Source organism: Phyllobates terribilis, unplaced genomic scaffold (genome assembly GCF_046119375.1).
Source record: "Phyllobates terribilis strain yellow unplaced genomic scaffold, ASM4611937v1 Scaffold_2__4_contigs__length_985480577, whole genome shotgun sequence".
NCBI lineage: Eukaryota > Metazoa > Chordata > Amphibia > Anura > Dendrobatidae > Phyllobates > Phyllobates terribilis.
In genome coordinates this window covers 104,647,489-104,719,577 of record NW_027362762.1, presented here as the reverse complement: position 1 = coordinate 104,719,577, position 72,089 = coordinate 104,647,489, and the positions used below count along the sequence as shown (strand labels likewise).

The window sequence follows — 72,089 nt, the reverse complement described above, 5'->3', positions numbered from 1 at the left end:
TGAGAAAAATTCGGCAGTTCGAGGTTATGTTCGATAACTGTTCGTGCACCAAAATCATAACTGGATTTTTTCTCAGTAATGATGAAAATTAATGTTAATACGCAGTTTGAATGTACAGCGGGGTGGGGGGAGGGGCAGGGGATGGATCTCTGCAGGAACAATGAAGATCTCCATTTTTTTTTCTCTTTCCCGCATTTACAGTGGGGAGGTGCAATCTGTCAGCCTATCAGCAGCGCACACACGGAGCGAAGTGCTTTTTTTCACACAAGCAAGGGCATGTGTCATTGGCAGTGTATGTCACATGTCCTTGCCCTATAAGACCAAGCCATTTTCCCCGTCGCCACCATTTTCTCACTGCTGCAGCTGCGTGTTAGACGGCACCGTTGTTGCTGTGTGCGCTATACCTTGTTAATTTCAAGCCAATTTTCGCACAAATATACAGATAGCTTGGGAGTAGGGAATAGTTGTGATTGCAGTCCTTTTAAGGACTAGGTTACAGCATTTCCTACGACTTTTATCAGGCAGGTCTGTGCTCTTAAATAGATAGGTTGTGGGAGTAAAGACTAATTGTAATTGGAGTCCTTTTCAGGACTAGGTTACATCAGTTCCTATCAGTTTTTGCCAGGCAGGTCTGTGCCAGTGCTGTGCAAGTTTTTTTCACAGCATTTGGCTGAATCTAGCAAAGCTAATCCTTTTTGGCCTATTGCAGAGTGTGTTAGTCAGTGGAGTAGCCTATCTGTGTTGCAAGATATACCACCTGTGTATAGAATACCAATTTTTTTACTGCACCTAGTGAAGTAAAATCTTTTGGGCATAGCATCATTCTATTAGTCCATCTATACTGACCTCCATCAGGTTGCAAACTGAATCTAATTTTTTTCTGCATCTAGCTCTGAAAAAATATTGGGGTTCTAGCTGTGTGTGGGTCTTGTTCTATTAATCCATCTATACTGACCTCCATCAGGTTGCAAACTGAATCTAATTTTTTTCTGCATCTAGCTCTGAAAAAATATTGGGCTTCTAGCTGTGTGTGGGTCTTGTTCTATTAATCCACCTATACTGACCTCCATCAGGTTGCAAACTGAATATATTTTTTTCTGCATCTACCTCTGAAAAAATATTGGGCTTCTAGCTGTGTGTGGGACTTGTTGTATTAGTCCATCTATACTGACCTCCATCAGGTTGCAAACTGAATCTAATTTTTTTCTGCATCTAGCTCTGAAAAAATATTGGGCTTCTAGCTGTGTGTGGGTCTTGTTCTATTAATCCATCTATACTGACCTCCATCATGTTGCAAACTGAATCTAATTTTTTTCTGCATCTAGCTCTGAAAAAATATTGGGCTTCTAGCTGTGTGTGGGTCTTGTTCTATTAATCCATCTATACTGACCTCCATCAGGTTGCAAACTGAATCTAATTTTTTTCTGCATCTAGCTCTGAAAAAATATTGGGCTTCTAGCTGTGTGTGGATCTTGTTCTATTAATCCATCTATACTGACCTCCATCAGGTTGCAAACTGAATATAATTTTTTTCTGCATCTAGCTCTGAAAAAATATTGGGCATCTAGCTGTGTGTGGGTCTTGTTCTATTAATCCATCTATACTGACCTCCATCAGGTTGCAAACTGAATCTAATTTTTTTCTGCATCTAGCTCTGAAAAAATATTGGGCTTCTAGCTGTGTGTGGGTCTTGTTCTATTAATCCATCTATACTGACCTCCATCAGGTTGCAAACTGAATATAATTTTTTTCTGCATCTAGCTCTGAAAAAATATTGGGCCTTCTAGCAGTGTGTGGGACTTGTTCTATTAGTCCACCTATACTGACCTCCATCAGGTTGCAAACTGAATATATTTTTTTCTGCATCTACCTCTGAAAAAATATTGGGCTTCTAGCTGTGTGTGGGACTTGTTGTATTAGTCCATCTATACTGACCTCCATCAGGTTGCAAACTGAATATAATTTTTTTCTGCATCTAGCTCTGAAAAAATATTGGGCCTTCTAGCAGTGTGTGGGACTTGTTCTATTAGTCCACCTATACTGACCTCCATCAGGTTGCAAACTGAATATATTTTTTTCTGCATCTACCTCTGAAAAAATATTGGGCTTCTAGCTGTGTGTGGGACTTGTTGTATTAGTCCATCTATACTGACCTCCATCAGGTTGCAAACTGAATCTAATTTTTTTCTGCATCTAGCTCTGAAAAAATATTGGGCTTCTAGCTGTGTGTGGGTCTTGTTCTATTAATCCATCTATACTGACCTCCATCATGTTGCAAACTGAATCTAATTTTTTTCTGCATCTAGCTCTGAAAAAATATTGGGCTTCTAGCTGTGTGTGGGTCTTGTTCTATTAATCCATCTATACTGACCTCCATCAGGTTGCAAACTGAATCTAATTTTTTTCTGCATCTAGCTCTGAAAAAATATTGGGCTTCTAGCTGTGTGTGGATCTTGTTCTATTAATCCATCTATACTGACCTCCATCAGGTTGCAAACTGAATATAATTTTTTTCTGCATCTAGCTCTGAAAAAATATTGGGCATCTAGCTGTGTGTGGGTCTTGTTCTATTAATCCATCTATACTGACCTCCATCAGGTTGCAAACTGAATCTAATTTTTTTCTGCATCTAGCTCTGAAAAAATATTGGGCTTCTAGCTGTGTGTGGGTCTTGTTCTATTAATCCATCTATACTGACCTCCATCAGGTTGCAAACTGAATCTAATTTTTTTCTGCATCTAGCTCTGAAAAAATATTGGGCTTCTAGCTGTGTGTGGGTCTTGTTCTATTAATCCATCTATACTGACCTCCATCAGGTTGCAAACTGAATATAATTTTTTTCTGCATCTAGCTCTGAAAAAATATTGGGCCTTCTAGCAGTGTGTGGGACTTGTTCTATTAGTCCACCTATACTGACCTCCATCAGGTTGCAAACTGAATATATTTTTTTCTGCATCTACCTCTGAAAAAATATTGGGCTTCTAGCTGTGTGTGGGACTTGTTGTATTAGTCCATCTATACTGACCTCCATCAGGTTGCAAACTGAATATAATTTTTTTCTGCATCTAGCTCTGAAAAAATATTGGGCCTTCTAGCAGTGTGTGGGACTTGTTCTATTAGTCCACCTATACTGACCTCCATCAGGTTGCAAACTGAATATATTTTTTTCTGCATCTACCTCTGAAAAAATATTGGGCTTCTAGCTGTGTGTGGGACTTGTTGTATTAGTCCATCTATACTGACCTCCATCAGGTTGCAAACTGAATCTATTTTTTTTCTGCATCTAGCTCTGAAAAAATATTGGGCTTCTAGCTGTGTGTGGGTCTTGTTCTATTAATCCATCTATACTGACCTCCATCAGGTTGCAAACTGAATATAATTTTTTTCTGCATCTAGCTCTGAAAAAATATTGGGCTTCTAGCTGTGTGTGGGTCTTGTTCTATTAATCCATCTATACTGACCTCCATCAGGTTGCAAACTGAATATAATTTTTTTCTGCATCTAGCTCTGAAAAAATATTGGGCTTCTAGCTGTGTGTGGGTCTTGTTCTATTAATCCATCTATACTGACCTCCATCAGGTTGCAAACTGAATATAATTTTTTTCTGCATCTAGCTCTGAAAAAATATTGGGCCTTCTAGCAGTGTGTGGGACTTGTTCTATTAGTCCACCTATACTGACCTCCATCAGGTTGCAAACTGAATATATTTTTTTCTGCATCTACCTCTGAAAAAATATTGGGCTTCTAGCTGTGTGTGGGACTTGTTGTATTAGTCCATCTATACTGACCTCCATCAGGTTGCAAACTGGATCTAATTTTTTCTGCATCTAGCTCTGAAAAAATATTGGGCTTCTAGCTGTGTATGGGTCTTGTTCTATTAATCCATCTATACTGACCTCCATCAGGTTGCAAACTGAATCTAATTTTTTTCTGCATCTAGCTCTGAAAAAATATTGGGCTTCTAGCTGTGTGTGGGTCTTGTTCTATTAATCCATCTATACTGACCTCCATCAGGTTGCAAACTGAATCTAATTTTTTTCTGCATCTAGCTCTGAAAAAATATTGGGCTTCTAGCTGTGTGTGGGTCTTGTTCTATTAATCCACCTATACTGACCTCCATCAGGTTGCAAACTGAATATATTTTTTTCTGCATCTACCTCTGAAAAAATATTGGGCTTCTAGCTGTGTGTGGGACTTGTTGTATTAGTCCATCTATACTGACCTCCATCAGGTTGCAAACTGAATCTAATTTTTTTCTGCATCTAGCTCTGAAAAAATATTGGGCTTCTAGCTGTGTGTGGGTCTTGTTCTATTAATCCATCTATACTGACCTCCATCAGGTTGCAAACTGAATCTAATTTTTTTCTGCATCTAGCTCTGAAAAAATATTGGGCTTCTAGCTGTGTGTGGGTCTTGTTCTATTAATCCATCTATACTGACCTCCATCAGGTTGCAAACTGAATATAATTTTTTTCTGCATCTAGCTCTGAAAAAATATTGGGCTTCTAGCTGTGTGTGGGTCTTGTTCTATTAATCCATCTATACTGACCTCCATCAGGTTGCAAACTGAATCTAATTTTTTTCTGCATCTAGCTCTGAAAAAATATTGGGCTTCTAGCTGTGTGTTGGTCTTGTTCTATTAATCCATCTATACTGACCTCCATCAGGTTGCAAACTGAATCTAATTTTTTTCTGCATCTAGCTCTGAAAAAATATTGGGCTTCTAGCTGTGTGTGGGTCTTGTTCTATTAATCCATCTATACTGACCTCCATCAGGTTGCAAACTGAATATAATTTTTTTCTGCATCTAGCTCTGAAAAAATATTGGGCATCTAGCTGTGTGTGGGTCTTGTTCTATTAATCCATCTATACTGACCTCCATCAGGTTGCAAACTGAATCTAATTTTTTTCTGCATCTAGCTCTGAAAAAATATTGGGCTTCTAGCTGTGTGTGGGTCTTGTTCTATTAATCCATCTATACTGACCTCCATCAGGTTGCAAACTGAATCTAATTTTTTTCTGCATCTAGCTCTGAAAAAATATTGGGCTTCTAGCTGTGTGTGGGTCTTGTTCTATTAATCCATCTATACTGACCTCCATCAGGTTGCAAACTGAATATAATTTTTTTCTGCATCTAGCTCTGAAAAAATATTGGGCCTTCTAGCAGTGTGTGGGACTTGTTCTATTAGTCCACCTATACTGACCTCCATCAGGTTGCAAACTGAATATATTTTTTTCTGCATCTACCTCTGAAAAAATATTGGGCTTCTAGCTGTGTGTGGGACTTGTTGTATTAGTCCATCTATACTGACCTCCATCAGGTTGCAAACTGAATATAATTTTTTTCTGCATCTAGCTCTGAAAAAATATTGGGCCTTCTAGCAGTGTGTGGGACTTGTTCTATTAGTCCACCTATACTGACCTCCATCAGGTTGCAAACTGAATATATTTTTTTCTGCATCTACCTCTGAAAAAATATTGGGCTTCTAGCTGTGTGTGGGACTTGTTGTATTAGTCCATCTATACTGACCTCCATCAGGTTGCAAACTGAATCTAATTTTTTTCTGCATCTAGCTCTGAAAAAATATTGGGCTTCTAGCTGTGTGTGGGTCTTGTTCTATTAATCCATCTATACTGACCTCCATCAGGTTGCAAACTGAATATAATTTTTTTCTGCATCTAGCTCTGAAAAAAATATTGGGCTTCTAGCTGTGTGTGGGTCTTGTTCTATTAATCCATCTATACTGACCTCCATCAGGTTGCAAACTGAATCTAATTTTTTTCTGCATCTAGCTCTGAAAAAATATTGGGCTTCTAGCTGTGTGTGGGTCTTGTTCTATTAATCCATCTATACTGACCTCCATCAGGTTGCAAACTGAATCTAATTTTTTTCTGCATCTAGCTCTGAAAAAATATTGGGCTTCTAGCTGTGTGTGGGTCTTGTTCTATTAATCCATCTATACTGACCTCCATCAGGTTGCAAACTGAATATAATTTTTTTCTGCATCTAGCTCTGAAAAAATATTGGGCTTCTAGCTGTGTGTGGGTCTTGTTCTATTAATCCATCTATACTGACCTCCATCAGGTTGCAATCTGAATATAATTTTTTTCTGCATCTAGCTCTGAAAAAATATTGGGCTTCTAGCTGTGTGTGGGTCTTGTTCTATTAATCCATCTATACTGACCTCCATCAGGTTGCAAACTGAATATAATTTTTTTCTGCATCTAGCTCTGAAAAAATATTGGGCCTTCTAGCAGTGTGTGGGACTTGTTCTATTAGTCCACCTATACTGACCTCCATCAGGTTGCAAACTGAATATATTTTTTTCTGCATCTACCTCTGAAAAAATATTGGGCTTCTAGCTGTGTGTGGGACTTGTTGTATTAGTCCATCTATACTGACCTCCATCAGGTTGCAAACTGGATCTAATTTTTTTCTGCATCTAGCTCTGAAAAAATATTGGGCTTCTAGCTGTGTGTGGGTCTTGTTCTATTAATCCATCTATACTGACCTCCATCAGGTTGCAAACTGAATCTAATTTTTTTCTGCATCTAGCTCTGAAAAAATATTGGGCTTCTAGCTGTGTGTCGGTCTTGTTCTATTAATCCATCTATACTGACCTCCATAAGGTTGCAAACTGAATCTAATTTTTTTCTGCATCTAGCTCTGAAAAAATATTGGGCTTCTAGCTGTGTGTGGGTCTTGTTCTATTAATCCATCTATACTGACCTCCATCAGGTTGAAAACTGAATATAATTTTTTTCTGCATCTAGCTCTGAAAAAATATTGGGCCTTCGAGCAGTGTGTGGGACTTGTTCTATTAGTCCACCTATACTGACCTCCATCAGGTTGCAAACTGAATATATTTTTTTCTGCATCTACCTCTGAAAAAATATTGGGCTTCTACCTGTGTGTGGGACTTGTTGTATTAGTCCATCTATACTGACCTCCATCAGGTTGCAAACTGAATCTAATTTTTTTCTGCATCTAGCTCTGAAAAAATATTGGGCTTCTAGCTGTGTGTGGGTCTTGTTCTATTAATCCATCTATACTGACCTCCATCAGGTTGCAAACTGAATATAATTTTTTTCTGCATCTAGCTCTGAAAAAATATTGGGCTTCTAGCTGTGTGTGGGTCTTGTTCTATTAATCCATCTATACTGACCTCCATCAGGTTGCAAACTGAATATAATTTTTTCTGCATCTACCTCTGAAAAAATATTGGGCTTCTAGCTGTGTGTGGGACTTGTTGTATTAGTCCATCTATACTGACCTCCATCAGGTTGCAAATTGAATATAATTTTTTTCTGCATCTAACCCAGCCAATAGTTTTGGCCTAATACCACAGTTTGGCCACTCAGCTCTGCTCGGTTACCATCCATTGTTTTTTTGTGCAAACAACTCCAGAGTTGTGAATTAGTTAACCACCAAAATGAGTGGAAAAAGGCCTGCTGCTGTTGGAAAGGGGAATAGGCGTGTTGGGAAGGGGAAAAAAGGTTGTGTCCGTGGGGTAGGTGTTAAAGCAACAGTAACATCTGCAGAAGAAAGACCATCTTCCAGCCAAACTAAAATGTCTACTTCTTTTAGCGGACAATGTGATAAGATCCCTTTCTTACGGCCACGCCAATCGCTACAAATTCCAGATGAGGCACAAAAACAGCAGGTGCTTCAACGGATATCAAGTGCTCCTTTAAGTGTGCTCTCCTCCACATCAACTTCAACATCACAAATACTCCAGTCCTCAAAGGTGTCACCCAAATCGCACTTGCTTCCTCACAGCTCCCAAATCTCCAGCTGCCCGTCTGAGTATGAGGTAGAACAGATGGTTGAGTCTGCAGAGCTGTTTACTCATACTATAGCCTGGGAATCAGAGGTCGACTCCAGCGCTTCTGTGAATCCAGACGAGGAAATGATCTGCACTGATGCCCAGAATCTTTATGAGTCGGATCCAGGACCAGACGCAGAAGGTTCTGACCATAATGTAGACCCTCATTCCCAAACTGTAACTCCTGTTGGTGGAGACAATGAGGAAGACGATGATAAGACTCAAATACCTGATTGGAGCGACAACTTTAGTTTTTTGTCAGGGCAGGAACAGGTTGGCTCTGAGGACGACGGGTGTGATAACACACAGGGTGATGATGATGAGGTTGGAGATCCCACTTACTGTCAACCCACAGTCAGCCAAGAGATGAGGTCAGCAGACGAGGTGGAGGAAGATGCTAGTGACGACGAGGTCAGGTTGCGCCTTCCTGGACAGAGACGTAGTACTGGAAGCACGTCAACAACTGCATCCTCAAACACAACTCTGCCTCTCACCACAAGTCGTGGTGGCTCTTCAGGTCGCATGGGTGCTAAGCCTTGCATAGCCTGGGCATTTTTTCAGATCGATAAAGATGACCCAACTCGTGTTATCTATAACATTTGTCAGCAAAAGCTAAGTAGAGGCCAAAAAATACAGAGTTTGAGTACTTCATGCATGAACCGGCACATGGACATGAAGCATAAGTTGCAGTGGGAAGCTCAGTGTGCTACAATGCGGCCTAGCCGGCCGGGCCAACCACCGTCTGCCATATCTTGTGCATCCGCGGCCTCTTCATCCTCTGTGACTGGGGGGACAGCAGTCACACCTGTTTTGGGGCGCAGACCTGCCACCTCTTTACCCGCAACAGCCAGCGTGATTGACAGGTCATCATTTTCTTTGGAGGTGGTAACACCAGCTGGTGTTGAGCGCTGTCCGACATCGATAGCACCACCTTTGGATCAAGGCAACCTAACATGTCCGCCTGCATCTTCCTCACAGACCGGCAGTTTGCCGGGGACACCCTTATCAACCCCGTCTAAGCACAATAGCCAGCCCTCGGTCCCTCAGATGTGGACAAGTAAAAGACCATTTCCTCCTAGCCATGAGAAAGCTAAGAGGTTGAATTTCACCATCTGCAAGCTCTTGGCTACAGAAATGCTGCCTTTCCGCCTGGTGGACACAGAGGATTTTCGAGACCTTATGTCCGTCGCAGTGCCCCAGTACCAGATGCCCAGTCGGCACTACTTCTCAAAGAAAGGTGTGCCTGCGCTCCACCAGCATGTCGCACACAACATCACCGCTTCTTTGAGAAACTCTGTGTGTGACAGGGTGCATTTCACCACAGACACTTGGACGAGTAGGCATGGACAGGGGCGTTACATGTCGCTGACTGGGCACTGGGTAACTATGGTGACAGCAGGACAAGGGGCTGCTGTCCAAGTCTTGCCGTCCCCACGAGTTGTGCGTCAATCCTCTTTATGTCAAAGTTCCTCCACTGCTTCTGCCTCCTCAACCTCCTCTCGGTCTTCCACCTGCACCCAAAGCCTGTCTGGTCATGCCACAAGCTTTCTAACTGCGCAGAAGGGATCCTGCACACCTCCTTACTATGCTGGCAGTAGGGCTCAACGTCATCAGGCGGTTTTTACATTGAAATGTCTGGGAAATGTGAGTCACACAGCTGAGGAGTTGTGGTCAGCTCTGGAGAACCAATTTCATGAATGGTTGTCTCCACTGGACCTGAAACCAGGGAAGGCCGTGTGCGACAATGCTGCAAACCTGGGTGCGGCCCTTCGCCGGGGCAATGTCACACACGTGCCTTGTATGGCTCACGTGTTGAACCTGGTTGTCCAGCAATTTTTAGCCCACTATCCCAGACTAGATGGCCTTCTGCAGAGGGCACGGTCGCTGTGTGCTCACTTCCGCCGTTCGCATCCCGCAGCTCAGTGACTTACATCTCTACAGAAGTCGTTGGGCCTGCCACTTCACCGGCTAAAATGCGATGTGCCTACCCGGTGGAATTCAACTCTGCACATGTTGCAGCGACTGTGGCAGCACCGACAAGCCCTGGTGCAATACGTTCTGACGTATAGCCTGGGCCAACGAGATTCAGAGGTGGGGCAAATCACGCTGGAGGAGTGGTCTCAGATCAGGGACCTATGCACCCTTCTGCACAGTTTTGAAATGGCGACGAAGATGTTTAGTGCTGACGATGCCATTATCAGCATGACTATTCCGGTGATTTACATGCTGGAGCACATGTTAAACAGAATTCGGAGTCAGGTGGTGGCACAAGAGGAGGTGGAGGAAGTAGAGGAGGAGGAGTTGTATGCGGAAGGGCTAACATCTGCAAGGTCCAGACGGTCGGCAGCACCAAGGCGGCAGGCATGTGAGGGTGGGGGAGATGGTTTTACCAGGGCGCATGGTAGCAGCCAAACTAGTGAGGAAGGTGCAGGAGCCCAGGAAGAAGTGGAGAACGAACTGATGGAAGACTCATCAGATGAGGGAGACCTTGATCACATTTCTGTTGTGCGAGGTTGGGGGGAGAGGACAGAGGAAGGAAGTGACGCGCCCCTGGGCCTGAGTCGCGCAGCGTTGCGCACTCGGGAGCCTACCCGGAGCCGGATCAGATGGGGGTAGTAGTCTCGTGGCGGTGACCCGGTCCGTGCCCAGGGAGTCAGACTAAGTGGCAGTCTATTAGCAGTAGATGGTAGATGACTACGCCACCCGTTGAATGCAGCTATGGAGCTGCCGCTGTAGGGCAGACCGCTGAGGCCGGTGGAAGGATGGTGCAGCGTGGATGGTATAACCCCCAACGGGAGGGGTATGGCCTCAGGGCAGCCGACGTGGATGATGGGGGTAGCAGGAACCACTCAGAGACGATGCGGTGTAGTTCAGGGTCTTTACTGGTGACAAAGATAGACCCTCCCGGAGTACTTGCTAGCAATCGGGGCCTGGTCAGTCCTTGAGCAGATGGGATCTCCCCTGGCCAGGCGGAGTTGTAGGCCTTCCCAACTAACTGTACTCTTCTGGCTACCTTGCTAGAGGCGGGTAAAAGTAGCCCACGTCCCTGAGTGTACCGTGTGGTGCTCACCCGTATGGCCGGTGACTTGGGGCCTTCTAATGGCTTCCGCTCCACGATCGCGGTGCTGGTCCCACGCGTGTGACCGTGCCTTCGGGTTTCTGGGCCAGAGGACCTGCAATCCCCTGCCGGTCGGTTTCTGCTGCTGGGTAGAGTTTAGTCCCCACAGCCTCGGACTCCGGGTCCGGTGATACTTCTCAGTCAGGGCGAGCTCTGCAGCTGCCAGCCCCTGACTCCTTGTAGCACTGTTCCCACAGAGCTCCTGATGTTCTTTTCCTATATCTGCTTCTCTGTCTCTACTTCTTCTCTACTCACTCACCCTGCGTCAGCCCTAGGTTTATATAGGGGAAGTTCTTCCCCTCCCAGGACTGGGCAGGAGGTGTGGCATGCATAGGATCCCTGACCAAGAGACCTCCCACCTGCTCTCAGACGTAATATCTCTATCACTGTGGCAACCAGACCCCTGGGGTGTCACAGAAGCATGATTGTTACCTCGCCACCAACACAACAGGGACTTGGTGCTCCTGGATGCGCAACACACATGAGTGCCTTCTTGCTGCACTACCTGCAACATGACCCTCGAATTGTGAGAATTAGAAATAATCCTGACTACTGGGTTGCCACACTGTTAGATCCCCGGTACAAAAGTAAATTTGCAGAAATTATTCCTGCCATAGAAAGGGATGCACGCATGCAGGAGTATCAGCAGAGACTGTTGCAGAATCTTACATGTGCTTTTCCACAAAATACCAGTGGTGCACGTAGTGAATCTCACAGTTCCAACTTGCCAACCGTGGGACCGTCAAGTGTTCAGCACTCAAACCGTAACAGAACCACAGTATCTGCTGGTAACATCAATTTTGCGGAATCATTTCACCACTTTTTTAGCCCATCCTTTGCAAGGCCACAGGAGACAAGAAGTCTGACACATAGTCAACGCCTAGAGACGATGGTACAGGAGTATCTCCAAGTAAACATTGAAGCCACGACTGTGTCACTGGACCCTTGCTCTTTTTGGGCTTCCAATCTGGATAAATGGCCGGAGCTAGCCACTTACGCCTTGGAGATCTTGTCATGCCCCGCAGCCAGCGTTCTGTCTGAACGTGTGTTCAGCGCTGCTGGTGGTGTGCTGACAGATAAGCGCACGCGGCTCTCCACTGATAATGTAGACAGACTCACGTTCATAAAGATGAACAAATCATGGATCCGAAACGACTTTTCTACCCCTGTGTCATCCTGGGGAGAGTAAAAGCTTGATGATTGGTTAAAATCACCCTACCAACCGTTTTAAGCTTTCAAATTACTAATCATGTTTATCTGTATCTTGACTGGAAAATAATTTGGGCTTTGTAGCAGTGTGCAGCACTGATCCTATTAGGCCATCTATACTAAAGCTTCACCAGATTTAAAATTAAAAATAATTTTTAGCTGCATCTAGCCCGGAAAATAATTTTGGGGCTCCGAGATGCGCAAGACACATAAGTGCCTTCTTGCTGCACTACCTGCAGCATGACCCTCATATTGTCAGAATTCGAAGTAATCATGACTACTGGGTTGCCACACTCTTAGATCCCCCAAACTTTTCGATCAACCTTTTCATTTTAATAAAGACCAAAAAAATGGTCATTTTTGAAATTATAAGCATTAGCAGGTTGTTAGAAACTGAAATCAAACAGTTTTCAACTCAAAACTTTATTCTAGGTGATGTTACATTTTCACATAGGACCCCTTGTTCGAAAGGAGCTTCTGAACTCTCTCGTCCATTGAATTTGTCAGGTTTTGGATGGTTTCTGCTTCAATTGTTTTGCATGAGGACAGAATACCCTCCCAGAGCTGTTGCTTAGATGTGAACTGCCTCCCGCCATCATAGACACTCCTTTTAATGATGCTCCAAAGGTTCTGAATGGGGTAGAGGTCAGGGGAGCATGGGGGTCACACCATAAGTTTGTCCCCTTTTATGCCCATATCAGCCAGAGATGCAGATGTTTTATGTGCAGCATGAGATGGTGCATTATCATGCAGAAAAATGATCTTGCTGTGAAATACACGGTTCTTCTTGAACCATGGCAGGAAGTGCTGTTTGAGAAAATCCACATACATTATGGAGTTCATCTTTAGCGCCTTCAGGGATCCTAAAGGGGCCGACAATCTCTCTCCCCATGATTCCAGCCCAAAACATTACTCCACCTCCTCCTTGTTGGCGCTGTAGCCGTGTTTGCGTGGGGTGTCCATCAACCAGCCATCCTCCACTCCATTCATCTGGACCATCGAGCGCTGCACGGCACTCATCCGTGAACAAAACAGTTTTGAAGTCAGTCTTCATGTATTGTTTGGCCCACTGGAGCCGTTTCTGCTTGTGTGAAGTGGATAGAGGAGGTCGACAGGATGGCGTATGCACAGCTGCAAACCTCTGAAGGACCCTGCATCTTGTTGTTCGGGGGACGTTGGAGGCACAAGCAGCTTCAAAAACTTGTCTGCTGCTATGACAAGGCTTTTTGGCCGCTGCTCTTTCAACCTGACGTAATTGCCTGTAGGAAAGAGTCCTCAATTTGCCCTTATCAGCACGCACACGTGTGTACTGTGAATCAGCTACATACTTCTTGATTGCCAAGACACTTCATCCTGATCATCGCACAATGTTGATTGTAGTCATGCCTTGACCTAAACACTCCACAATTTGTTGCTTCTCAGCAGCCGACACATCCTTTTTCTTTCCCATTTTGGCAGAAAATGTAGGCTGCTTAATAATGTGAGAGAGCCTTCTTAAGTAGTCTTGCCTTTCATTGGACACACCTGCCAAACTAATTAGCACAGGTGTCTGCAATTGCTTACAGTGATATAAAGAGCCCTGACACACATCACCATCAATGAGTTTAACTGTCAAACAAACAAATTCTTCCCTTATAACTCCTAAACACTTTTTGCATAATAATTTGGAACGCAGTGTACATGTGCTTTTCCACAAAACACCAGTGGTTCACGTAGTGAATCTTACAGTTCTAACTTGCCAACCGTGGTCTGTATGGAATTGTTCAATAAAGGGCCCAAAATTAAGATAACATAGCTGGGAGAGGTCTCTATGAATAGGAATTCCTAAGTATTTGATACCCTGTGAGGGCCAGGCAAAGGGAAAGTTGGACTGGATGGAATCCTATATGGATTTGGGGAGGGAGACATCGAGGGCCTCAGACTTCGCTGCATTGATTTTAAAATTTTACCATGTAACAAAGTGATCTATTTCAGCCATAACAGCAGGGATGGATATATGTGATTGAGTGATATATACTAGGACATCATCAGCAAATAGAGAGCACTTGTACTCGGTGCCTCCCACCTCAATCCACCTAATATTGGGGTTATGGCGAATTGATGAGAGCAGGTGCTCCGTCACTAGGATGTATAAGAGAGGGGACAGAGGACATCCCTGCCTTGTCCCATTGGTGATTGTGAAAGGTGATGAAAATGTTCTGACGCACCCCCTGGGCCTTGGGACACCCGGAGCCGGACCCTTTTTGGTGGATGCTGGTGGTTGTAGTCTTCGTGGCGGCGACCCGGTTCCGTGGCTCAGGGCGGTCAAACCAGTGGCGGAACTATTTATGTGGTTTTGATGTTTAAATGTCCGACTACGCCACCCGTGGATTGCGGTCAGAGTGAACCGCCGCTACAGGGCAGACCGCTGAGGCTGGTGTTGTGGGTGCAGCAGAGCGTAGCATAACTCCCCACGGGAGGAGTATAGCCTCAGGGCAGTGTATGCGGAGGATGGGGGTGATGGTGCAGGGCAGCAGCAGTAACGACACGGAGTCAGTGATGCAGTCCAGGGCCTTTACTCACAGTTCTTATTATCCAGACCACGTCTGCAGGTAACGGCTGCCCACGTCGTACTGTGCTCACCAGGTGAGGGGCTCAGACAACTCCCAGATAACTTTGGAGCACTTCACAGGACCCCCTTTGTGTGTCCTTTGTCTGGCCTTTCTTACCAACCCTTCTGTCCGGCTGCCTCGGGCCTCCTCTTGGTAAACTTGGCGCCAGTTTCCCTGACCCTATGTGGTGCCTTCCTAGCGGGTGTAGCGAGGGGCTGCGCCACATAAAATGTCAGAGCCTCCGGTTTCTAGCTGAGGGTCGTTTCCTGCCTCCACTAGTTCGGGGACCGGTCTCCCCCTTTGGCCTGACCCCTCCACGCAGGTGGATTCGGGCGTGCGGTGGCGACTCGCCCGTCCGCACCCCTGGGATCCCTTCATTCCTCGTTCCTGGAGCCTTCTCCGCTCCTCTTCCTTCCTTCTCCCTCTTCCAGGCCTGGGCCTCTGTTACTAGGCCCGCCTCCGGAGCAGAGCTCATGCAGAGCCCCTGCTCCTTGCCACTTCTGCTCAGACTTCTCTGCACTGAACTAAGATGGTGCCCACCTTTTATACTCCCTTCTCAATGCACCCAGGAACTGCTTCCTCCCTGCTCCTGCACTACAGGGTTCCCCTTCCTCAGTGTTCCCTCCCCCCACTCCAGCCAGGGACAGGGACTGTCGTGCCCATCTCAGGGGCATATTGGTCGCCCTGCCCCATGGCAATGTGGTGTAATGCATGCAGGTGTCGGGTCCTGATCCACACTCCATCTTTACCTGAGAGTGAGATATCACACCTCTGGGTGAGGTGCAATACGTCTGTAGCAACCGAGCCCTCAGGGTGCTACAGTTCCATTTATCTTCAGCCTAGGTGACGTATTGCGATACAGGGCCGTGATTTTGGCTATAAAAGGGTCCCCTAGACCCCTACCCCAAGCTTTTTAAGAGAATCATATATGGCGTGCCAGGAGACTCTATGGAATGCTTTCTCAGCATCCAACGAGAGTATCTAATTACAAATTTTTAACTGCATCTAGCCCAGGAAATACTTTGTGCCTAGTAGCAGTGTCTGCTAGTCAGCGGATTATCCCGGCTGTTAAGCAAGCTACACCACCTGTAGTTTAGACACTTAATTTTTTCAAAGGAAATGATTCGGGACCATGGGATACTTAGTGAAGAGCATCAGGAGGCACCCCAAGGCATAGGGGCTGAGACTGGCATTAGGATGCCTTGCGGTGGACAGCCGAGCTCGATCCTTATAAAAGCTTTTTAACTGCAGCAGCTTTAGTGGACGCTACTGGAGCTGGAATTACGCGGCTGCTGGCATGAGACTTGCCCTCCAATAGATCCTTGTAAATGGATTTAAAGTGTATTCATTCAAATTAGAGAGACAATTTAAATTAAAAAGCTTAGAGCTGCCTCCACCACAGGGGGGCTCGCTCGACCCACCAGCGGACAGGCACCAGTATTGGGAGAGGGGGGCTGGCCGTCAGGGTTCACCGCGGCTCTGGCACAAACCCGGCGACACGGAGGTGGCACGGGCAGGAGCGGACTGGCCGTGTCGGCTTCTCACTTTTTGGATTTTAGAAGGGCATGACATGCCTATATCTGTTTCTCCCCCTCCTTTTACTCCTCCACCTCTTTTATTTTCGCATGACTATATGTACTTGTCACTTTTCCATGTGTTAGTTATGTCTTCTGAGCAGTTTGTCAGCTTTTGGACACCTTTGAAGGTGTTTTCTATGTGTTTCTATGTGTTTTTGTTTGCCTGCCATTGTTTTTAACGGTGTTCGAAGGTGTTCGACGAACAGTTCGACGAACAGTTCGGCGAACACACGGGTGTTCGACGAACCGAACCGAACTCGAACACTACGGGGGTGGCTCAACACTAGTAGTCACTTAGTCACGCCCTCCAGTGGCGCAGTGGGTCCACATCATCATCACACAGATTGACTCCAGGTGTAAAGCAGTTATCAGAAATAAAGGTTATACAACTAAATATTAGTTCACCGATTAACAAACAAATTTCAGTTTATACTATAAATATTTTGTTTGTAAATGACAATGCAGACACTGCTATTTTTGTGAGTAGCCTATTATTCCTTTTTCTTCATTTCCAGTTTAAAAATTTATATTTTATTCATGTTTTCATTTGGAATTGAAAATGCAGCTCCCAGTGCCTTTGTGTATCTGGAAATAAATGCTATTATGAGGATTGAGCTTTTCTCAGTTGTTTTAAACACACTGTTATTATTTTGCACATACTGTACATATAGTCATAGACTGTATAACTTTTATAAGGGACTATGTCCTCTTCTACAGTATGAAGGTCTAAATAGTTCAGTTTCAGTTTGGAAGGCTATCAGACTCCAGTTAAATGAGCTTTCTGAAAATCAAGCTGTTTTTATTTAATCAATAGTTTTGCAATTTTATTAAATACTTTACATCTCAGATTCTTACCATCCTTAAGTTCTCTGCCGTCTGTAAAAAAAATGGAAAAAAAAGTGTCCATTTGTGGTCTTGTTTTGTTCCCAATGCTCCCTTGAGTATTATATTGTTGTTGTTTTTTTTGTTTAGTTTTTTTTTTTTTAATCCACTGTCATGTCCCATGATTTGAGAATCATACAGACAGTAATGTATTATCATTGTGTTGCTATATTGTGCTGTTTCGTTGCTATGCAATAAGGTTTGCCCTCTTTAATAGTTTGTCCTTCCTCTCTCCCTGTCTCTCTCTGATTTAGCTCTGATGTCAGCAGGGCCGCCATCAGGGCATTACTGCCCTTACTGCTGTATGGGGCCCGGTGACCAGAATAAAAAGGGAGAGGCCCCGCCAGCCCGGGCCCCAAACCCATGGCCCGGGGCCCCCCTCTCTTTACTTCTGCTTACCGGGCCCTTAGGGACAGCAGCTCGGCGCATGATGCACCCGATGGACAGAAATGAGTGCTGTATCTTTATTCCGCTGGGTGCATCATGGTCCTGGTCATGTGACACGCTGCGCGCTGATGTTCAATCCAGAGCAGCATCGTGCCACATGAGTTGAGGGGACAGCGGCGGCGGGCGGTATGAGTGTGTGAGTGAGTGAGTGTGTGTGTGTTGCACTGCACTGCGCGAGGAGGGGAGGCCCGCTGGAGGAGGGGATGCTGATGAGGGAGGGGAGGCCCGCTGGAGGAGGAGATGCTGATAAGGGAGGAGGGGCCCGCTGGAGGAGGGGAGGCCTGCTGGAGGAGGGGATGCTGATGAGGGAGGGGAGGCCCGCTGGAGGAGGGGAGGCCGCTGGAGGAGCGGAGGCCCGCTGGAGGAGGGTATGCTAATGAGGGAGGGTAGGTTGCTGGAGGAGGAGAGGCTGCTGGAGGAGGGGAGGCTGCTGAGGGTATGTTGTGAGGGAGGGTAGGCCGCTGGAGGAGGGGAGGCTGCTGAGGGAGGAGAAGCTGCTGAGGGAGGGTATGCTGCTGAGGGAGGGTATGCTGCTGAGGGAGAGGGGGCTGCTGAGGGAAGGGAGGCTGCTGAGGGGATGCTGCTGAGGGAGGAGAGGCTGCTGAGGGGATGGTGGTGAGGGCGGGGAGGCTGCTGAGGGGATGCTGGAGAGGGAGGGGAGGCTGGTGAGGGGATGCTGCTGAGGAAGGGGAGGCTGCTGAGGGAGGGGAGGCTGCTGAGGGTATGCTGCTGAGGAAGGGGAGGCTGGTGAGGGGATGCTGATGAGGGAGGAGAAGCTGCTGGAGGAGGGGAGGCTGCTGGAGGAGGGAGGCTGGTGAAGGAGGGGAGGCTGCTGGAGGAGGGGAGGCTGGTGAGGGAGGGGAGGCTGCTGAAGGAGGGGAGACTGCTGAAGGAGGGGAGGCTGCTGAGGGAGGGGAGGCTGCTGAAGGAGGGGAGGCTGCTGAGGTGACGCTCGCTGGTGAGGGGAGGCTGTTGAGTGGCTGCGGAGCGGGGGTGCCAATTTTGTTTCAAGGGGGTGCCAACCTCCGCAGACAGTTAGGAACGAGTAGTTGCTAAATGGGGTGGCCCCTCCTCCCTCCTTTACTCTTGACCACTAGATAATTTTTTTATATTATCACTTTGAGTTATTATGTTTTGAGGTCGATTTATATTTATATTCTAGAATTTATAGGTTTTTAATGAATTCCAATAAAGATATTTTTAGTATTGTATAATTGGTGAATATATATGCAATAATATACCCTGTTTACATTTATTAATTCGGTGATGGAAGGCTGAGGTGGCGGCGGTGGGCAGGTGGCGGCGGTGGGCAAGGCGACCATTAGATTCTTCTTGACTGGGCGGTGGGCGCGGTGGTGCCACTGACTGTGTGATTAGCTAACTTAAGTCCATGTATTAATTTGTCCACCATTTGAGTACGTGATTGCATCATACAATCATTCCCTTCCCTCCCCTGTTCCAACTCCCAACCAAAACTTATAAGCTACTGGATGATCCTGAGCGATGCTGCAAAACAAAATGCCGAATTACAGCATCAGGCGGCCGCGCTCAGGATTCTCCAGGAGCTTGTACATTTTGGTTGGGGAGAGAATGATTGATGGAATCTGCAATCAGAAATACAGATTATAAAAAATTATCACAATCTGGTTACAATTAGTTTAAAACAATGCATGTGACACATTCCCTTAAAGAAAAATAAATAAAATATACCTAAAAAAAAGAGTATTGGATATTATAAGAAATGTTTAATAGGTTACAGTAGATCATGGCCCGGCCAGAAGAGTCTCCTTGTCCTGGTGGCGGCTTAAGAAATCTTTTGGCCAAAATAAAAGCTGCTGGCAATGTATGTGATCTGGTGTTCGTTGGGAACTGTTAGTGTGTGATTGGTGAGGACATAGGGCAGTGGAGTTTTTCCAAGAGTGGGCGGTGGGACTGTGGAAAGTTTATGGGGTGGAGGCGGAGCTGGGGTGGAGCCTGGGCGGAGTCTCAAGGGGGCCCGGAAATTTTGACAGTATGGGGCCCCGAAATTCCTGGTGGCAGCCCTAGATGTCAGTAACCCCTCCCTTTCTCCCCATTCTTCTTCCTCATTCACTGTCTGTCAACCATCTTAGAAACCCATCTGTTTGCAGTGCTGGTACAGAAAAGTCTTTTTTTTACATACTGTATAACTACAAGAATTCAGCTGGAAGATAAACCTTCTTCTGGAATCTTCATACGTGCCTCCTGCAGTCGAGTTCAAGCTATCTGATGATATATCTACGCGTGAGTACTGGTTCAAGGGGACAGCCAAGAAATGGTGTCTCAAGCACCCTACACTCTCAGCTTAGTTATGGAGTCACAATATGCACCGTACGGTTTCAGAGATATGACCAATTAAAATAAAATGGGATAATCAGGGGAGCAGCAGGAATAAAGTAAGAGCAAAAACTGGTCACTTTTGACCTTCTCTTTAAACTTTGTCCAGACCTAATATTTTTCACAGCTTCAGGTTTACTAAATTCTTTCTAGTGTAGGATTCATTCTGATATAAATTGTTATATTCTACCTATATTGTTCAAAATGGAGCAGCACCACAGTCTTGAATGCAATTAAAATTCTTTATTATTAGTTTCACAAGTGCATATCAAATTTGTAACAATGTTTCAGATCTATAGTCCTCTATATGACTTTTTCCAGTTCTTGATGGTGTTCCCCACAAATTAACATTTTGCAGGTATCTTTTCTAAGAACTCTGCATAAATCATTCTTCTGTTATTCCTCCTGGAAATGCATGAATAAAATGACAACTGAGTGTTACCATTGCCGTTGTCATTGTGGCGAAAGTGTCCTTACACTGATAGCACCAATTGGACAGTGTGTAGCAAGTCTTGTGACATGCCCCATTATCAGCTGTCATTGTATTTATACCTTTTTGGGAAGAATAACTGGGGAACCGCATGATTTATTAAAAAAAAGGCGCTCCAGAATTGTTGTTTTATGGGGAATACACGTTTTTACTTAAAGAGAATCCGAGGTGACAGGTCCGGTGCGAGGCATAAAAGTTCCCCAAAAAAATGTACGGTAAAGGTCTCTAATATTCCCTAATTATTATATTTTCGGAGTTATACACTCCTTTACAGGAGTTATCCTGATGTGCCCTACTTTCAGGATTAATGATGTGCATCCATTCTTTACCATTACATCATCAATTAGTCTTCTAATTACATTCCATTAATTCATTTGTGGAAATAGGAATTTCATTTTCCTAGAATATCCAATGCGCTAACACTCCATAGAATGATGAAGACTCGTGGAAAACGACTACAGAACAAAAGGATTGTTGGGATGGTTAGGTCGTGGTTCTTACATAAGGTGCCCTGGAGCTTTTTTCCTTCATTTCTCCCTTGTCTAGATGCTTTGTGACGCACAATGAAAACCTCAGTTGTGTACTACAGTATACTGAAGTCCAAAGTAGTTAATAGTTAATTTTGAGCTTTTAGAATATATATATACAGTTAAGAATTGGACGACATGGCTAATTGCCATCTAGTACATTGATGGCATACCCACAGGACCCTGCCAATACGACCGGCACCTGTCTCTACTCAACTCTATATTTTTTTGGATAGGAATCTACATTGCTGCACACAGATGGGACCCTGTGCTCGAGACAGCGGGACCCCATGTTTGAGTCAGATGCATGTCCTAATGATGCATCTACAATACATTTATGACATTTCCTGTAGATACACCATTATGGACAAGATATAAATAACCTTTTAATAAAGTATGACATCTTGAGGCATTTTTCAGTTTTTCAATGTCTAAATTACCAAAACATTGGTACTGTACCTCAATTTTTGATCTCTAAATGCCAAGGCTGTGCCCATAATGTTTACTATTGAAAACTTGATAAAATTGTGATTGTAATGTATATTCTCATGTATAATCTAATATATCCATCAAACTGCGATTCGTACATTTCTTCAGCCTCGTAATAGAAGCTTCACTATGGCCCTTCCAGCACCTTTCATACAGTATTGTCACACTTTGTCAGTTCCTTGGCTCTAGAGAAGGGGTAGCAAGGTTCCACTCTGGGGAACAAGGGAACAAGCAAACCCTTCATACAGATTTTCCACGTGACAAAACAGATTTTAGAATTAGGACATGTCTGCATAGTAAATTGCGGAGCTTTGAACTGAAATGCTCTGCAGTTACTACACATAAAGATTCCGGTTTCTGCCACTGATTTCGTTCAGCCATGTTGTAATTCAGTGAAGCTAATCCATCACTTTTCAGTTCGAAAACAAACAGGAATGGATCACCTACATATAGGTGTTTCTGGAAGAAAGCAGCCATGTTTTGTAATCTGGACCACTTTAACATGTCACCTGTTACTTCAAATTGATATTGTATATATTGACTAATAGTAATATCAATATGGAGTAACAGGTGACATCTTAAAGGGTTTTGTCCAGGATTAGAAAATAAGGCTGTTTTCTTTCAGAAACAGCGCCACTTCTTACTAAAGGTAGTGTCTGGTATTGCAACTCAGTCCCAATGAAGTGAATGGAGCTGAGCTATAATACTAAACACAAGTCATGGTCAAGGGTGGCACTAATTCTGGAAGACAGCAGCCATGTTTTTACTAATCTGAACAACCCCTTTAATAGTAATATGGACAAGTAATGAGTTGTGGTCTGACTGAAAAAAAGGAAACAATCACATTTTTATAAAAAGTATACAACTATCTGCTTTACTAGATAATGGAACACCAGCGTGAAAAAGGGGGTAAAAAGGCAACATACACAGCAGAAGAGGAAGACCGTAAAAAGAGGTAACAGCGGCAATACTGACAGTATGTAAAATGGAGCCTTATCGATGAGTACGAGCTGCCGAAAACAAAGCTCTAAAGTATCAATGTTGAAACTTATGAGGTCACAAAAAGTTACAGTATCTGGAACAGAACTGTGATTATACACAGTAAACTTACACAGGTCCTATCCTTTTGGGTGTTTCCGTGAAACCTTTCACCTAATTGCCAGAATATCAGTGCACTCTGTCAGGATTTAGGCAGCGCATTGCTATGTGCACACAAATGGCTTGTAACCCCAGATGAACCCAATGGGTTTTTCAAGCAGAAAACACAGTTTTGTTTTTTTTCCTGAAGCACCTTTTGTGTCATTTCCTGAGCCACTGGTGTTTTTTGGAGGGTTTTTCCATATTTTCTTAAGGGGTAACGTTTCTCCTTGAGGAGAGTGACAAGCCGGGCCTGGCATGTGAGGAGACTTATAGGCCATGCATGCTCCTCTAGAGTTCTAGTCCTCTTCTTCTCTTTAGAGGCAATTTGCATATCCATGTTTTTTGTGACATCTTTTTTACTGTAATTTTCTGGTGGTTTTTTTTTTCACTCCATTGAATAATGAAGAAACCGCTTCTTGTTTTTTAAGCAAAAAAAATGATGGCATAACGCTCCAAAAAAACATCCATTTATCTTCTGGGCGTCTTATGAAGTTTCCCATTGACTTATATCGTAAAGTATAGAGGGTCTTCCAAATGGGAACCGCCAGAAGAACGGACAGGTCACTTCTTTTAACCCCTTGACGGTTTTAGAAACCTGAAGCGGTTAAAAGACATTCACAAGCCTGAACATGTGAACAGCAAGTTGTTTTCACACAGTAATGCTTATGTTCTTTCTTTTGAATGTTTTTTGATGGTTCCCACCGGGGAAACTACCTGGAAAAAGACCTCATGTGCACATAGACAAAATGTGCCCGATCCATGACAGATTGCTGACCAGATTTGCGACCAGATTTGCCAACTTGATATTTTATTTTTTCTGGAGAACTTATCCAAAAATACAAGCAGCCAGCATTTTTATTGCAACATTGTAAAACAATAATGAATCATTAAAAAGTTACTAAATTTATATTTCTTTTTTTTTATCATTTTTTCCCGCATAGAAAGTTTTGAATCTTTCCAAATCACTGTATTAGGGGATTTGTCTTCAATCCTGTAAAGAAAAAAAAATTGCATCTAATTGGCTTCCGAACCCCGGCTCCTCCACAGTCTAATTCCCTGCCTTTAGATGCATTGATATCAGTGTGTATTCATTTGGAGTACAGATGATGGCAGTGATAGGGTCCAGCTCAATACCTCTCTCGCTAACTCTAGGCACAAGTTGCTGCAGGAGATTATTCTATTAAAGAAGTTGTCCAGTACTTTATATTACCCCCCCAATGTATCCCCCCGGGGCCCCTAAGGATTTTTGTAAATACCTTACGTTGCTGTTTCTGCCTGTGAGCGGCGCTATCCTTGGCCGCTCACAGGCATCACGTGACCCCGCGCTGATGTCACGACAAGTGAGGCGTGACTCAGCGCTGGGGTCCCCGCGGTGGCTGCTGGGTTGTGGATGGGGTTACTCCGCACGTCACACCCAGCATCCACCACGTGCTTTCCCAATGAATGGGGAGAGGCAGAGCGTGCGGTGGATGCTGGGTGTGACGTGCGGAGTAACCCCATCCACAGCCTGGCATCCACCTGGAACGCAGAAGACAGAGACCCCCAGCTGCTGCCAGCACTTGTCGTGACATCAGCGGATGTCACAGCCGGCAGCAGCCGGGGGTCACATGATGCCTGTGAGCGGCCAGGGATAGCGCCACTCACAGGCAGTATCTGCAATATAAGGTAATTACAAAAATCCTTAGGGACCCCGGGGGAATACATTGGGTGGGTAATATAAAGTACTGGACAACCCCATTAAGCACGTCACTGAGGAGGAGATGGTAAACGAAGTACAGTGTCTTATTTTTTTTCTCTATGTTTTTCAGGTATTCATTTGTGGACTTTGTTGGATTCCCAGGTTAACGGCGGGTCAGCGTGGATTTTTTTGTGCCTTTATAAATTGGTCAACTAGGGATAATGTGGGGGAGTGTTTTTTCAAATACATTTTTTAGTGTATGTGTGTGTTTTTATTTTTGATTACTGAGTTAGTAAGGGGGATGTCTGATAGACACATCTCCATTGCTAACACCAGGGCTTGGTGCCAGCTGTGACTTTTGACAAATCACAGCTGATATCAACCCCAACTACCATTACCAATAACCAAGGACCTTCCCAGCCTGATAATATCAGCCCGCAGCTGTCTACTTTACCTTTGCTGGTTATCAAAAATAGGGGGAACCCCACATCTTTTTTTTTTTAATTATTTATTTAGGTTAAACAAGGCTAAACACCATTCAGTACTATATGAAAGACACTAACAGGTGCTAATTTATTATATGCAGGGGGCTTGTGAAATTATAGATCTACTGGATATCTATTTGTCTATTCTGAGGGTTCTGGCTGTGAATTTACTGTACTTGGCTGATGAAATTTATTGCTTTCTTTGAGATGTGTGTGTAAAAATTGGATGGCATAAGGATGATCCGTGTGCCGTCCGATTTTTTTCTCGCACCTATAGACTTGCAATGACGAGTCTTTTCCGATATACACGTGCAATCGCAGCATGGTGCAATTTTTTCCTCAGTCAGAATACTGCAGATCTGACCTGCATCATTGAAGAACATTGGTCCGAGTGCAATCCGATTTTTTATCGGATTGCACTTGTCCAATTCGCACGCTGTGACCCTTCACTCCACCAACATCATCTGTCAGGGGAGAGTCAGCAGCTTCCCTGTCTGCCGATTCTGCTGATATTGGCTGGCTAGAGCAGCTTTAATCTAATGTGTCTGGGGTCTTAATGAAGTTGTTTTAAATGGGTTAATCTCAAGGCATCCTGATAAATACTGTTTCTTGATGTCTAGAGCTAAAAATGCCCATCATCCGCATTTGTAATTATAATGATTATTTGGGAATCTGTTCACACTTTCCTGTGAAAAACATAGTTGGTGTAATGAGACAGCAGGATGCCAATATATAGAAAGCCACAAACAATGGGGTATTATTCTTCAGTAACATGGCTTACATTCCCTGCCTTGCAGCACAGGAGAAATCATTATGTAATTGTTTCATACTAAGCTAGGGATTTGTCTTCTTTTTTGGTAACATAAAACACAACACGACCCATAGCACCACAAAGACAGAAATCTACCTTTTCAATCCTACACTCTGCTGAAGTAATCTTAGCTCGGTCAATTAATTCTTTTAAAGGGAATGTGTCTTTAGAAAATAAGATATTGTTTAAATCAGGTTTTAGTGTTTAATATATTTTTTAAAATATTTAGGCATTTTTCCCATATCACAATCTCTATTGAAAAGAAAAAGAAAAATTTCACACTGGGGCTATTTTACACTTTAACCATACCTCCTAACTTTTGAAGAACGGAAAGAGGGACAAAGTATGTGGCTGGCAACACACCAATTCACACCCATTTACTATTTCTTTCTCCCCCGGGAGGAGGAGATGTCAGCATGGCGGTGGCAGTGAGGGGCATTCAGCAGATGCCCGAGACTGGAGGGCGCAGACACAAATCCAGGACTCTCTGCAGAATCCGGGACGGTTGGGACTAGAGATGAGCTGATGGATTCAGAGGACTCCGGTCCAGCGTCCAGATCAGTGCTACTTGGCAGAAAGTTGCTATCGTGATGCACAAAATATACAAATCAATCCGAAGAATTTCCCATATGGCAAGGTAACACATTGCAGATGATCCTCAGCTGTGTTTGATGGATCTATTTTTATAGTTTTTGCTCAGTTATATAGAACTTATACAGTATTTTGTTAACACAGCGACAGTTGCCCAGAAACAGCACATCGGCATGAAGACTATAGGAGGAAAATTTCCAGTGTGCTCTTTATCACTTCAGAAGATGCGGGAGGGAATGAGTTTCACACCAAAAGCAAACGCTGCTCATTTTACAATATTTCTCATTTTGTGTTGCATCTAATACCCTGCTTATTTAGTATCACAAGCTTTATATACCATTATTTATGACGCGCCCCCTGGGCCGAGTGTGCACGTGTGTGGGATACCCGGAGCCGGGTCTCGGGGGGTTGTAGTCACCGTGGCGGCGACCCGGTCCCGTGGCTCAGGGTGGTCAAACCAGTGGCAGTCTATTTATGGGGTTTTTATGGTTTAATGTCCGACTACGCCACCCGTGGATTGCGGTCAGTGCGAACCGCCGCTGCAAGGCGGACCGCTGGGGCTGATGATGGATGCAGCTGAGGTCGTGTAACTCCCCACGGGATGAGTGCAGCCCCAGGGCAGTGTAGTAGATGGTGGGAGTGATGGTGCGAGCGTCCCAGCACTAGTAGTGCTGGTGCGGCGATGAAGCACAGAGACGTGGGATTGCAGTTCAAAGGCTTTCCTCACAGTTCTTTATATTCCAAATCACTTCGGTACAGGTAGTGACTGCCCAAGCCGTGCTGCGTCCACCAGGCAAGGGGCTCGGTCAACCCCCAGGCAATTCCAGAGTGTGGCACAGGACTCCCTTCGATTCCTTTCTCTGGCCGTGCCCCACCAGTGACACTACATTTGTCCAGCTGCCTTGGGCCTTCTCTTGGGATGTTGGGTGTCCACTTCCCTGACCCTACGTGGTGTGCCTTTCTAGTAGGTGTAGTGAGGGGTCGCACCAAGATGTGATCACGACCGCCGGTCCTTGGCTGAGGATTAGTCGCCTCCACCAACTTGGGATCCGGTACCCTGTTCTGCCAACCCGTCACCCGCAATCTCCTGGGCCTTTGGGGTTCCTTCTGCCTTCGTGTCTCTGGGCCTCTTTTAGTGTTCCGTTCCTTTCTTCCTTTCCTTTCTGTTCCTCTCTGCTGGTCCTGTTCTCTCTGCTGTTTCTGACCTTCACTCCAGGCCTGCCTCGTGGAGCTGGGCCCAGGCTGAGCCACAGCTCCCTGTCAGCCCTCTCTGGCTGAGCTCCTTCTCTCACTGAACTGACTACTGTCCTAAGATGGTGCCCACCTTATATATATCCCTCTAGAACATGAGCCCAGGTGACTTGCAACCAATGGGCTCCTACCTATGCCCAGAGACCGTCCCCTCCTGCTCCTACATCACTGGGTTTTCCTCCGCCCTCCCCACTCCAGCCAGGGACAGATGCTGTCGTGCCTGCACTTCTGTCTAGTGGGAGCACTGTTGAGCTGTCCCTCGGAAATGGGGTGTGTGTGATGCATGCAGCTTACTGAGTCTTGGTCCACACTCCATCCTTACCCGGGAGTGGGATATCACACCTCTGGTCTGAGGTGCAATACCCCTGTAGCGGCCGAACCCTCGGGGCGCTACATTCCCCCCTGGTAAATCACAGCACGTCCTCGGGCTGGAAAAGAGTAAAAACAATTTAAAACATACAAAATTTTAGAGTGCACTTGCATATAAGACATTAACTATTAACTCATCCCTTTATGGGAGGTATTCTTCTTTTTTTAACGTTACTGGTTACACTTTCATAAAACATCCTGCTAATGCCACCGGAACTCTTTTATAAAACACTATATAAAACTTTTGCATTACTATTTTAGCAGCATATTAAACTTCTTTACATAAGACATTTTCAAGTAAAACATTTTTTTCAAAAACACATTCTTGAGTTCTGGCCGCGGTGCAACTTGCGACCAGGTGTTCCTTCTTCTTAAAGGTGCAACAGTCCAATTAATCTGTTCTGCGGTAGACGTTGCAGTCTTTTTATAAAACCAGTAGGGGGCGCTTTAAGACGCGCAACTATTTACAGGATGGCCGCTCTCAGTCCTCGACCAGGTTTGGAAGGGGATGGCTGTTCTCAGTCCTCAGCCAGGTGACTTAGGGGAGCACTTAAAACGGGCAACAGTTAAATAACAGTTCCACATTAGTCCCAACGGGGACCACACTTCAATCCAGTAACAGTTCCAACATCAATTCTCATACCCTGACGGGTAACTATATACAGTTCCACTTTACCGTTTATTGGTAACGGTGTCCTCCTCGTTCCTCTGGGTAGTCTTCAGGTCCGTCCGGACCCTCTGGGTACTCAGTGTCTGGGCGGTACTGCAGTTCTTCCTCAGTTAAACGGTGGACATGGAGGGCGTACAGTCCTTTAGCGCCCTTGTGCCGGGTGTAGGTGACCACGTCACCAGGGTACAGGTTACGTCCGTGATGTCCCTCTGGCAGGTGGCTCTCGACGTCCCTTCTGGTCACAAAGACATCGTTTGCGGCCTCCGGGTCTCTAATGAAGCCCCAGCCGTGCTCCAGCTGGAACTTTACTACGGTCCCGGTGGCTCGGGGACCGCGGATGGCTTGGGGGTCCTGAAGGGCTCTCCGCTTTTGTTCTGCGCTCCGGGCTTGGAGTCGCTCCTCCCTGATGCGTCTCTGCAGCCGCTCTCTCTCGAAGGTGGCCAGCTGCTGACGGCAGGACTCCAGGCGACGGGCTGCGTCCGCCCGGGTTTCTTGGGGGAACCCCATTAGATTTTCGCCAGTGGGGTCCCATTCAAACTGGACGTCCTGTAATGCGGGCTGGGCGACTTCTACAGGCTCCGGAGCAGGTATCAGAGGCTCGCGCGGGAGTTGAACTCTCCTTGGGTGGCCGCTGGTCAGCTCGGCCAGCCACACCAGGGGCATTCCATCCGGGCCCGTGTGCTGGGCGAATAGATCCGCGCCCAGGGGTGGTATGGCAGGGGGCCCCGGTTGGGGAGCAGCGCCGGGGGCACTCGGCCTTGCGACCAGGCCGGTGGTCGCCTGCTGGTCGTGCCCGGGAGTGGCACAGCCGAGGTAGGGGGCGCTGGTGAGGCAGCGGCGCCCGGGTGCACTAGGCCTTGCGTCCCGGCCTGTGACGGCTCTCTCTTTACTGCGCCTGGGGTTAAAGGGCACGGCGCGGGGCGTAGCCGCGGCTCTTGCCGCCTGAGGCCTAGCCGGGAGTAGCGGAGGCGCGGTGGCACGTACGGTCCCCGGGGCTTCGGGTCCCGCAGCGGGAGGCGGGGGCAGGCTTGCGGCCTCAGGGCTTGGGGTGTTGATGTCCCCGTTACCTGCCTCGGTCTCTGTGGCCTCCTCCGCGGCGTCGTCTTCGGCCTCCGGTCCACCCTCACCGCCCTCGGAGTCAGGCGTGCTGCTCGGCGGTGGTAGCGCCTCCTGCGGTCAGATCACGGCTTGCCGAGCCAACTCCTCCTTCCACCCGGCGATCACGTCCCGCTGTGCCCGGACCATCCTCCGGTCCAGGTCTTCTAGTGCTGCTCGCGCACGCTCCGGGTCTCTGGGGAGCTGTGCCAGCAACTCTGCCAGGCTGCATGGCGGTTCAGCCTGCAGCAGGCTACGGGCCAGGGTGCTGGTGGGGTTCGTCGCTCCTTCCATTCCCGGGTGCGGCCTGTCCAGACTGACCCAGGCCGCACCCGGCCCCACAGTTTTCTTTCCTGTCCGCCCCCATGGGGGGTGGTCTTGGGGCCACCTGCTGACAATCACCTTTAGGGGCAGCCCCGCCACGTTGATGGACATCTCCACAGCTGCACTCATAGCTGTTGGGGGCGGGCTCCTTCTTTGGCACCACTCTGGGACCTGGTCCACGATGGGAGGTGGCCTCCTGCTGTCCTTTGGTGCGCACATAATGGCGTCCGCTCAGCCGGGGCGGGAAAAACGGCTGAAGATGGCGGGAAACGACTAAAGATGGCGTCTGATGGCGGGAAACGACTCCGGATGGCGGGAAACTTCTCTCAGGTAAGTACAGAGTCTTTTTCAGGCACGCAATACCCGTTTGTGGCGGGTTGGTAACGATCCTGCCGACTACGCCAAAGTTGACGCGCCCCCTGGGCCGAGTGTGCACGTGTGTGGGATACCCGGAGCCGGGTCTCTGGGGGTTGCAGTCACCGTGGCGGCAACCCGGTTCCGTGGCTCAGGGTGGTCAAACCAGTGGCAGTCTATTTATGGGGTTTTTATGGTTTAATGTCCGACTACGCCACCCGTGGATTGTGGTCAGTGCGAACCGCCACTGCAAGACAGACCGCTGGGGCTGATGGTGTATGCAGCTGAGGTCGTGTAACTCACCACGGGAGAAGTGCAGCCCCAGGGCAGTGTAGTAGATGGTGGGAGTGATGGTGCGAGCGTCCCAGCACTAGTAGTGCTGGTGCGGCGATGAAGCACAGAGACGTGGGATTGCAGTTCAAAGGCTTTACTCACAGTTCTTTATATTCCAAATCACTTCGGTACCGGTAGTGACTGCCCAAGCCGTGCTGCGTCCACCAGGCAAGGGGCTCGGTCAACCCCCAGGCAATTCCAGAGTGTGGCACAGGACTCCCTTCGATTCCTTTCTCTGGCAGTGCCCCACCAGTGGCACTACTTTTGTCCAGCTTCCTCAGGCCTTCTCTTGGGATGTTGGGTATCCACTTTCCTGACCCTACGTGGTGTGCCTTTCTAGTAGGTGTAGTGAGGGGTCGCACCAAGATGTGATCACGACCGCCGGTCCTTGGCTAAGGATTAGTCGCCTCCACCAACTTGGGATCCGGTACTCTGTTCTGCCAACCCGTCACCCGCAATCTCCTGGGCCTTTGGGGTTCCTTCTGCCTTCATGTCTCTGGGCCTCTTTTAGTGTTCCGTTCCTTTCTTCCTTTCCTTTCTGTTCCTCTCTGCTGGTCCTGTCCTCTCTGCTGTTTCTGACCTTCACTCCAGGCCTGCCTCGTGGAGCTGGGCCCAGGCTGAGCCACAGCTCCCTGTCAGCCCTCTCTGGCTGAGCTCCTTCTCTCACTGAACTGACTACTGTCCTAAGATGGTGCCCACCTTATATACATCCCTCTAGAACATGAGCCCAGGTGACTTGCAACCAATGGGCTCCTACCTATGCCCAGAGACCGTCCCCTCCTGCTCCTACATCACTGGGTTTTCCTCCGCCCTCCCCACTCCAGCCAGGGACAGATGCTGTCGTGCCTGCACTTCCGTCTAGTGGGAGCACTGTTGAGCTGTCCCTCGGAAATGGGGTGTGTGTGATGCATGCAGCTTACTGAGTCTTGGTCCACATTCCATCCTTACCCGGGAGTGGGATATCACACCTCTGGTCTGAGGTGCAATACCCCTGTAGCGGCCGAACCCTCGGGGCGCTACATTCCCCCCTGGTAAATCACAGCACGTCCTCGGGCTGGAAAAGAGTAAAAACAATTTAAAACATACAAAATTTTAGAGTGTACTTGCATATAAGACATTAACTATTAACTCATCCCTTTATGGGAGGTATTCTTCTCTTTTTAACGTTACTGGTTACACTTTCATAAAACATCCTGCTAATGCCACCGGAACTCTTTTATAAAACACTATATAAAACTTTTGCATTACTATTTTAGCAGCATATTAAACTTCTTCACATAAGACATTTTCAAGTAAAACATTTTTTTCAAAAACACATTCTTGAGTTCTGGCCGCGGTGCAACTTGCGACCAGGTGTTCCTTCTTCTTAAAGGTGCAACAGTCCAATTAATCTGTTCTGCGGTAGACGTTGCAGTCTTTTTATAAAACCAGTAGGGGGCGCTTTAAGACGCGCAACTATTTACAGGATGGCCGCTCTCAGTCCTCGGCCAGGTTGGGAAGGGGATGGCTGTTCTCAGTCCTCAGCCAGGTGACTTAGGGGAGCACTTAAAACGGGCAACAGTTAAATAACAGTTCCACATTAGTCCCAACGGGGACCACACTTCAATCCAGTAACAGTTCCAACATCAATTCTCATACCCTGACGGGTAACTATATACAGTTCCACTTTACCGTTTATTGGTAACGGTGTCCTCCTCGTTCCTCTGGGTAGTCTTCAGGTCCGTCCGGACCCTCTGGGTACTCAGTGTCTGGGCGGTACTGCAGTTCTTCCTCAGTTAAACGGTGGACATGGAGGGCGTACAGTCCTTTAGCGCCCTTGTGCCGGGTGTAGGTGACCACGTCACCAGGGTACAGGTTACGTCCGTGATGTCCCTCTGGCAGGTGGCTCTCGACGTCCCTTCTGGTCACAAAGACGTCGTTTGCGGCCTCCGGGTCTCTAATGAAGCCCCAGCCGTGCTCCAGCTGGAACTTTACTACGGTCCCGGTGGCTCGGGGACCGCGGATGGCTTGGGGGTCCTGAAGGGCTCTCCGCTTTTGTTCTGCGCTCCGGGCTTGGAGTCGCTCCTCCCTGATGCGTCTCTGCAGCCGCTCTCTCTCGAAGGTGGCCAGCTGCTGACGGCAGGACTCCAGGCGACGGGCTGCGTCCGCCCGGGTTTCTTGGGGGAACCCCATTAGATTTTCGCCAGTGGGGTCCCATTCAAACTGGACGTCCTGTAATGCGGGCTGGGCGACTTCTACAGGCTCCGGAGCAGGTATCAGAGGCTCGCGCGGGAGTTGAACTCTCCTTGGGTGGCCGCTGGTCAGCTCGGCCAGCCACACCAGGGGCATTCCATCCGGGTCCGTGTGCTGGGCGAATAGATCCGCGCCCAGGGGTGGTATGGCAGGGGGCCCCGGTTGGGGAGCAGCGCCGGGGGCACTCGGCCTTGCGACCAGGCCGGTGGTCGCCTGCTGGTCGTGCCCGGGAGTGGCACAGCCGAGGTAGGGGGCGCTGGTGAGGCAGCGGCGCCCGGGTGCACTAGGCCTTGCGTCCCGGCCTGTGACGGCTCTCTCTTTACTGCGCCTGGGGTTAAAGGGCACGGCGCGGGGCGTAGCCGCGGCTCTTGCCGCCTGAGGCCTAGCCGGGAGTAGCGGAGGCGCGGTGGCACGTACGGTCCCCGGGGCTTCGGGTCCCGCAGCGGGAGGCGGGGGCAGGCTTGCGGCCTCAGGGCTTGGGGTGTTGATGTCCCCGTTACCTGCCTCGGTCTCTGTGGCCTCCTCCGCGGCGTCGTCTTCGGCCTCCGGTCCACCCTCACCGCCCTCGGAGTCAGGCGTGCTGCTCGGCGGTGGTAGCGCCTCCTGCGGTCAGATCACGGCTTGCCGAGCCAACTCCTCCTTCCACCCGGCGATCACGTCCCGCTGTGCCCGGACCATCCTCCGGTCCAGGTCTTCTAGTGCTGCTCGCGCACGCTCCGGGTCTCTGGGGAGCTGTGCCAGCAACTCTGCCAGGCTGCATGGCGGTTCAGCCTGCAGCAGGCTACGGGCCAGGGTGCTGGTGGGGTTCGTCGCTCCTTCCATTCCCGGGTGCGGCCTGTCCAGACTGACCCAGGCCGCACCCGGCCCCACAGTTTTCTTTCCTGTCCGCCCCCATGGGGGGTGGTCTTGGGGCCACCTGCTGACAATCACCTTTAGGGGCAGCCCCCCCACGTTGATGGACATCTCCACAGCTGCACTCATAGCTGTTGGGGGCGGGCTCCTTCTTTGGCACCACTCTGGGACCTGGCCCACGATGGGAGGTGGCCTCCTGCTGTCCTTTGGTGCGCACATAATGGCGTCCGCTCAGCCGGGGCGGGAAAAACGGCTGAAGATGGCGGGAAACGACTAAAGATGGCGTCTGATGGCGGGAAACGACTCCGGATGGCGGGAAACTTCTCTCAGGTAAGTACAGAGTCTTTTTCAGGCACGCAATACCCGTTTGTGGCGGGTTGGTAACGATCCTGCCGACTACGCCAAAGTTGACGCGCCCCCTGGGCCGAGTGTGCACGTGTGTGGGATACCCGGAGCCGGGTCTCTGGGGGTTGCAGTCACCGTGGCGGCAACCCGGTTCCGTGGCTCAGGGTGGTCAAACCAGTGGCAGTCTATTTATGGGGTTTTTATGGTTTAATGTCCGACTACGCCACCCGTGGATTGTGGTCAGTGCGAACCGCCACTGCAAGACAGACCGCTGGGGCTGATGGTGTATGCAGCTGAGGTCGTGTAACTCACCACGGGAGAAGTGCAGCCCCAGGGCAGTGTAGTAGATGGAGGGAGTGATGGTGCGAGCGTCCCAGCACTAGTAGTGCTGGTGCGGCGATGAAGCACAGAGACGTGGGATTGCAGTTCAAAGGCTTTACTCACAGTTCTTTATATTCCAAATCACTTCGGTACCGGTAGTGACTGCCCAAGCCGTGCTGCGTCCACCAGGCAAGGGGCTCGGTCAACCCCCAGGCAATTCCAGAGTGTGGCACAGGACTCCCTTCGATTCCTTTCTCTGGCAGTGCCCCACCAGTGGCACTACTTTTGTCCAGCTTCCTCAGGCCTTCTCTTGGGATGTTGGGTATCCACTTTCCTGACCCTACGTGGTGTGCCTTTCTAGTAGGTGTAGTGAGGGGTCGCACCAAGATGTGATCACGACCGCCGGTCCTTGGCTGAGGATTAGTCGCCTCCACCAACTTGAGATCCGGTACCCTGTTCTGCCAACCCGTCACCCGCAATCTCCTGGGCCTTTGGGGTTCCTTCTGCCTTTGTGTCTCTGGGCCTCTTTTAGTGCTCCGTTCCTTTCTTCCTTTCCTTTCTGTTCCTCTCTGCTGGTCCAGTCCTCTCTGCTGTTTCTGGCCTTCACTCCAGGCCTGCCTCGTGGAGCTGGGCCCAGGCTGAGCCACAGCTCCCTGTCAGCCCTCTCTGGCTGAGCTCCTTCTCTCACTGAACTGACTACTGTCCTAAGATGGTGCCCACCTTATATACCTCCCTCTAGAACATGAGCCCAGGTGACTTGCAACCAATGGGCTCCTACCTATGCCCAGAGACCGTCCCCTCCTGCTCCTACATCACTGGGTTTTCCTCCCCCCTCCCCACTCCAGCCAGGGACAGATGCTGTCGTGCCTGCACTTCTGTCTAGTGGGAGCACCGTTGAGCTGTCCCTCGGAAATGGGGTGTGTGTGATGCATGCAGCTTACTGAGTCTTGGTCCACACTCCATCCTTACCCGGGAGTGGGATATCACACCTCTGGTCTGAGGTGCAATACCCCTGCAATGCCTGAACATGAGGAAAGAGACAAAGCGAATCTGAAAAACTATACTACATTTCTAATTGGAGGTATTTGCTTATATTATTATTATTACACCTACTACATATTGGGACAGAATCTTGGAGATGTGAATACCCCTTTAAGTATGCTTTTTTATTTTACTAGGCACATTGAAAAGTGGTTGACTACTAATGGTCAACTCCTTTCAGTGCATTATTTTATTAATTTTACTAATGTCTCATTTATTTTTACATATCACCTGACTTTCTCTTAATGTTCGATTTGTCCAAAGGCGGGGGCGGTGAAGCCGGCGGTGATTGGGCACAGGGCTCATTTGACGTAACAATCTCACGTGTTTTTATTTTAACCGGATCAAACATTCAGATTGAGAAGGGGTTGTCCTTGTAGTGGACAACCCCTTTAAGCCGTTCTTCAGTTATTCCTCCTTGTTTCCCAGTCCTTGCATAGCGCATCATAACTTGGCTGAATGCAGAGCTACAGTATAATAATTTTAATGCCCAATTCTATATATATACAGTACAGACCAAAAGTTTGGACACACCTTCTCATTTAAAGATTTTTCTGTATTTTCCTGACTATGAAAATTATACATTCACACTGAAGGCATCAAAACTATGAATTAACACATGTGGAATTATATACTTAACAAAAAAGTGTGAAACAACTGAAAATATGTCTTATATTCTAGGTTCTTCAAAGCAGCCACCTTTTGCTTTGATGACTGCTTTGCCAACTCTTGGCATTCTCTTGATGAGCTTCAAGAGGTAGTCACCGAAAATGGTTTTCACTTCACAGGTGTGACCTGTCAGGTTTAATAAGTGGGATTTCTTGCCTTATAAATGGGGTTGGGACCATCAGTTGTGTTGTGCAGAAGTCAGGTGGATACACAGCTGATAGTCCTACTGAATAGACTATTAGAATTTGTATTATGGCAAGAAAAAAGCAGCTATGTAGTGGCCATCATTACTTTAAGAAATGAAGGTCAGTCAGTCCGAAAAATTGGGAAAACTTTGAAAGTGTCCCCAAGTGCAGTTGCAAAAGCCATCAAGCGCTACAAAGAAACTGGCTCACATGAGGACCGCCCCAAGAAAGGAAGACCAAGAGTCACCTCTGCTTCTGAGGATAAGTTTATCCGAGTCACCAGCCTCAGAAATCGCAGGTTAACAGCAGCTCAGATTAGAGACCAGGTCAATGCCACACAGAGTTCTAGCAGCAGACACATCTCTTCAACAACTGTTAAGAGGAGACTTTGTGCAGCAGGCCTTCATGGTAAAATAGCTGCTAGGAAACCACTGCTAAGGACAGGCAACAAGCAGAAGAGACTTGTTTGGGCTAAAGAACACAAGGAATGGACATTAGACCAGTGGAAATCTGTGCTTTGGTCTGATGAGTCCAAATTTGAGATCTTTGGTTCCAACCACCGTGTCTTTGTGCGACACAGAAAAGGTGAACGGATGGACTCTACATGCCTGGTTCCCACCGTGAAGCATGGAGGAGGAGGTGTGATGGTGTGGGGGTGCTTTGCTGGTGACACTGTTGGGGATTTATTCAAAATTGAAGGCATACTGAACCTGCATGGCTACCATAGCATCTTGCAGCGGCATACTATTCCATCCAGTTTGCGTTTAGTTGGACCATCATTTATTTTTCAACAGGACAATGACCCCAAACACACCTCCAGGCTGTGTAAGGGCTATTTGACCAAGAAGGAGAGTGATGGGGTGCTACGCCAGATGACCTGGCCTCCACAGTCACCAGACCTGAACCCAATCGAGATGGTTTGGGGTGAGCTGGACCGCAGAGTGAAGGCAAAAGGGCCAACAAGTGCTAAGCATCTCTGGGAACTCCTTCAAGATTGTTGGAAGACCGTTTCCGGTGACTACCTCTTGAAGCTCATCAAGAGAATGCCAAGAGTGTGCAAAGCAGTCATCAAAGCAAAAGGTGGCTACTTTGAAGAACCTAGAATATAAGACATATTTTCAGTTGTTTCACACTTTTTTGTTAAGTATATAATTCCACATGTGTTAATTCATAGTTTTGATGCCTTCAGTGTGAATGTACAATTTTCATAGTCATGAAAATACAGAAAAATCTTTAAATGAGAAGGTGTGTCCAAACTTTTGGTCTGTACTGTATATATACTGGGTATTACCATTTCCCTACACAGTCGGACACTATCCTCACTGATTGCTCAGTGTCATTGTATAGAGACACACTCCAACTGGCAACACCCAGTTGTCAATTTAGTCATGCATTTCTAAGAGGCATAACAGAGGAACAGCACAATGCAGAATTAAAAAATAATTAATTAAAATAAAATTAATTAAGAATGAATATAAATGAATGAATTAAAATAAAAATACTCTACTCCAGAATAATAATTTTATGAAAAATTCAAATATTTACTAAAATAGCCAACAGATGAGTCCTCTGGCAGGACTATCCAGTTGTTCATATAAATATGACTTGATTATTTTTAGTAATTTTAGAAGAGCACTTGGACTGCTCACATACTGACCATTTTCGGTTTACTGATAGGTGCGCATAGTCGTCACTATTTTTTATTATTTTCTATCCCTTCATTTTCTGGATTGTGGGGGTCCCAGAGGTGAGATCCCCACCAATCATAATGTTATAGCAGTTCCTTTCAAAAGTCCATATCTTTAGTAGACTGAAATAAAATGTTAAAAGCAGTAATGTTGGTATTGATATATATTATTTTACTATTTGCACTCTTACATAAGCCCACCTGAAGCTTGAGGTGAGTGGTACTTGACCGTAACTTGGTACGAAGCCATGGACATAATGAAGTGTCACTTGTCCTTATGTGCAGATGAGGATGAGTTACATTTAGTGCATTCATTTCCTCCATTTCTATAACTCTTGTCGGGTTGTTTACCCTGTCACATTATGTCCCAGCTGCAGAGCGTTTCCATTTTCCTGCACATAAGTGAACTGCACTAAATGATTGCAGATATACTTAAGCAGAAACAGCTTTTAGTTTATTGCTAACTGATCTGGAAAGATGTCGCTTTGCGCCTATCTTTCCCCCAGACTGTGCTCTGGAGGACTTCCATCAAATTTGTAGTCAGTGAAACGCGTGCACACCGTACTGCTGGAAGGAGAGATGAGTATGTGTGTCTGTAATGAGGATACAGTCTGTACTTTTCATAACTTCAGTCTTCAGATGTGCATCAGAGCTCTTTACATCTGGTAAGGAATATTTCTAAGTCAACGTTTATTCTATCAATAAACTTCAAACCTCTTTCTTCAGAAGCCAAAATTTTTTTAAACGAGAGATGGATAAGTCTTCTTTGACCCTTTATTTGATTTTGATTTTTCGGTTACTTATTAATTCCCTGTAGTTAAAGAGGTTGTCCTTTCTTATGCTAAAAGTCTTCAGTCACTTTATGTGATTGCAAAGTTCTGAATCCTTTCACCGCACGCTGTCACGATTCTCCCAGTATTGCTGCCTAGAGTGGGTGATACGTCACTGAAAATATGCGATTTGCATACTTCTGGTCACATTCCGACTAAACGTGCTCATCCTCGCTCAATTCACTTTTATTGAGTGAGGCTGCGCACATCTAGTTGTAATGTGGCCGGAAGTATGCAAATCACATACCTGAGGTCAAATGATCGCCTCGTCTCGGCAGCAATATCAGAGAATCCTGACAGTGTGTGATGCGTGCTGTAAGGATTCAGAAGTCTGCAGTAAAATACCATGACTGCAAACTTTTAGCAGAAGACTGGACAACTCCTTTAATGAGAATGTATCATCAGAAAATATTTTATTATTTAAACCACTTGTTTATCTATATGTTATCTTGTACATTTTTTTAAATATTTTTTATGTTACTGTGCACACAAAAAACTTGAAACATTCCACAAGAGAAAACAAAATAGACTGACACTTCCAGATTTCGGTAGCTTACGTGTAAGCTTTGCTCTATAGACTAGTAGAAAATGTGCAGCGTTATCTTATTATGGCTAGAGGGTGTGCTGTACACCAGGATAACTACTCAATAAGAGGAAAGATGTATCCAGCTTCAGGAATCCCATAAAATCAAAATTTTTTGAAGAAAATTAAAAATCCAAATAAGCACATAGCATAATGTCACAACTCTGTGCGGGGTCAGGCCGGAGCAGACATGTTTCAGACCAGTTGGTCTTTAATCAGGATAACTACGTCACACTACTATGTGGTAGGGATGAGGGAATAGAAACAAAAGAAATTAATTTACAATTTCCCAAAATTCATGGATTCCAGCGAATTTGACCTTTGGGAGAAAAGCGTCACACAAGCCCAGCAAAATGAAGGCTCGACACCATCTTGCTCGATTTTGAGGGCCAGGAAGAGGTTAAAAAAACAGTAAGGTCCCTATACCTGGCCTGCTGCTCCCCACCTGGTCCTCTGATCACCTCCCTTTCTTTCTTTTTCTCCGAGTCTTGCGATGTACAGTACACTATCACTGACTAGCCCCAATGACGTTCGTCTGATCTAATAAGAAGCTGACAGAAGACCTAGAATTAGAAAAAGAGGGAATAGAAGCTGATCGGAGGACAAAGAGGGGAGCGACGGTTGCGGGACAGGCATGGGAAGGGCCGCTGAGGAGAGGAGAATATTAGAGTTTATTATTTAAAAAATATTTTCTGGCTGATAGAATTTGCACTGGATTTATTGATGTGAATCAAATCTTCCCAAATTTAAATTCACAAGATTTTCTCATCTCTACTACAGTATATTGTGACGCAGTGAGGGGTATGGTGCTGGATGGGAGATATATTCCTTCCAGCAAATGCTTTCACACTGGTAAACAGCAGGGAAGAAGGTCAAGACCTGGCCTGGACCTTCTCTGCTGTTCCGGGGTTTTTGGTGCAACACCCGGATTGCACAGCTGCAGGTCTGGAGCCAGAACTCCTCAGTGTGTTGCTGGGTGGGAAAGGAGAGGCGGCAGCCCTCAGGCCAAGGCAGTGGGCGGAAGCCTACATGACATAGGTTTGGAGGTGGGGGCTAGGCAGGGGGGTATATAAGGTGGGCCCCGGGTTGGGGTTTGGACTCTTCTTGTTTCCTCCAGTTCATTCAGTGAGAAAAAGAATGAAGAAAGGCAAGTAGAATCCTATTGTTAAAGGTCTGCACAGCTATACAAACAAAGCTGCAGGCGTTAAAGGTCCACCCCTCCCAAAGTCATGTCCCCCTCTGCTTAGTGTTCTGGAGTTTCTTGACTTTTGGATATGGGACAGCCCCCCACTCCATCTTAAAACTACCAAAACTACAGTAAACCTCGACACTGGAATAAATACACAAAACCCATTATTTTGGTTGTCAAAATGGTCACAGCTTTTATTTAAATCACAGGATTAAAAAATCACATTAGGAGTTAGGTGAAGTGCTAGTACATTGGGATTCACCAGTACTGTGATATCCCCACCTGTCTGACATACCGCCCCAGGACAGACAGCCATAAAGGTGTGGCATGCGCTTGCTTGCCATTCAAGCAGAGCCAGTAAACTTTCAGGGCACCAATGACCCTATTATCCTCACTCCTGTGCTTAACCACGTTACATGACGTTACATTGACGTTACATTTACAACATCCTTGAGGCTGGCCACCAAAGCCGAGCCTCTTCACCACCATGAGGTGAAGTTAAAATGAGTCCACCTTAACTTGTCTGCAACTTCCACCTGACTCCTAAACCACCACCAAAAAGGCTATTTGACACCTTAAATAGACTCGACCGCCATCAACCATGCCTAATAAAGCCATCTGCCATTTCTACATGCAATGCAAAGTCTGTGCATTAAAGTAACAAAATTCCAGAGCAACGACAGATTAATTTACACAATGCAACTCTACCAAATTATGATAGTACGGTAAGTAAAGTAAAATAACAATCGCTAAACCTTCTGTAATGGGGATCCCGTAATGGGGAATATAGAAAATAAACCATAATAAAGGAGGTAGCCAGTGTGAATACTTGCATAATAGCGTTCAAACTCAATTAAATTTCTTGGATATGGTATCTCACATATATAGATAATCATAGGGTAGGTGTATGCGGGGGACCCGATGTGATTGTACGTATCCAGGTTGAGGACACTAATTTTCCCCTCACATGTATTATAATGCTGTGAGGGTGAAATTATGAATCTTTTATTAGAATATTAAGATAAATAGTGGAATTTAAATATCTGCTTTATGAAAACATTTATGTGGTTTTCTTTAACGAACTTTGAGGTAATGACCTATATTAGAATTGTTGTTGATAAATATGTTCCCTGGATGCTTACCACATTAACATGGATTGGTGTCCCTTGCGTGCATCCGTGCACTGTGAAGAATGCTTTATGGTTGAAGATACGAGACTGGGGATTCAGCTTCCCTGGTTACGGCCGGGTTGCTGTGACATCACTTCCTATACTAAGTGAACGTGCGCGGGCGTCCGGAATGGCATATTGCCCTTCATGTTATTGCACTTGATTACTTTAACCTTAGTCGCTCCCACCAATTCAAGAGCACCTGGGATAGGCATATTTTACAATTGGGCACAGTGGCCTTTTATTATAACAATTTAAACAGTGCTATATATACACTGCTCAAAAAAATAAAGGGAACACTTAAACAACAGAATATAACTCCAAGTAAATCAAACTTCTGTGAAATCAAACTGTCCACTTAGGAAGCAACACTCATTGACAATCAATTTCACATGCTGTTGTGCAAATGGAATAGACAATAGATGGAAATTATTGGCAATTATCAAGACACCCTCAATGAGTGGTTCTGCAGGTGGGGACCACAGACCACATCTCAGTACCAATGCTTTCTGGCTGATGTTTTGGTCACTTTTGAATGATGGTTGTGCTTTCACACTCGTGGTAGCATGAGACGAACTCTACAACCCACAGAAGTTGCTCAGGTAGTGCAGCTCATCCAGGATGGCACATCAATGCGATCTGTGGCAAGAAGGTTTGCTGTGTCAGCGAAGTGTCCAGAGGCTGGAGGCGCTACCAGGAGACAGGCCAGTACATCAGGAGACGTGGAGGGGGCCGTAGGTGGGCAACAACCCAGCAGCAGGACCGCTACCTCCGCATTTGTGAAAGGAGGAACAGGAGGAGCACTGCCAGAGCCCTGCAAAATTACCTCCAGCATGCCACAAATGTGCATGTGTCTGCACAAATGGTTAGAAACCGACTCCATGAGGGTAGTATGAGGGCCCAACGTCCACAGATGGGGGTTGTGCTCACAGCCCAACATCGTGCAGGAAGCTTCTCATTTGCCACAAAACACCAGGATTGGCAAAGTCGCCACTGGCGCCCTGTGCTCTTCACAGATGAAAGTAGGTTCACACTGAGCACATGTGACAGACGTGACAGAGTCTGGAGACGCCGTGGAGAGTGATCTGCTGCCTGCAACATCCTTCAGCATGACCGGTTGGCCAGTGGGTCAGTAATGGTGTGGGGTGGCATTTCTTTGGAGGGCCGCACAGCCCTCCATGTGCTCGCCAGAGGTAGCCTGACTGCCATTAGGTACCGAGATGAGATCCTCAGACCCCATGTGAGACCATATGCTGGTTCGGTTGGCCCTGGGTTCCTCCTAATGCAGGACAATGCCAGACCTCATGTGGCTGGAGTGTGTCAGCAGTTCCTGCAAGATGAAGGCATAGAAGCTATGGACTGGCCTGCCCGTTCTCCAGACCTGAATCCGATTGAGCACATCTGGGACATCATGTCTCGCTCCATCCACCAACGTCACGTTGCACCCCAGACTTTCCAGGAGTTGGAGGATACTTTAATCCAGCTCTGGAAGGAGATCCCACAGGAGACCATCCGCAATCTCATGAGGAGCAGGCCCAGGCATTGTAGGGAGGTCATACAGGCACATGGAGGCCACACACAATACTGAGCCTCATTGTGACTTGTTTTAAGGACATCACATCAAAGTTGAATCAGCCTGTAGTGTGTTTTTCCACTTTAATTTTGCGGGTGACTCCAAATCCAGGCCTCCATTGGTTAATAAATTTGATTTCCATTGATGATTTTTGTGTGATTTTGTTGTCAGCACATTCAACTTTGTACAGAACAAAGTATTCAATGAGAATATTTCATTTATTCAGATCTAGGATGTGTTATTTGAGTGTTCCCTTAATTTTTTTGAGCAGTGTATAAATGTGTTAAGGTCCTTGAAGCTAACAAGGATCTGGTGACCCACAACAACACAAACCAACTTACTCCCAGCAGTGAACCTCAAGCTCAGTAGTACCAAAAAAAAAAACCAAAAGGGTTCATAAAACGGTTAAACCGCCACACCCGGGACTCAACATTCCTTTGTCTTAAGTACCATAAATAACCAGACCCAAATACCAATTATAACCGAGGGATCGAAGTCCTGTTGACTCTCCCATATCAATTTATAACCAACTTCAAGGACCCTAAAGCACGCTGAGAACCACTATGACCCATGGAAAATACTCACAACACATGGCGGGCGGGACTTGTATTGTGCCCTGAGAGCGGGAAAAAAGACCAGACCCCCTCCCAGGGTGATCTTATAAATGACCCCCATCTCCCAGACCTCACCCTCACTATCCCTGTACCCACCTATTCCAAACCCCTTTCATGCCGGCTTCCGCCCACTGTCCTAGTGCAGTGCCACAGCCTTTTCTTGACGTTGGTATTGTTAACCTTGATTGGGTTGTCCCCGTCATATTTTCATTCTTAGTTCAACACCTCCCAACAACCCTCAATCTTACTTCTAACCCCAAAATGACAGACACTTTGGCTTGGATACAATTCCCAAAGTCGGTACATTTGCTCTTCATTTTAATGCACTGGATAATTGCATTGTCCCGACGACAACCTTGAAAGAAACAGGAGTTGGTCAATATAAACAGTCAAAATCCGTACGTCAGATTTCTCAAGTCACATGAAAAAAGGGGGTCCATCCTTGAAGCTACTGATTGTATTGAAAAACAGGTCTACCTCCTTTTCTTCTCTCCTCCAGCCCCTGTTTCTAGCTCGGAGGAGCCAATTTATTCTTTAGGCATGCAAAATATGATTGCCATCACCCCAGGGACTTTACCCTAACAGGGTCTTATAAGATATAAATGCTTCTGGAGACCAGGAGGCCATACTGTTGTCGCGCCCCCGGGGCCGTGGGGTACTCAGCAGCCGGGCCCTCAGATGCTTGGGGGATATCACGGTGGCTGGCCCGGTCCGTGGCCCAGGGTGGACAACTGAAAAGAGGGGAATGTCTATTGGGATAATAGGTTTGTAAATGTTCGTGACGCCACCTGTGGTGTCTGGTGAGGATCACCAGCGCTGCGGCAGCCCACTGAGGCCGGTGTTAAGGCAGCTTGCGTGGTATAGCTCCCCACGGGTGGAGCTAGGCCTCAGGGGAGAGTAGATGAAAAGATGCAGGGACAGATGTGACCCCACCGGGTCAGAGCAAGAATACTAGCACACAAGAAAGTCACTTCAGTACCTTTTACTGATGGAAATTCAGGCACATCCCGGAACACTGTAGGGTGAGGCGTGCACGTCCGGATTCTCCCCAGTGAGCGGGTGTACGGCCTCCTGTTTCTTGCCTCTCTGTAGTAAGTTTCTGATCTGCCTGGAGCTAGGCCTAACTTGGTTTCTGTTCTGCACCTGCTGACTTGGTGATAGGGCCTTCTGTTGGAGATCACTCTCCCTATTCTCTGGGGTCTCCGTGATTCCTGACCCTGGTACGTATCAGCTTTTGGTGATCCTGGGACATGTAGTTCACCAGGGGTTCCGGTTGTTTTCTACTGGTCATGAAGATCCATGTAGACTCGGACCCGGTGTCCGGTATATGCTTCTGGGGTGAGCTTGTAAAGCTCCTCAGCCCCCTATGTTACTCTCTTCCACTTGCCTTCGGCCCCGCTCGGGCCCTCACTAGGCTACACACACTGCAGCCGGAACGCTGCTCTTCTTCGCCGCTCTCAGAGTGTCGGCACACTCCTAGCTCTCTATCCTGAGTTCTGTGAGTTCTAGTCTGGACTCACTCTACAGACTGTACTGAACTCTTTCTGCAGGAACTGCTAGGCTCTGGCTCGACTGCACTGACTCCTTCTGTGTCTGAGCAGGAACTGCTGAATCACTGAGCTGCCTAGCTCCACCTTCCCTTTTTATATCCCTAACGGGCTCCCTCTGGTGGTCTGAGGTGGAAGGTGGAGGTGTGTGTGTGCTGTGGGGGCCTCTTGTGGAGGAATCCGTTAATGCACCCTTCTAGGATCTGTGGTACCAAGAGCAGCTGGGAGCCACATTGTGATGGTCACTCCTCCACACCAGGGGGCCATACCCAAGATGGATAATGAAAGTGTGCTAAGGTCCTTGAAGTTCTGAAATCTGGTGACCACAAAATAACTTACTCCCAGCCGCTACCACAGGCTCAGGAGCACCCACAATCCCAAGGGGTTTATAAACGGATAACCGCCAAACCAAGGGGCCCGACATTCCTTTTGCCGTAAGCCCCAGAAATCACCAGACCAAAGGCCAGATATCCCAAGGGTTTCAAGTCTTGCTGAGTTCCCTTAACAATTTTTACCAACTTCAAGGACCCTTGGTTACCGCTCCACACCCGGATGGCTAGAAGAACAAGTAGCCACCATAGTCAGACAAGGAGATGGACTTATGGAGCGACCAAGACGAAGAGGACAGCGTCGGGGAGAAGACCCGGTGAACGGACGGCGCCGAGGAGAGGACCCAGTGGACACACCTAGAAGAGAAGAAAATTCCATTAATGGGACGGCGGGGGAGAAGAGTCAGCAGATGGGTTGGCGGCAGGATTGCTGGAGCGTCCTGCTAGAAGATTGCGCCCCCCAGTACTTTTTTCCCCTGAGGGCACAAGAAGACCCCCCCAGCGTGGACCACATCCTCCAGGTACCACCACAGGGCTCGGGCTGGAGGGAAACAGCAAGTGCAGTGAGGTTCAGCGGCGGAGTGCAGTCTGGCGCTAGAGCATGTGCCTGACCCCCCCACCACCATTCACTCCAGCGGAAGAGCCGCGTCCTCAGCTGCTTCCGGCCGCGGCGGTGACGCTCCCAGATGCCCATCATCTCTCGCTTCCGGTCGCGCTGATGACACAGCCAGAAACAACATGGCGGTGCCCATCTACACCGGCTTCAATGCTGGACAGCATCACCTTGGCTACCCTCTGCAGTTACAGGACTGGGCAGCGGAGGAACATGCAGCAGCGGACCGGGCAGTGGCAGTGAGCTGGGGAAATAGTGTGGCCACCCAGAACCAGCAGAGCTCCAGGGGAGGTGCAGCTGGGGAGGGGGCGAGCAGTATACAACAGTATCAGCACATTACTATGGATTACCGGGGGCACAGTATCCCAGAGCATGACCCCCCCCCCGGAAGGGGGCAACATTTAGGGCCCCACAGAGAGTACATGCATCACGGTACACCCTTTTCAGGGGGGAGGATCAGAGAACGGCAAGTGAGGAACGGCGGTGTGGTCTCCCAATAGACTATGCTCGGGGAGAACCTGCAGCGCGGTCTCCCTACATACAGAGCGGACGGCTGGAGGGTGATGGGGGGACACCCTTACCCCTTAACGACGGCATCCTTATCGTCAGCGTATGGGCCACAGGCCCAAATAAAACCTCTCTGGCGGTGGTCTTCGAGACGGCCCCCAACAAATATCCGGGTCCAGGGCAGCAGACCTTGTCCTTCAACAAGGAAGAACAGCAAGGGGCAGCTCACCGAGACCAGCGATCCAGGATCGTCAGGATGCGAGATTTCCGGCCAGTGGGGTGGGTCCCCCCACGCGGTCTGGTGAGTATGATTCTCTGTCTTGTCAGTCCTCACTAACACTACCATCTACTATTCAGTTGAGTAGTCAGCACTCTGGGGAAGTGCCCCAAGTTAATATGGGTAATCACCAGATAGGGATGGGTAACATAGGTGACACAGGGGTCCAGGTTGTGCTATCCATCTTAAAGGATTGCTTAGCAAGGCTAGAAGGGGCCAACAGATCTCCGGACCAAGTAAGGGCCTGGGTCCTCACGGGGGGGGGGCGCAAATAAGGATACATATCGGGCGATCATAGATAGCCCCCTGACACAAGGTCTGACGTCCGTTTCGGTTCAGACCAAAACGGACAAGAGGGAAAAAATTCATTTGGATGACAGGGAAAAAGGAGAGATTTATATTTGCTTCGAGGGACCACTGGGGGCCCACTTAAAGAAGGAAGTGAAGGAACACATATGGCGGGATGAGTACATTGAGATATTCTCACTCTTGCCACTGGAAAAGTTTAACTTGGACAAAAAGAGGAGTGAGGATAGCACTAAAGAAGATGAGTTAGGCTGTGTGCCCACTATGCGTTTTTTAAGCATTTCCGCAGCGGCAATTCCGCTACAGAAACGCTTAAAAAACGCTTGGTAGAAGGTCTGCCATGTTCCTCAATGATAATCCGCATGTGCTGTACATATGCCGCGGAAATTTCCTCTGCGGATTATCATTGCGGAAAAATCCGCAGCACTACCAATTATCTTGCGGAATTGCAGCGTTTTCGCCATCATTGACTTGCATTGGACCGCATGACATCCGCATCACTGGATCTGCAGATGCAGATACCATGTGACGCGCCCCCAGGGCCGTGGGGGTACTCGGCAGCCGGGCCTCTGGTTGCCGGGGGATATCACGGTGGCTGGCCCGGTCAGTGAAAAGGGGAACTTCTATTATATGGGGTTTTTGGGATTATTCGTGACGCCACCTATGGAATGCGGCCACGGGGTGCCGCCGCTGCGGAGCAGTCCTCTGAAGAAGATGGTAGGGCAGCTGGTGATGGAATGGCTCCCCACAGGTGGAGCGGGCCTCAGGGCAGCGTGGGGATAGTGTGAAGGGATGCAGGAGAGATGGGACCCAGCCGGGTCAAAGGAAGAACAGACACACACACCAGGGCTAGTTTCAGTACCTTTACTGCAGATGGTAGTCAGGTACGGTTCGGGGCACTTGTAGGTGGTGTGCACTTCTGGTCTTGCTCCCCAGTGAGTGGGTGTAAGGCCTCCTTCCTGTATCTTCCTGTCTCTCTCCCTGGAGCTTCTGACCTGCCTGGAACAGGGTCTAGCTCCCTTGATATTTCTCTCACCGGTCTTGCTTGGCTGCGAGGGCTTTCCCACTGGTTACCACGATCCCTGGACGCTGGGGCCTTCGTGGTACCTAGTCCTCTAAATATGCGATATTCACGGGTGTACTGAGGGATATGAAATCCTCCTCAGTATGACGGATTCCCTACTGGGCATAGAGATCCCAATAGGCTCGGGCCCGGTGATCGGCTTGCATCAGGGGACGAACCCTCTGTGGTTCCTCTGTCCCTCATGGCTCTTTTCTTCTCCTTGCCTTCTAGCCCACTCTAGGCTCTCACTGGCCAGACTAGCCCGCAGCTTGGGCCTAGCCTGGCTTTCAGCCACACAGACTTCAGCTTGTCTGGTGCTGCAGCATCGTATTACACTCTCTGCTTCCCACTGACTGACTTCCTGAACTCCACCCCCCAGTATATATATACCTGACAGGGCTCCATCTAGTGGACTTGGGTGGAGGTATCTGCATGTATTGAGGCCACTGGGGAGAATCCCATCTGTGCAACACCAAGGAGTTCTGTGACAGCCTGCAGCCGCAGGGCGTCACACATGCATTTCAATGTGCAGATGGTACCCAGGTTTGGAGAAGAGAAGACTCTCCTCTGGACCCGGGTACCATAGTAACTGTAATAAAAAGAATAAAATAAAAAATATACATTATACTTACCTTCTGATGGCCCCCGGTGTCCTTAGCGATGTGTCTTGGCTTGCCGGCTGCTTGCGATGGTCTAAAAAGGACCTGCCATGACGTCATTTAGTCATGTGATGGGTCACGCGACCGCTGACACCATGTCAGGTCCTTTTAGTCCACCGGCAAGCCAAGACGCATCACTAAGGACACCGGGGGCCATCAGAAGGTAAGTATAATATTTATTTTTTACCATTCTTTTACGGTCACCTTATATAAATCCATGCCGGTGGCATGGATTTATATAGTGTGACCAAGTTGTCAAGCACTATCCAAGTGATGCTAAAATCGCTTGGAAAGCGCTTGACAACCCGCATGCGGAAATGCATGCAAAAACGCTTCAATTCCGCTTGTCCCTGGCAGGAAAAACGCATGTAAAATCCACATGCGTTTTTTCTGCCAGGGAGATGCAGAAACGCTCAGGAAAAATCCAGAGCATTTCTGCATCGTGGGCACATAGCCTTAAAGCGAAGATGGCGCTTGATCCCTCAAACGTTCGCCAACTGGATGCAAGCGTTTGCAAACTTGTCCAGCGTAATAGGGGAAAAGGCTCCAGAGAACTGGTCTGGTCTTTTTTGCTATCTTGACTCTATAGGTGAAGCATACAGAGTATACAGGGGACAGACATGGCTTAGATATGACAAACAGTTTCATCAAAGAAAGGCAGTTAGGCCAGCGATTAGGTGGGACCAAAAAGATATAGGACTATGGTTACGGGTCATGGTGCCAGTCAGGTTTGGGCACACATTTCAAGGCCGGGCCGGGTTACCTGGCCAACCAGGGGCCTCAGTAGCTTCCATTCAAGCAACACAGCCCAGGGGAGGACAGAAGCCTTGAGTATGCTGCCAATTTAACGAAAGCCAGGGCAAATTCGGAAACTATTGCAAATTCAAGCACCTGTGCACCTATTGCAACGGCTCTTCCCACGGGGCAAAGAAATGTTTCAGGAGAGGCAAGGAAAGAACTCTTCCCGGTAATTCCCAAGGGAGTGACGCCACTGAAACTATGCGAAATGCGTCCATTCCTAGATAGATTCCCCGATAGGGCCAAGGCCGAATTGCTGGTGGTCGGCCTAGAGGAAGGGTTCAGGATACCACCCCCATCTTTTCAAATACCACTCACTAACAAAAATTTACAGTCTGCTTACCGGCACCCCAAGTTAGTGGGGGAAAAACCAGAGAAGGAAGTAGCATTAGGACACATGGCGAGTCCTTTTCTGGATTAACCATTTGCTGACTTGGTTGTTTCCCCGCTGGGAGTAGTACCCAAAAAAGAACCTAATAAATTTTGACTAATTCACCATCTATCGTACCCAAGGGGCAAATCGGTGAACAACGGTATAGCTCCCGAATTATGCTCAGTAATATACACTTCCTTTGATGAGGCGACCTGTTGGGTCCGTAAGCTATCTCATGGCAAAGACCTATATTGAAGCCACTTTCAGGTTGCTACTGGTTCACCCCAAAAGCATCCGGCTTCTAGGTTGTTTCTGGGAGGGTAAATATTTTGTCAACCGGTGTTTGCCTATGGGATGTTCCCTTTCCTGCTTGGTTTTTGAATCGTTCAGCACTTTTTGGAGTGAGTGGTACAGGACGTATCTGGCGGAGCGACGATCATTCAATATTTGGATGACTTCATGTTTTTTGGCCCCAAAGACTTGAGATTGTGTGAGTCGACTCTGCGAATAAGGGAGTGGGTAGCAAGACTGTTTGGAGTCCTGCTGGCTCCAGATAAGACAGAAGGGCCAACGACGTGCATTCGTTTTTTAGGCGTTGAGATCGACTCGGTTAAATGGGAGTTTCGCTTGCCTCAAGAAAAAATTTTGGCGCTAAAAATAGAGGTAGCTAGAGCGATGCGAGTAAAAAAACTCACACTAAGAGAATTACAGTCACTGTTGGGCAAACTCTGCTTCGCTTGCAGAATTATACCCATGGGGCGCATTTTTTCACGAAGATTAGCTAGCGCGACCGCCGGAGTGGCGGCTCCTCATCATTACATTAGAATAACAAAGGATCTCAAGGACGACTTGGCAATATGGGTACCATTTCTAGATACTTACAATGGCCGCTCTTTTATGATGGACGAGTTGGTAAATAATTCTGAGTTACAATTGTTCACGGATGCAATGGGGAGTACTGGTTTTGGAGCTTATTTTCAGGGTCAATGGTGCGCAAGCCAATGGCCCAGGTATTGGCGCGAGGCTTATATTTTAAAGAATGTAACCTTCTTAGAGATTTTCCCGATCTTGATAGCTGTTAGGCTGTGGGGAGTACACTTCCAGAATAAGCAAATATGCTTTAATTGCGACAACATGGGCATGGTCTTATCAATAAATAGTATAACAGCTTCTTCCCCACCAGTGATTCGGGTAGTGCAGTGCTTGGTATTAGAATGTTTACAGTTAAACGCCAGTATCACAGCATTTTCTCGTCTCGTTTTCTCTTTCTCGTTTCCAGTGGGATCGGTTCCGGTCGTTGACGCCCGACGCAAGCGAGAGAGTTGAAGTGTCCTCAGGACTTATGGAAACTGGCATTTGAGCAGCCGAACCCCTAGTTGGTGCATCATTGTCGAGTAGTACGTGGTCATTCTATCAAAGCACGTGGAAAGCATGGGAAGAGCATTTGGAGGGGGTAAACAGGCGTGGTCAGATGAGGATAAGTAGGAATGATACTATTGTGAGTGAGCGAAGGAGTAGCAGAGGGATGGTCGGCGTCTAAGATGAATAAGCTACTCTCAGGTTTGTCCTTTCATTTTAAATTAAAAGGCTTGCCAGATGTTACCAAACAATTTTTAGTACGGTAAGCAGTAAAAGGCTACAGCAGTGGTAGATCCTCCAAGGACAGCCGACGCCCGGTTTCCTTCGACCTCCTGGAATGACTAGGTTCTGAATTAGAAGGAATATGTTTTTCTAAATATGAGCTCAGTTTGTTCAGGTTAGCGTTCTCACTGGCCTTTTTTGGGGCGTTGCGCATAAGCAAGCTGGTAGATCCGTCCAAGAAAAGAGCAGGCATCTTATTTGCAGAGGATGTAGTAGATACCAAGAAAGGTGTGGAGATATGGCTTAGGAGGTCAAAGACCGATCAAGCAAGGAAGGGAAAAAAGATAAGTTTAGGGACTGTAGAAGAGTCTTTAATGTGTCCCTTAAGGACCTATCTAGTTTTTAAGGGGAACCACAAAGGAGGTACAGGCCCACTGCTATGCCATGAAGACGGATCCTTCCTATCGAGGTACGAATTTACAGAGGTTTTTAGGAATGGTTTAAGTCACTTAAGGTTAGACCCGCTTAGTTTCGCCCCCAATTCCTTACGGATAGGCCGCTACAGAAGCCACCGTATGTGGCCTGAGTACAGAAATCGTAAAGAGGAATAGAAGATGGGAGTCACGTCATTTTCTGACATATGTTAGGCCGGAGGCAGTGGTTAAAATAAATTGATTCTCTTTAATGTATTGTACTAACTTGTTGTTTTACGCAGGTTTCCCATGTTTGGTCTGGATACTGGGACACTCATATGTTCGTTGGGGAGCGATTCAAGCCAACGCGAGACGAGATGGAAGGCAGATCGGGTTGTCAAGGGACAAGGCCGTGATTAGATGTCTCGGTTTTCGGGGCATGGGGTGGGATAGGCTGATGCGCGAAGTACACAAGTTTGTGCGCTTAGACCGGTGCTCTGACGTACTATGTTTGCATTTAGGGGGGATCGACCTAGGGCTGCGCCCCTGCAGGGAATTGATGTGGGACATGAAACATGTCCTTCTGCGTATCTGGGCATCCTTTCCAGGCTTAGTGACAGAGATCGTGATGAGGAGAGTATGGCGCAATGCGCGATTAGCTGAAAAAGTAAATAAGGCTCACAAGAAGGTCAATCGGGCCATTTCTAATTTTGTGACTCAGAACGGGGGGTGGCAGCAAGGCACCTGGACCTAGAAGATAGCTCCGAAAATTTCTGGTGAGGGGATGGGGTACACCTCCATGACGTAGGGATTGATTTATGGAGCACTGGGAGGGGACATTGAGCAAGCCCTATTCTTTAAAGAAAAAGGCGTTTGGAAGGGGGTCTCGACCATTTGAGGAGGTCAAACACTCTCGTGGTGGCGTGTTAAGGGTCCTTGAAGTTGGAAGAATTTTTATTAAGGGGGTTCAACAAGGTTTGAACCCCATGTGATATTTGTTTTTTGGTCTGGTTGTGATGAAATGGCAACAGGGGTCCCCGCAGAATCTCGCCACTGCCATCACTTGTGATGGATGCACACCCCGCCTCCCGCCTAACTTCACAATTACGCCAGACGAAGCATGTGGTACGGGTCTGCCCTTTGCACCAGTGTGACATTCCACACACCCCTGAGGGACGCATAAGGTCAGATTGGTACAGTTCTGCACAGACACCCCCTGTCCGCACGGGTACAGGGAGGCACCAGGGAGTGAGAAGAGGAGGCCCACTCAGTCACTGACTGGCACCACACTCGCCCACAACCCTAACAGGCTGAGAGGCTCCGTTCACTAGCTCCAGTGAAGCAGAGCCTGGTCGGCCTGGGAGAGCTGCCACCAGTTTCTATTTGATATAACAGACTTATATTGGTCTAGAAACCCGCCCTGTAGCGTGTTCGTTGGACCGAAAATAACCGTAAGGTTCGTGGATCGGGATAAAAGAACAGCCCAAGGTTAAATGATATATTTAATCGCTTTAAGGGAACACTAAACGATTCACTATATACATAAGGGTTATACATACACAGTGGTCAGAGTTGCAAACACAAATGCATGGGTACAAAAGATATAAAGCAGTTGTTACAAGTCAGTTACCGGTTTAGATGGAAAGGCCTGCCTTTCGGGGGATGGGAGGGAGGCGTGCGAGCCCTCTGGTTGTTGCAAGACTTTTCCCACACGACTTGACGTCCCGACCTCCCCAGGAAAAGACAATAGGCTCTAGCTACAGAGACCTTTAAACTCTCTGGGTCACTCCCCCTACTGCCCCCTGCTCAAGCCCAAGTCTCAACCCCGGTTCTCTCCCAGCTACAGATTCCCAAAAAACTAAGATGGGCTATACCTCCTTACTGGACGATCCTAGGGAGCCGGTTCTGGTGTCATCGGATCCAGGCGGGCCCCTGCTACGCATGGAGACCAAACACAGTGGCCCTAGGGGCTTCTGAAAGTCTGCGCCGCATATTTACCTATCCTTGCTTGCTGGGCGGTGAAGAAAGGAATGGTGAGATTCTCCATTATTTTAAGTTTCCAAAAATCTATTTTGTGTATCACTCGGACGCATCGTCTTCCCACAACTCGCTGTTGAATTCTAGTTTCTTAAACAAAGGCAGCACATGGCCGGGGGATGGACTGTCCTGTTCCACTCACAGCTGCTGTGAGGGATCTCACTCCCTGCTTCTCAGCCCCCCTCCCTTTTGCTTGCTGCAAGAGGTGTCGGATTTGCATATGTAGAGCTCTGTAAAACCTGCATGCCAGTGCATAGTGATACCTTGAATATCTTCACACTGGTGATCTAGGGGGGCTCACGGCAAAGAGGAATGTTGCCACCCCTTTGGTTTGGCGGTTATCCGTTTATAACCTCTTTGGGGTTGTGGATTCTCCTGGGCCTGTGGTAGCGCTGGGAATAAATGTTGGCGAGTATTTTGGTGATCACCAGATTTCGAAGCTTCAAAGACCTTAGCACGTTATAATAAATGATTGTTCTTTTCATGTTATGTATCATGTACAATAAAAGGCCACTGTGGCCGAGATTTATCCAACCTCCTCTGAGTTTGTGGTTCCTTGGGGAGGTATACAGGGGCCAAGAACACATGACAGTCGACAATACCAGTGTCAAGGGTAGGCTGGAGCCCTCAGGCCAAGGCAGTGGGGGGAAGCCTACATGACATAGGTTTGGAGGTGGAGGCTAAGCAGGTGGGGTATATAAGGTGGGGTTTCGTCTCTTTCCAGCTCCCAGGACAAGGAGAAGAGTCCCATCCACCCTCCCTCTAACCCGAGCAAACAAAAGGCTGGTCCAGGGGAATGAGGGGCAGGCCATATATAGGTGCCATGTAGCGTGGTTGTCAAACAGGTCATAGTGGACGAAGCACGTGTTTAGGGTCCTTAAGGTTGGAAGAATTTTTGTTAAGGGGGTTCAACAAGGTTTGAACCCCATGAGATATCTGTTTTTAGGTCTGATGATCTAGGGGGGGCTCACGGCAAAGAGGAATGCCGCCCTCACCCTTTGGTTTGGCGGTTATCCGTTTATAACCCCTTTGGGGTTGTGGATGCTCCTTGGCCTGTGGTAGTAAATGTTGGCAAGTGTTTTGGTGGTCACCAGATTTCAGAGCTTCAAGGACCTTAGTGCATTATAATAAACGATTGTTCTTTTCATGTTATGTATTGTGAACAATAAAAGGCCACTGTGGCCGAGATTTATCCAACCTCCTCTGAGTTTGTGGTTCCTTGGGGACGAGTACAAGGGCCAAGAACACATGACAGTCGACAATACCAGCGTGATGAGCTGAGGGGTGTTTTATGGCAACATCAGACCTGGACGGACTAGCACGTCCGGGCCCTAACCTATGTGGTGGAAGCAAGCTGGACTTTTGCTTGGTCTGATGTAAGACTGTTTTTTTTTCTTCTGCTGCCAGTGTGAATAAAACCTGCATGTGCCACTTTACTGCATCCCTGCCATTGCCTACCAGAACGAATAACCACAATATACACAGACAAGGCTTTGTATACATCCTTCCCGTTACCTACTGGTCCAAAAGGAAACCTGTCAGTACATTTTTGCTGCCAGAAACATGAGCAGCATGCATCAAACACTGGCTGCTTTAGTGCAGTTCTGTATGTGTTACTGAGTTTAAGAGAAAACATACTTTGACAAGCCAATGTGGGACTGTGCGACTCAAATGTTTGATCCAAGGTCGGTCCTCTTCAGCTTTCTCCCCCCCAATACTATCTAGGACTGACATATTCCTCCCTATTTATGCATATGGAGAGACCGGCCAGTCCAGGGGAGTAGGATGGGGACCAGCCTTGGACCAGTAATCCAAGATTTATAGTCCATGGCCGACTTTGCCCGATAGCTTATATGACCACCTTCAAACAAATCATCAGGAAATGGCACTGCTGCCACTCACCCTGCTTCCAACACCGTGCCCTAATGACAATTCGTTGAGGAAAATGAGAGAAGCTGTGGGGCGGTGCTGCTGTCACTCACCCTGCTGCTATAACCGTCACCTGATGACTCGCCCCCTGGGCCGTGGGGTACCCGGAACCGGGTCTCTGCGTGTCGCTGGGGAGTAGTAGTGGCAACCCGGTCCCGTGGCTCAGGGTGGTCAAACCATGTGCAGTCTATGTTTATGGTGGTTATTAATGTCCGACTACGCCACCCGTGGATTGCGGTCAGGGATAACCGCCGCTACGAGGCAGACCGCTGAGGCTGGTGTTGGTGTGCAGCACAGGGGTAGGATAACTCCCCACGGGAGGAGTGTAGCCTCAGGGCAGTGTAGGTGGATGCTGGGGGTGATGGTGCAGGCGCAGCAGAAATCACACAGAGTCCAATGATGCAGGGTCTTTTACTCACAGTTGTTATCCAAGTCACTTCTGTCAGCAAGGACTGCCCGAGCCGTGCTGCGTCCACCAGGTGAGGAGCTCGGTCAACCCCTAGGCAATTCAGGAGTATGTCACAGGACCCCCTTCTGTCCTTTCTCTGGCCTCTCGTGCCCCACGAGTGTCCTGACTTCTGTCCGGCTACCGCGGACCGTGTCGGGTAAGCGTTGGCCTTCACTTGCCGCTATCCTATATGGTGCCTTCCTAGCAGGTTTAGCGGGGGGTCGCATCAATAAATGGTCACAACCTCCAGTTCTTGGCTGAGGGTAGATTCGCCTCCACCAACTTAGGGATCCGGTACCTTTACACAGCCTGACCCTTCCACCCGGTAGAATGGGGGTATGCAACGGTTGCTGTCCGTTCTGCTCTCTTAGGGTCCCTTCTGCCTTCTTGTTTCTGGAGCCTTTCCACTCCTCTGTCTTTCCTCCTTCCTTCCTTCTCCTTCTCCTCTTCTCCTCTCCGGCCCCGGTCTTTTCTCTAGGCCTGCCTCCTGGAGCTGAGCTCAGCCTGAGCCGTTGCTCCCTGTCAGCTCTCTCTCCCTTCTGCTCTGACTGACTGACTTTCTTGCCCCACTCCTAAGATGGCCCCCACTTTTTATCTGCTTCTCTGTGTCTGAGCTCAGGTGACCTGCACCCAATGAGCTCCTTCCTGTGCTCCAGAAACCACCCCTTTTCTGCTCCTACACCACTGGGTTCTCTTCCCCCTCCCCACTCCAGCCAGGGACATGGTCAGTTGTGCCCGCAGCTGGGAGCACCATCAAGCTGTCCCCCGGAAATGGGGTGTGTGTGTGTGTGCAGCTAACTGAGCCCTGGTCCACACTCCATCCTTACCTGGCAGTGGAATATCACACCTCTGGAAGAGGTGCAATACCCCTGTAGCAACCGAGCCCTCGGGGTGCTACAACAGCTCTTTTCAGGGAAATAGGCGGCAGGGACAGAAGCAGAGACTGTGGCGGTAACTGAAGCTGCGGTCAATTCCCCATCACTGCTCCTTAAACAGGACATCATCAGGGGACAGAAGCTTTAGTAAGTGACTGCAGTGCTACCCCCTGATGATGTTCTGTTTCAGGGGGATGGTGGGGTAATAGAAGCAGTGGGTAAGTGACTACAGGGCCATCCTCCTGTGATGTCCCTTTTGCGACTGCCCTGAAAAAAAAGTCACATGAAGTAAAGAAAAAAAAGCACATATAGACAATAGCAGGATAGGGAGAAAAGTAGGGAATTATAAGATAAAGCTAATTATAAAATTAGTGAGGGCTTAAAGATAGATAGTTACAAAGGGCATTATCGGTATTGGACCATCTCTTTAATCACCCTGTAAATCATACATCCAGTGTCTGCCTCATGCTGCCCATGGTTCAAGAAGCATGAATCGTCTGTCAGGTTCTCTTTAAGGACCCGTGGGATGTACTCTGTCACTTCTTAAAGACTGTAATAGTCTATGATATTTCTAATAACTCTAATTCATTGCAGCTGCTATACAGAACGCTCTGTACATTCTCAAGAGAGTTTGGGTCATAAGACCTGTGACAGGTCTAGACATCGTAATCTGTACTCAGATCGCAAATATCAGGCATTTCTAAAATCAAATCTTATTTGTGCCAAAAAAAGAAAAATATCCAATGCTTCTAGTGATGTTTAGTGATGAGCGAGCATACGCACTAGTACTCGGTACTCGCCCGAGCATCTCAGTACTCGAGATGCTTGGAGCTCTCCGAGTACTTGCGAGATGCTCGGGTGGATGCTCGGGTCCCCTCCCTGCATGTTTCGTGCTCTTTAGAGCGCCAATCAACATACAGGGATTGCCTGCCACTCATTGTAATGCCGTAGCCATGGTGGTTGTGGCATTACAGTGATTGGCTGGCCGCACAGCGTCATCAGGTCTATATCAGACCTGGCGCCGCTGTGCTCGTCACAGTCACTCCGGAATCAGACAGTGTAGGGAGAGCTGCTGCTGAGCTAGGGAGAGATTTGCTTGTGTATTAGGTAGTGTAGGGAGAAAAAACGTACATTACACATATCCATCTTAACAAACAGTCCTTCTGAGGAATAATCCATCTGCAGAGATATCAGACAGGCAGTGTATATAGGCAGGCAGGCAGGCAGGGTATATAGCAAACTGCAGTGCATATAGCACAAGAGGCTCCATTCCAGTTATGCCTTCTGCTGCTGTTAGACATTTCTAGACATAGGCCCAGATCTCAGGGGCCAGGAATAATTTTTTTTTGGATCTTAATCCTCCTTATTTGCTTAAAAAGCAATCCAGAGAACACCGGTTTTCTGCGCCATTTGCTTGTTGGCACTACAGAATACAGAATACACACAGATCACATATATGTTTTCTGTAAATTCTGCCATTTCTGGCCTCCATTAAAAATTTGTTTCAGTGTGTCAGCGAAGTTTTTGATACCGGTTTGCTGTTCAAAATAGTTACCTACAGGCCAGGTACTTAAAACTGTGGTTTCTCCGTCACATGGATCACATATACGTTTTGCGTAAATTCTGCCATTTTTGGCCTCCATTAAAAAAAATTTCAGTGTGTCAGCAAAGTTTTTGACACCAGTTTGCTGTTCAAAATAGTTACCTACAGGCCTGGTATTTAAAACCGTGGTTTCTCCGTCACAGGGATCACATATACGTCTTCTGTAAATTCTGACATTTCTGGCCTCCATTAAAAAATTTTTTCAAAGTGACAGTGAAGTTTTTGACACCAGTTTGATGTTCAAAATAGTTAACTACATGCCAGGTATTTAAAACTGTGGTTTCTCCGTCACACGGATCACATATAACTTCACTCCAAATTCATCCATTTGTAGTGAGCGTGGAAAATATTGTCCTCTATTTAAAATGGGCAAGGCGCTTGGCAAGGGACGGGGAACTGGACGTGATGGTGATGGTGCATGCCGAGGCCGAGGCTGTGGGCAAGCTGAAATTGTGCCACAACAAACACCCACATCTTCTCGCTCGACCCTCCTGTCCCAATTCCTAGGAGACCACAGCACACCACTATTGAACCCAGAGCAGTGTCAAAAGGTTGTTAGTTGGATAGCGGATAATGCTTCCAGTCACTTTGCCACCACCACCCTGTCTTCTACACGGTCAAGTCTCAGTAGCCGTCAGTCTGGACTGCATATTCCTCACCCTGATCCTCCTTCCTCCCACCATGCCGAGTGCCCGGAGACAACTGATCCCACACTTGGACACTCCAAAGAGCTGTTCACTTTTCCATTTATAGATTCGGGCTTCTCGCCTGGTCCACTTGAAGCGGGGCAAGAGGAGATCGCATGTAGTGATGCACAAATATTTGAGCAGCCACGGTCACACGAAGGCGACGATGGGAAAGTGTCACAAGAGGTGGACGATGATGAGACACAATTGCCAGAAAGTCAGGAGGAAGACCAGGGTGCGGAAGTGGAAGAAGAGGTGGTGGATGATATTGTAGCACCCTGAGGATTCGGCTGCTACAGGGGTATTGCACCTCGACCCAGAGGTGTGGTATTCCACTCCCGGGTAAGGATGGAGTGTGGAACTGAGCTTAGTAGGCTGCATGCACTACATACATCCCATTTCCGGGGGACAGAACAACGGTACTCCCACCAGTATATGTGCAGGTACGACAGCGTCTGTCCCTGGCTGGAGTGGGAGGGGGGTGGAACATCCCAGTAGTGTAGGGGCAGATAGGGGGAGTAGTCTGGGTAAAGCTAGGAGCTCATTGGGTGCTGGTCACCTGGGCTCACACATAGAGGGAGTATATAAGGTGGGCACCATCTTAGATCAGGGTTCAGTTCAGTTCAGGCAGGAGGAGAAGAGCAGAGGAGCTCAGCCAGGAGGGCTGACAGGGAGCTGTGGCTCCGGCTGGGCCCAGCTCCAGAGCAAGGCCTGCAGAGAGAGAGAGAGAGAGGAGTCAGAAGGACCCAGAGAGAAAGACAGAAGGAACCCCAAGAACCCAGAAACAGACCAGAAAGGGTGAAGGGTTGGCGGACACGGGTACCGGAACCCAAGCTGGCAGAGGCAGAAGTAACCCTTAGCCAGGAACCGGATGTCGTGGTCAAGATTTGCCACGACCCTCACCAAATCCACCAGAAAGGCACACCAAGCATAGGGTCAGGGAACCCAGAGGAGGTTTGACCACCAAGAGACCCGAGGGAGCCGGCCAAAGGTGGATCCCTGGTGGGAACGGCCAGGAGGAAGAGAGAGACAGGGAAGCTCAGGACCACGCTCCGGACTGCCTGGGGGTTGGCCGAGTCCAGGACCTGGTGGACGCAGCACGGCTCGGGTGGTCACTCAAGGCCAGAGTGACTAAAGCAACATCAGTGAGTAAAAACCCTGAAACTGCATCTCCTGACTCTGCCTCTCCTTCCTGCATCATCACAACCCCCATCATCCACACCTGCTGCCCTGAGGCCATACCCCTCCCGTTAGGGGTTATACCATCACTGCTGCACATATACCACCGGCCTCAGCGGACTGCTCTGCAGCGGCGGCTTCAAAGCCGCACTCAACGGGTGGCGTAGTCGACACTTAACAACATCTACAAAGACTGCCACACACTTAGTTTGACACCCTGGGCACGGACCGAGTCACCGCCACAAGGACTACTACCCCCATACAGATCCGGCTCCGGGTATCCCCTGAACATGGCCCAGGGGGCGCGTCAACTTTTGGCGTAGTCGGCAGGATAACGTGCCCGCAACCACCGGGTACTGCGTGCCTGAAGAAAAGTTCATATTTACCGTAAAAAGAAGTCTCCCGCCAATTCTGGAGGGTCCCCGCCATCGGACGCCATCTCGGATCGGTTCCCGCCGTTTGCCCGCCATCTGCAGTCTTTTCCCGCCATCCACAGAGTTTCCCGCCATTGGGAAGCGGTTCCCGCCATCTGAGAAGATTTCCCGCCTTGGCAGAGCGGACGCCATTATGGGCGTGCCAGAGGGTGGCAAGAGGCCACCTCCCATTGTGGGCCAGGACCAAGAATGGCGCCAAAAATGGAGACCGCCCCCACCAGTAGAGACTGTGATGCTTGAGATGTCCATCAGCGTGGGGGGTCTGCCCCTGGAACTGACAATCACCAAGTTGCCCCAGGACCGCCCTCAATGGGGGCGGAGAGAGAACAAAAGAGAGAAGATGGGAGCAGCTTGGAGGAGTCTGGAGGAGTCGCACCCAGAGATGGAGGGAGAGTCAGGCAGCACCGACCCTGTGGTCAGGAGCCTGCTGCAAGCGACAACCCCACTAGGCCTGGTGGAGATCCTGGCACAGCTCCCCCGAGACCGGGAGTGTGCGCAGACCGAGCTGGAGCGCCTCGCACGGAGGATGGCCCAGGTGCAGCGAGAAACGCTGACGGAGTGGAGCAGAGAGATGGACCTGCAGGCTGGAACCCGCCAACGGAGCACGCCACCCGAGACGAGGAGTCAGACCGCCTCTGAGGATGGCGCAGGAGGAATCAAGGCCGGAGACGACGCCGAGGAAGGAGCTAAAGAAACGGAGGCAGGTAAAGGGGACGTCACTACCCTGAGCCGAGAAGCCGTGAGCCTGCCCCAGCTCCCCGTCGCAGAGCCCGAAATTTCCCCTGCCGTGCCCGTCGTTGCACCGTCACCGCTCCCGACTAGGCCTCAAACAGAAGCCGCGGCCACGCCCCCTGTGACGTCACGCGCCTCAACCTTGAGCGCGGCCAAGCAGGAGACGCCACCGGCCTGGTCGCAAGGCCGAGTACCCCCGGGCGCCGCAGTACCAACAGCGCCCTCTACCTCTGCCGAGCCACCGGCCTGGTCGCAAAGTCAAGTACACCCGGGCGCCGCCGTCTTCACGGTGCCCTTCACCTTCAGGGTGCCCCAGGCCTGGTCGCAAGGCCTGGTGAACCCGGGCGCCGCCACCACCACCGCGCCCTCAACTTCCACTGTGCCGCACCTGGGTGAAGACTTGTTTGCCCAGCACACTTGCCCGGATGGGCAGCCCTTTGTGTGGCCACCGGAGTACCACCATCCCCGACTCCGGAAAGAAAGACCCCTGGATGAGCCCCTGATCCCGGCTCCGTCGCCCGCCAAGATCACCCCACTCTCGTTGGAGGAAGCGCAGTTTGCGTGGGACCCCACTGGAGGAGACCTCATCGGGTTCACTCAAGAGGACCCGGACGGGTCTGAGGAGTACAGGGAGGAGGCATCAGGAGGACGCCGTTACTAGAGTACGGTAAAAAAGAATTGTGCATAGTTACCCGTATGTTCCTTCTTCCCACTGACCGAGGACTGAGAGCGGTCATTCTTTCCTTAATCCCACTGGTCGAGGACAGAGAGCGGCCATATCCCTTGTAAATAGTTGCGCTTCTTAAAGCGCCCCCTACTGGTTTTATAGGAAACTGTTTTTACCAGAAGAGACTGTTGCACTTTACCCGGTCACAATTTGCACCGTGGCCGGAGGAACAAGAATGTTTACTATGAAAAGTTTTATATGAAAAGTTTTATGCTGATGATATATATAATGTTTTATATGTTTATGATGTTTTTAAAAAAAATTTGTATGTTTGTGGATGTTTTTATTCTTTTACAGCCCGGGGACGTGCTGTGATTTACCAGGGGGGAATGTAGCACCCTGAGGATTCGGCTGCTACAGGGGTATTGCACCTCGACCCAGAGGTGTGGTATTCCACTCCCGGGTAAGGATGGAGTGTGGAACTGAGCTTAGTAGGCTGCATGTGACGCGCCCCTGGGCCTGCTGTGTCGCGCAGCGTCTCGCGCACGGGGGCTTACCCGGAACCGGATCAGATGAGGGTTGTAGTCCCCGAGTGGCGGGGACCCGGTCCGTGCCCAGGGAGTCAAACTTAGTGTGTGGCAGTCTTGATAGATGTTATTTGAGTGTCGACTACGCCACCCATTGACTTGCAGCTATGGAGCTGCCGCTGCAGGGCAGACCGCTGAGGCCGGTGTAGAATTGTGCAGCATGATAGTATAACCCCCAACGGGAGGGGTATGGCCTCAGGGCAGCCGACGTGGAAGATGGGGGTAGCAGGAACCACTCAGAGACGGTGCGGTGTAATTCAGGGTCTTTACTGGTAACAACGATAGACCCTCCCGGAGTACTTGCTAGCGAACGGGGCCTGGTCAGTCCTTGAGCAGATGGGATCTCCCCTGGCCAGGCGGAGTTGTAGGCCTCCCAAACTGACTGTACTCTTCTGGCTACCTTGCTAGAAGCGGATATAAGTAGCCCACGTCCCTGAGTGTACCGTGTGGTGCTCACCCGTATGGCCGGTGACTCGGGGCCTTCTAATGGCTTCCGCTCCACGATGGCGGTGCTGGTCCCACGCGTGTGACCGTGCCTTCGGGTTTCTGGGCCTGAGGACCTGAAATCCCCTGCCGGTCGGCTTCTGCTGCTGGGAAGAGTTAGTCCCCACAGCCTCGGACGCCGGGTCCGGTAAAAAAAAAGCTTCTCAGTCAGGGCGAGCTCTGCAGCTGCCAGCCCCTGACTCGTAGTAGTATTGCTCCCACTGAGCTCCTGCTGTTTCTTCCTATGACTGTTTCTTGTCTCTACTCTCCTTGACTCCTAACCCTGCTTCAGCCCCGGGTTTATATAGGGGAAGTTCTTCCCCTCCCAAGACTGGGCAGGAGGTGTGGCATGCACAGGATCCCTGACCAAAGGACCTCCCACCTGCTCTCAGACGTAATATCTCTATCCCTGTGGCAACCAGACCCCTGGGGTGTCACATTCCCCCCTAGTGAAATTTAGTACTCCGGGACTAAACATATTTTAGAAAAACATAACAAGGTAAAAACAATAATAATACAATAAGAAAAACATATAAAGATGGTTACGGCATGTCCGTAACCGGGTGCAGTCTTTGAAGAAAAGCAAGGTGTCCATTTCACCAAAACAGGGAGACGTAACCAGGTAGGGGTTTGTCCTGCCCCGAGTCCTTAACAGTCTTTAGTCCGTCCTGGGTTACGCTCCAACTATGTACAAGGATTCCCGGTAAATCCGCCAAGGACTCCTACAAATAACTAGAAACACAGAATTATACACAAGCAACAATACACAGGTAAACATAAATAAAAAAATTTATACACTTTAAATCCTCCACCGTGCGGGTAACTGGCCTCTAGTGGCCCTAGTGGACCTACGGAGCTGACTGCCTAGCCCTGAACTACAGGGTGTAGGAGCTGTCAAGGGTAAACTGGGCAGCTGTCTACCGGCTCTTTGGCTCACTAGGGATATGGCAGGCTCACTGCAAGCAGAGGGTTGATCCTCCTGGTCTGCGGGTGTGGGGTCTTCTGCCTCCTGGACCGGCTGTTCTTCCAGCTCTACCTGTTGCTCCGTAGGTGCTTGGGATGCTGGTTGGAGGAAGGTGAGTACGGGTACCACAACTGCACCATTGACTTGAGTCCAAGACCGAGGGAAGTCCCCGAGCACAGTACTAACCATATCTTCCCTTTCCTCTACGGGTCGATGGTCTTCTTGTTCCTCTTCAGGGTTCCTCAGTTGTTCGGGACACTTCTTCAGGTGGTCCCGGGATACAATAGCTGTGGTTTCCCCTCCGTTTTTACTGATGGTACAAACCTTCGGGTTCTCGTGGCTTGAGGGCAGCACGGTGTACGGGTCCTTTTCCCACTGGTCGTCCAACTTGTGGAGCCGTCTCTTCCTCTTCAAGACCTGCTCTCCGGGTACCAGGGGAACAGCGGGAGCATACTGGTTGTAAGTTTTCTCTTGTCTTTCCCTAGCCTGACAGAGACTTCGCTCTACTCTCTCCTGTACTCTCCGGTACTGCTGCTGCCTCTCTGTGTCCCAGTCTGTTTCTGGTGAAGTGTCTTCGGGTGTCAGGACTCCCATTTCCAGGTCAACAGGTAACTTACCAGGTCTTGCCCTCATTAGGTAAGCCGGGGTACAGTTGGTGGAACCTACCGGGATGTGGTTGTATAGGTCAACCAGATCGGGCAACTTCTCAGGCCACAGACTGCGTTCTTCCAGGGGCAACGTTTTTAGAAGATCCATTACCACCTGGTTCATTTTCTCACAAAGTCCATTAGTTTGCGGATGGTAGGGTGTCGTCCTTATCTTCCGGCAGCCATACAGATTGCAGAATTCCTGGAAGAACTCCGCTTCAAAGGCAGGTCCCTGGTCCGTCAGCACTTGGTCCGGGTACCCGTGTGGACGGCAAAAGTGCTGCTGGAAGGCTCTAGCTGCTGTTTGAGCCGTTAAGTCCTTGACGGGGACGACAACCAAGAACCGGGAGTAATGATCCACGATGGTTAACGCGTAGACGTAGCCACTTCTGCTTGGGGTCAGTTTTACATGATCCAAGGCTACCAGTTCCAACGGTTGCCGGGTGATGATGGACTGCAGGGGAGTCTTCTGGCTGGCACGGTCCTTCCTTCTCAGGTTGCACGGGCCACAGTCTCTGCACCACTTCTCAATGGTTCCCCTCATGCCTACCCAGTGGAATCGCTCGCGCAGCAGGAACTCCAGCTTCTTCCACCCGAAGTGTCCAGCTCCGTCGTGGTATGCCTCCATCACCATGGCTGCGTCTCTTCGTGGCACCACTACTTGCCAGAGTAGTTCATGCGTCCGGGAGTTAACCATTCTGCGGCACAACTTCCCCTTGTAAAGGAACAGTCGACTCTTCTCTGCCCATAGTTGTTTGGCTTCCTCCGGAGCGTCTGGTTCAAGGCAAGCCTCCGGGCGAGTCAGCATCTCCTTCACCAGTCGGACGGCAGGGTCGCTGTCTTGCGTTTCCGCCCAGTTGTAGTGAGGTAAGGGGTTCAACGTAGCAGCCTGCTTACTCCTTACCCGGTGGGAATACTGGATAGTCCCATGACGGTGGAACGCAGGGAGTTCAACTTCTTCCAGTCCCTCCGGATCTTCTCCTTCATCCGGCAGGTTGGGCATCCTGGACAGGGCATCCGCGTTGGTATTGGAGCGTCCGGCCCAGTATTTGATTGTGAACTCGTAGTTGGACAGACGGGCCATCCACCTCTGCTCCAGGGCACCGAGTCTTGCCGTGTCCAGGTGTGTCAACGGGTTGTTATCCGTGTACACGGTGAACCGGGAAGAAGCGAGGTAATGCTTAAAGCGCTCGGTGACTGCCCATACTACGGCCAGGAACTCTAGCTTAAATGAGCTGTAATTCTCGGGGTTCCTTTCGGTGGGTCGCAGTTTTCGGCTGGCGTAGGCGATTACTCGTTCCTTCCCCTGCTGGATCTGGGACAGTACGGCTCCTAGCCCGATGTTACTGGCGTCGGTGTAGAGGATAAAGGGCTGGCTATAATCCGGGTACGCCAGGATTTCATCCCCCGTGAGGGCCATCTTCAGCTGGCGGAAGGACTCTTCTTCCAGCTCCTCCCATTTGAAGGGCGGCTTCTGGTTCTTGGCCTTCCGGGACTGGCCTATCAGGAGGTCCTGCATAGGTGCTGCCTTTTTGGTGAAACCGGGAATAAACCTTCGGTAGTAGCCTACCAACCCGAGGAACTGCCGCACTTCTTTTACGCTGGAGGGGCTTGGCCATTCCTTAATTGCGGTGATCTTATCAGGGTCGGGAGCCACTCCGTCAGCGCTCACCACGTGTCCCAGGTACTGCACCTTTGGTTTCAGGAGGTGACACTTGGAGGGTTTCACCTTTAGGCCGTAACTCGCCAGAGCTTCGAACACTTCCGCCATGTGTTTCAGGTGGTCCTCATACGTCTTGGAATATACGATGACATCGTCCAGGTACAACAGGACCGTCTCGAAGTTTCTGTGGCCCAGACAACACTCCATTAGTCGTTGGAAGGTTCCTGGTGCGTTGCAGAGTCCGAACGGCATGCAGGTGAACTCGCTAAGTCCCATCGGGGTGGTGAATGCGGTCTTCTCCCGGTCCGCCTCTGCTACAGGAACCTGCCAGTACCCGCTAGTGAGATCCAAGGTAGAGAAGAAGTTAGCAGATCTTAAAGCAGCCAATGACTCCTCTATCCTTGGTAAGGGGTACGCATCCTTGTGTGTGATACGGTTGATTTTCCGGTAATCTACACACATCCTCATGGTGTTGTCTTTTTTTCTGACTAAGACTAGTGGAGCTGCCCAGGGGCTACAGCTATCCCTGATCACCCCAGCCTCCTTCATGTCTCTAAGCATCCCCTTGGCGTGTTGGTAGTGGGCAGGGGGTACGGGTCGATACCTCTCTTTTATAGGAGGATGGTCTCCCGTGGGGATGTGGTGTTCTACCCCCTTGACTCGCCCGAAGTCTAACGGGTGTTTACTGAACACTCTCTCGTACTCCTGAACCACCCGATAGTACCCAGATGTAGTTGCTGACACCAGTCCTCCATGTTTTTCTTAGAGCCGTTACCTTCCTCCGGGTGAGATGGAGGCAAGGGTTCCACAGATTGTATAGAATTTTGATTAATGGTATATAATTTGGCTAGCGTGGCATACCGGGGCAGGTACACTTCCCTCTCCCCGATATTTATTATGCGAACGGGCACCCTCCCATGGCGTACATCAACCACCCCCCGTGCTGTCAAAATGGTGGGCCTACTGTCTGAGTAAACTGGTTCTACCATTGCCTGGTAATCCCTACCTCTCAGACCAATAGCTGCCCGGCACCAAATCATCATTTCACTTTTTGGGGGCATGGCAATAGGAAAAGGGTCACACATTCTTACGCTACCAATCTCACCGCCGGAGAGTTCCACCTGTTGCCGTCGCATCAGTGCCCGGATCTCTTTCTGGAGCACCCGCTGCTCGCCGGAGCTGGCGTTCTTGGCAACCTGCTGTAAAAGGAAAATCACCTCTGCAAGACAATTTTCAATTACATTAGTTCCTAGAGTTATTTTTGGGTGACTCTCATGTTTGTCAATATCTACAATGATCAGTCCCTGTGCTGCCAGTTCGACTCTACCGATTTTGATGGTCACCTCTCTAAATCCGATCTGTGGCACGGGCTGGCCATTGCTGGCGATGATACTCAAGTCGTCGTCAGGGTAGCGGGTAATATCCGAGTCATTCCAGTACTGCTTAAAGAGCACGTACGGGATGGTGGTGACCTGTGACCCGGTGTCCAGTAGGGCACTCATGGGAATGCCATCCAGTACCACAGGCAAGACTGGACGTCCTCCCACATATCTGTCGCGCCAGTTCGATGGGCCTGGTGATCTTTTTCCTGGGGGTTGGCCCTCTACCCCAGGTTGTGCCCGTTTAAAGAACAGTACCTTGCCATATGTCCGGGTTGATTGCAGCGGCGGCAGATGGGTCGTCCGTCCTCGCTGTATCGGTCACTGGGTCTTCCTCTGGCCGGTGGGGTCCTCCTTGGTCGACGCCACGGGATGTCCTCCGGTCCGGATGCCAGCTGGATCTTTCCTGGGGTGGAAACCTGTAAAGACTGCACAGTTCGGGTTAGCGCAGCAACGCTCTTAGCTAGCTCTTGGACCTGATGGTGTAGGTCTGGAGCCGGGTCATTGTCCAAAGCCTGCGCATCAGCTCCCACAGGCCCTGCCGACAAGGGCGCCGTCTCCTGGTAGTAAGTAATAGCTGGGCGCCTGTGGGTCATAACGCCACCCGGTGCCGGTTCTCGGAGCACCCGGATGGCTCTGTCCTTGAACTGTGCAAAGCCCAGATGGGGATCCTGTAAGGCCATCGCCCGCAACTGGGTTCGGTGGGCATTACAATACAGTCCCTCTATAAATTGTTCAGTCAACAGCCTGTCCTCGTTTCCCACTCCATCAGGGTCGGTCTGCTTAATGGCCCTCAGGGCCTCTTGTAGGTTTAGTGCATAGTCCCTTATACTCTCATGCGCTCGCTGCTTGCACCCGTAGAATCTAAGCTTAATCTCGGCTGAGGTGCGGGTATCAAAGGTATCCTTCAGCCGGGTTAGTATCCCTGCAACAGTCTTCCTCCCAGGTGGCCAGGATTTTACTTCCCTTTTAGCTGCCCCGGTTAGTTGGGCCACCAGGATGCTCACTTTTTGCTCTTCTGTGAGGGGGTACACCTGGAAGAGGCTATCCAGATTTTCTCTAAAGTCATGCAGGGTATGTGACTCCCCTGAGTACTGGGGTAGCCAAGCTGCTCCCGGGATATAGGGCATGGTGAAGGGCATAACTGCAGCGGTGGCGCTGGCGGGGGTTGAGGCAGTGAAGCTCTCCTCCGTATCTGACATCTTCCTCCCCCCTAGTGGACCGTGGCCTACCTTGTGATGATCCTGTTCCATAGGCCGCGGCTCCGCAGTAGATCGTCAGGGTTGAGGACCTTCCGTCGCGCTCCGGTGACGTCGGCGTCTGCTGGGCTCCTTCCAGGACCTTACGCAACGTCCGGACGTGAGGCGGGGCTTCAGTTCTCGCGCGCTTTCGAAGTCCACGCCCCTCTTCTTCCCGCGCGGCGTCCTCAAGATGGCGTCCAATGGCGGGAAAACTCCACGGATGGCGGGAAGAAGGCCGAAGATGGCGCCGGATGGCGGGAAAACTTCGCGGATGGCGGGAAGAAGGCAGAAGATGGCGCCGGATGGCGGGAAACCTCACCACTGGTAAGTTTGAACAGTCTTTTTCAGGCACGCAGTACCCGGTGGTTGCGGGCACGAAATCCTGCCGACTACGCCAAAGTTGACGCGCCCCTGGGCCTGCTGTGTCGCGCAGCGTCTCGCGCACGGGGGCTTACCCGGAACCGGATCAGATGAGGGTTGTAGTCCCCGAGTGGCGGGGACCCGGTCCGTGCCCAGGGAGTCAAACTCAGTGTGTGGCAGTCTTGATAGATGTTATTTGAGTGTCGACTACGCCACCCGTTGACTTGCAGCTATGGAGCTGCCGCTGCAGGGCAGACCGCTGAGGCCGGTGTAGAATTGTGCAGCATGATAGTATAACCCCCAACGGGAGGGGTATGGCCTCAGGGCAGCCGACGTGGAAGATGGGGGTAGCAGGAACCACTCAGAGACGGTGCGGTGTAATTCAGGGTCTTTACTGGTAACAACGATAGACCCTCCCGGAGTACTTGCTAGCGAACGGGGCCTGGTCAGTCCTTGAGCAGATGGGATCTCCCCTGGCCAGGCGGAGTTGTAGGCCTCCCAAACTGACTGTACTCTTCTGGCTACCTTGCTAGAAGCGGATATAAGTAGCCCACGTCCCTGAGTGTACCGTGTGGTGCTCACCCGTATGGCCGGTGACTCGGGGCCTTCTAATGGCTTCCGCTCCACGATGGCGGTGCTGGTCCCACGCGTGTGACCGTGCCTTCGGGTTTCTGGGCCTGAGGACCTGAAATCCCCTGCCGGTCGGCTTCTGCTGCTGGGTAAGAGTTAGTCCCCACAGCCTCGGACGCCGGGTCCGGTAAAAAAAAGCTTCTCAGTCAGGGCGAGCTCTGCAGCTGCCAGCCCCTGACTCGTAGTAGTATTGCTCCCACTGAGCTCCTGCTGTTTCTTCCTATGACTGTTTCTTGTCTCTACTCTCCTTGACTCCTAACCCTGCTTCAGCCCCGGGTTTATATAGGGGAAGTTCTTCCCCTCCCAAGACTGGGCAGGAGGTGTGGCATGCACAGGATCCCTGACCAAAGGACCTCCCACCTGCTCTCAGACGTAATATCTCTATCCCTGTGGCAACCAGACCCCTGGGGTGTCACACATGCACTACATACATCCCATTTCCGGGGGACAGAACAACGGTACTCCCACCAGTATATGTGCAGGTACGACAGCGTCTGTCCCTGGCTGGAGTGGGAGGGGGGTGGAACATCCCAGTAGTGTAGGGGCAGATAGGGGGAGTAGTCTGGGTAAAGCTAGGAGCTCATTGGGTGCTGGTCACCTGGGCTCACACATAGAGGGAGTATATAAGGTGGGCACCATCTTAGATCAGGGTTCAGTTCAGTTCAGGCAGGAGGAGAAGAGCAGAGGAGCTCAGCCAGGAGGGCTGACAGGGAGCTGTGGCTCCGGCTGGGCCCAGCTCCAGAGCAAGGCCTGCAGAGAGAGAGAGAGAGAGGAGTCAGAAGGACCCAGAGAGAAAGACAGAAGGAACCCCAAGAACCCAGAAACAGACCAGAAAGGGTGAAGGGTTGGCGGACACGGGTACCGGAACCCAAGCTGGCAGAGGCAGAAGTAACCCTTAGCCAGGAACCGGAGGTCGTGGTCAAGATTTGCCACGACCCTCACCAAATCCACCAGAAAGGCACACCAAGCATAGGGTCAGGGAACCCAGAGGAGGTTTGACCACCAAGAGACCCGAGGGAGCCGGCCAAAGGTGGATCCCTGGTGGGAACGGCCAGGAGGAAGAGAGAGACAGGGAAGCTCAGGACCACGCTCCGGACTGCCTGGGGGTTGGCCGAGTCCAGGACCTGGTGGACGCAGCACGGCTCGGGTGGTCACTCAAGGCCAGAGTGACTAAAGC

The 72,089-nt window shown here is 49.1% G+C and overlaps 1 long non-coding RNA gene across 1 annotated transcript; it reads left to right on the top strand.

Moving 5' to 3' along the window:
• The first annotated feature begins 26,019 nt into the window (after positions 1 to 26,019).
• LOC141249893 (uncharacterized) lies at positions 26,020 to 54,397 on the top strand. The gene is made up of 3 exons (XR_012312405.1): positions 26,020 to 26,262; positions 51,654 to 51,771; positions 52,671 to 54,397. It is a non-coding gene; the product is annotated as an uncharacterized lncRNA (long non-coding RNA).
• The last annotated feature ends 17,692 nt before the right edge of the window (positions 54,398 to 72,089 follow it).